Source organism: Hyperoodon ampullatus (genome assembly GCF_949752795.1).
Source record: "Hyperoodon ampullatus genome assembly, chromosome: 2".
Lineage (NCBI taxonomy): Eukaryota > Metazoa > Chordata > Mammalia > Artiodactyla > Ziphiidae > Hyperoodon > Hyperoodon ampullatus.
This window is the reverse complement of record NC_136915.1, coordinates 97,920,692-97,989,366: the sequence shown is the minus strand read 5'-3', so window position 1 is coordinate 97,989,366 and position 68,675 is coordinate 97,920,692. Positions and strand designations below refer to the sequence as shown.

Genomic DNA, 68,675 nt, shown 5'->3' with positions numbered 1-68,675 from the left:
TTGGAAGGTGACAGTGATGGGGGCGGGGGAGGTGCGGCAGGGCTATATTAGATAGGCTGCTCAGGGAAGGCATGCCTGAGAGTGCGATTTTGAATGAGTTCTCAAAGAAGTGAGGGAGGGCCACACCAAGATCCATGGAAGCAACACAGGCAGAAGGACCAGCTAACTGCAGAAGCTCCGAGGTGCCGTGGCAGGAACTGAATGAGCCAGGGAAAGAATAGTAGGAGATGAGGGCCATGTAGATGCAGGGGCCAGATAAATACAGAGGCTTGAAAGGCATGGATCGGAGTTTGGATTTTATTCTAAGTGAAATGGAAAACCAGCAAAAGGTGTTAACCAGGCAGGTGTAATGGTCTGATGTTTAAAAGGCCAATCTGGCTGCTTTTGGAGAAGGGATTGGGAGAGTAGGTGCAAGAATAGGTGAGGGTAGACAGGTTAAGAGACTGTATAGGTAGAAATGATGGTGGTTTACACCGGGGCAGATCATTGGGTTGATATGGTATTTCTATATTGTGTAGGTAGATTCAACAGGATTTGCTGAAAGACTGGAATCCTATCAGCAGGATAGAAAGGAATAAAGAATGAGTCCTAGATTTTTGGCTTGAGCACTGGGTGGGTGGTTGTATTGCTTATTAAAACAGAGAAGTCTGGGAGAAAGAAAAATGGGTTTGGGGGAAGATCAAGATGTCTGTTTTGGACGTGTCATGTTTGAGATGTCCATTTGACATCTTACAGGTGATGTGTAATAATTACCTGTCACTATGTTGTGAAATCCTTAAAGGCATTTTATTCATCTTTCTCTCTCCAGAACTACATTTTGGCTGCTCCACACCCCCAGCTCAATTCTTGTAAAGTCATTGTGATGCAACTCTTGCATGATTTCTGCCAAGGTTCCACCTAGTAGGTGCTTTAAAAGTCTTTGTTGCAAAATAATGAATAAGCCCAAAGCTGCTGTGCTGGCACTTCCTCCTACCTATCTTCCTATCTTTTGCCCCTGTTCCTTCTCAAATCCAATAATACACTTTATAAATTAGCATTTCATCCAAGCTGGGCTGGGTCAAGCTGATAGGAAAAACTAAGGAATTTGCAGGAAAAGGACCAATGCTGAGAGGCTTTTTAGATAATACCTGCAAATCCCACGAAGCCCAACATCTGACATCTAGTTTCAGTGACCACAGTTTGGTCAAGTTCTAAGGCTGACCAAAAGCTTAGAAGATTTGGTCAAGTTCTAAGACTGACTACCACAAGTTCTATCACCCAACACAGCCAAAAATAAAATAAATAAATTTATTAAAAAAATAGGGGCTTCCCTGGTGGCGCAGTGGTTGAGAGTCCGCCTGCCGATGCAGGGGACACGGGTTCGTGCCCCGGTCTGGGAGGATCCCACATGCCGCGGAGCGGCTGGGCCCGTGAGCCATGGCTGCTGAGCCTGCACGTCCGGAGCCTGTGCTCCGCAGCGGGAGAGGCCACAACGGTGAGAGGCCCCGCGTACTGCAAAAAAAAAAAAAAAAAAAAAAAAAAAAATAGTACAGAAATAGTATTCCATTGTTTATCCAGTTACCTGTTGATAGACATGTGGGTTGTTTCCAGTTGTTCTCACTTGTTCAAACTTAATATCAAGAAGTAACATGCTGGGGCTTCCCTGGTGGCGCAGTGGTTGAGAGTCCACCTGCCGATGCAGGGGACACGGGTTCGTGCCCCGGTCCTGGAAGATCCCACATGCCGCAGAGCGGCTGGGCCCGTGAGCCATGGCCGCTGAGCCTGCGCATCCGGAGCCTGTGCTCCGCAACGGGAGAGGCCACAACAGTGAGAAGCCCACGTACCGCAAAAAAAAAAAAAAAGGAGTAACATGCCTTTTTTATAAGAATTGTCTCTGCTTGTGTGGAAATCTTTCCTGAATGGAATGCAAGGTCTCCAAGCTGTGACCAGCTCAAGAATTCTAAATAGGAGAGCTGCTTAAATTGGCACCACTTCTGAGCTCCAGAGAGTCCTCACTTCACCCTGGCAAAAACTCCTTGGACTGTATTCCATGTGGCACCTGGTAGGAAAAGGAATCCCAGATGTGAGGGAGCTGAAGCACAGCTGGAGAACTCACTCCCTACCTCCCCACTCCCCACCCTCCTCCTCCCCACATTGGCTAAGAAACTTTCAGAAAATTACAACCCAGTAGAAGGTGGAAGTTGTAGAAGTGCCTTCATGCATTTCTCTTTTCTTTCTTCTTTCCTCACCTGTAAAATGAGGATAATCCCACCTCTCTTTGAGGCTATGGATCAAGTAAGCTAATTTATGGGAAATCATTTTAAAAACTATAAATCGGGCTTCCCTGGTGGCGCAGTGGTTGGGAGTCCGCCTGCCGATGCGGGGGACGCGGGTTCGTGCCCCGGTCCGGGAGGATCCCACGTGCCGCGGAGCGGCTGGGCCCGTGAGCCATGGCCGCTGAGCCTGCGCGTCCGGAGCCTGTGCTCCGCAATGGGAGAGGCCACAGCAGTGAGAGGCCCACGTACCGCAAAAAAAAAAAAAAAAAAACCTATAAATCACTGTTTTCAAAAAGAGAATTATTATTATTACCAAGAGGTGAAGCCTATGATGAGAAGGCCCTTCCTTTGCCAGAAGCAAACATGGTTCAAGAGACCAGAGGAAGGGGGGATTTAGATGGTGTCCCAATGGTTAAGACTTTGCATTCCCAATGCAGGGGGCCCGGGTTACATCCCTTGTCAGGGAACTAGATCCCGCAAACCACAACTAAAGATTCCTCCTGCCGCAACTAAGACCCGGTGCAGCCAAATAAAATAAATAAATAAATAAATATTTTTTTTAAAAGAGAGAGAGGGACCAGAGGAAGGGAATTCCCTGGTGGTCCAGTGCTTAGGACTTTGCGCTTCCACTTCAGGGGACCCAGGTTCGATCCCTGGTAGGCGAACTAGAATGCCACAAGCTTCGCAGCCAAAAAACAAAAAAGAGACCAGGGGAAATGAAATTTCATATTTGGGTCACAATAGCATTGCAGGGGCTGTATTAAAAACATGGTAGAGAACACGTCTTCAGCCGCCAAGGAGTCACCACCTTCAGCTCCAGCTCTGTGCTTTTCGGCTGCCCCAATGCATGGCAGCTCTCACAGCCATGTGGCTGACAGGGTCGTGGTGCTCTGACTGGGTGTCAGGTCTGTGCCTCTGAGGTGGGAGAGCCGAGTTCAGGACATTGGTCCACCAGAGACCTCCCAGCTCCATGTAATGGCAAATGGCAAAAGCTCTTCCAGAGATCTCCATCTCAACGCTAAAACCCAGCTCCACTCAACAACCAGCAAGCTACAGTGCTGGACACCCTATGCCAAACAACTAGCAAGACAGGAACACAACACCACCCATTAGCAGAGAGGCTGCCTAAAATCATAATAAGGTCACAGACACCCCAAAACACACCACCAGATGTGGTCCTGCCCACCAGAAAGACAAGATCCAGCCTCATCTACTAGAACACAGGCACCAGTCCCCTCCACCAGGAATCCTACACAACCCACTGAACCAACCTTAGCCACTGGGGGCATACACCAAAAACAACGGGAACTACGAACCTGCAGCCTGCGAAAAGGAGACCCCAAACACAGAAGTTAAGCAAAATGAAAAGACAGAGAAACACAGCAGATGAAGGAGCAAGGTAAAAACCCACCAGATGAAACAAATGAACAGGAAATAGGCAATCTACCTGAAAAAGAATTCAGAGTAATGATAGTAAAGATGATCCAAAATCTTGGAAATAGAATGGAGAAAATACAAGAAACATTTAACAAGGACCTAGAAGAACTAAAGAGCAAAGAAACAATGATGAACAACAAAATAAATGAAATTTAAAATTCTCTAGGAGGAATCAATAGCAGAATAACTGAGGCAGAAGAACAAATAAGTGACCTGGAAGATAAAATAGCGGAAATAACTACCACAGAGCAGAATAAAGAAAAAAGAATGAAAAGAATTGAGGACAGTCTCGGAGACCTCTGGGACAACATTAAACGCACCAACATTCGAATTATAGGGGTTCCAGAAGAAGAAGGGAAAAAGAAAGGGACTGAGAAAATATTTGAAGAGATTACAGTTGAAAACTTCCCTACTATGGGAAAGGAAATAGTCAATCAGGTCCAGGAAGTGCAGAGAGTCCCTTACAGGATAAATCCAAGGAGAAACATGCAAGACACACATTAATCAAACAATCAGTAATTAAATACAAAGAAAAAATATTAAAAGCAGCAAGGGAAAAACAACAAATAACGTAAAAGGGAATCCCCATGAGGTTAGCAGCTGATCTTTCAGTAGAAACTCTGCAAGCCAGAAGGGAGTGGCAGGACATATTTAAAGTGACAAAAGGGAAAAACCTACAACCAATATTACTCTACCCAGCAAGGATCTCATTCAGATTTGATGGAGAAATTAAAACCTTTAAAGACAAGCAAAAGCTAAGAGAATTCAGCACCATCAAACCAGCTTTACAACAAACGCTAAAGGAACTTCTCTAGGCAGGAAACACAAGAGAAAGAAAAGACCTACAATAACAAACCCAAAACAATTAAGAAAATGATAATAGGAACATACATATCGGTAACTACCTTAAATGTAAATGGATTAAATGCTCCCACCAAAAGACATAGACTGGCTGAATAGATACAAAAATAAGACTCATATATATGCTGTCTACAAGAGACGCACTTCAGACCTAGGGACACATACAGACTGAAAGTGAGGGGATGGAAAAAGACATTCCATGCAAATGGAAGTCAAAAGAAAGCTGGAGTAGCAATTCTCATATCAGACAAAATAGACTTTAAAATAAAGACTATTACAAGAGACCAAGAAGGACACTACATAATGATCAAAGGATCAATCCAAGAAGAAGATATAACAATTGTAAATATTTATGCACCCAACATAGGAGCACCTCAATACATAAGGTAAATGCTAACAGCCATAAAAGGGGAAATCGACAGTAACACAATCATAGTAGGGCACTTTAACACCCTACTTTCACCAATGGACAGATCATTGAAAATGAAAATAAATAAGGAAACACAAGCTTTAAACGATACATTAAACAAGGTGGACTTAATTGATATTTATAGGACATTCCATCCAAAAACAACAGAATACACTTTCTTCTCAAGTGCTCATGGAACATTCTCCAGGATGATGATATCTTGGGTCACAAATCAAGCCTTGGTAAATTTAAGAAAATTGAAATCATATCAATTATCTTTTCCAACTACAATGCTATGAGACTAGATATCAATTAGAGGAAAAAATCTGTAAAAAATACAAACACATAGAGGCTAAAAAATACACTACTAAATAACTAAGAGATCACTGAAGAAATCAAAGAGGAAATCAAAAAATACCTAGTAACAAATGACAATGGAAACACGACAACCCAAAACCTATGGGATGCAGCAAAAGCAGTTCTCAGAGGGAAGTTTATAGCAATACAATCCTACCTCAAGAAATATCTCAAATAAACAACATAACCTTACACCTAAAGCAATTCATGTAATTAAACACCTAAAGAAAGAAGAACAAAAGAGAAAGAAGAACAAAAAAACCCCAAAGTTAGCAAAAGGAAAGAAATCATAAAGATCAGATCAGAAGTAAATGAAAAAGAAATGAAGGAAACAATAGGAAAGATCAATGAAACTAAAAGCTGGTTCTTTGAGAAGATAAACAAAATTGATACACCATTAGCCAGACTCATCAAGAAAAAAAGTGAGAAAATTCAAATCAATAGAATTAGAAATGAAAAAGGAGAAGTAACAAATGACACTGCAGAAATACAAAGGATCATGAGGGATTACTATAAGCAACTATATGCCAATAAAATGGACAACCGGGAAGAAATGGACAAATTCTTAGAAAAGCACCATGCTCTGAGACTGAACCAGGAAGAAATAGAAAATATAAACAGACCAATCACAAGCACTGAAATTGAGACTGTGATTAAAAATCTTCCAACAAACAAAAGCCCAGGACCAGATGGCTTCACAGGCGAATTCTATCAAACAATTAGAGAAGAGCTAACACCTATCCTTCTCAAACTCTTCCAAAATATAGCAGATGGAGGAAAACTCTCAAACTCATTCTATGAGGCCACCATCACCCTGATACCAAAACCAGACAAAGATGTGACAGAGAAAGAAAACTACAGGCCAATATCACTGATGAACATAGATGCAAAAATCCTCAATAAAATACTAGCAAACAGAATCCAGCAGCACATTAAAAGGATCATACACCATGATCAAGTGGTATTTATCCCAGGAATGCAAGGATTCTTCAATATATGCAAATCAATCAATGTGATACACCACGTTAACAAATTGAAGGAGAAAAACATATGATCATCTCAATATATGCAGAGAAAGCTTTCGACAAAAATCAACACCCGTTTATGATAAAAACCCTCTAGAAAGTAGGCATAGAGGGAGCTTGCCTCAACATAATAAAGGCCATATATGACAAACCCACAGCCAACATCGTTCTCAATGGTGAAAAACTGAGAGCATTTCCTCTAAGATCAGGAACAAGACAAGGTTGTCCACTTTCACCACTATTATTCAACATAGTTTTGGAAGTTTTAGCCACAGCAAGCAAAGACAAAAAAGAAGTAAAAGGAATCCAAACCAGAAAAGAAGAAGTAAAGCTGTCACTGTTTGCAGACGACATGATACTATACATAGAGAATACTAAAAATGCCACCAGAAAGCTACTAGAGCTAATCAATGAATTTGGTAAAGTAGCAGGATACGAAATTTATGCACAGAAATCTTGCATTCCTATACACTAATGATGAAAAATCTGAAACAGAAATTAAGGAAACACTCCCATTTACCACTGCAACAAAAAGAATAAAATACCTAGGAATAAGCCCACCACCTAAGGAGGCAAAAGACCTGCATGCAGAAAACTATAAGACACTGATGAAAGGAATTAAATTTGATACAAACAGATGGAGAGATATACCATGTTCTTGGATTGGAAGAATCAACATTGTGAAAATGACTCTAGTACCCAAAGCAATCTACAGATTCAATGCAATCCCTATCAAACTACCAATGGCATTTTTCACTGAACTAGAACAAAAAATTGCACAATTTGTATGGAAACACAAAAGACCCCGAATAGCCAAAGCAATCTTGAGAAAGAAAAATGGAGCTGGAGGAATCAAGCTCCCAGACTTCAGACTATACTACGAAGCTACAGTAATCAAGACAGTATGGTACTGGCACAAAAACAGAAATATAGATGAATGGAACAGGATAGAAAGCCCAGAGATAAACCCATGCACATATGGTCACCTTATATTTGATAAAGGAGGCAAGAATATATAATGGAGAAAAGACAGCCTCTTCAATAAGGGGTGTTGGGAAAACTGGACAGCTACATGTAAAAGAATGAAATTAGAACACTCCCTAACACCATACACAAAAATAAACTCAAAATGGATTAAAGACGTAAATGTAAGCCCAGACACTATAAAACTCTTAGAGGAAAACATAGGCAGAACACTTTATGACATAAATCACAGCAAGATCCTTTTTGACGCACCTCTTAGAGAAATGGAAATAAAAACAAAAATAAACAAATGGGACCTAAGGAAACTTAAAAGCTTTTGCATAGCAAAGGAAACCATAAACAAGATGAATAGACAACCCTCAGAATGGGAGAAAATATTTGCAAATGAAGCACCTGACAAAGGACTAATCTCCAAAATTTACATGCAGCTCAATATCAAAAAACAAACAACCCAATCCAAAAATGGGCAGAAGACCTAAATACACATTTCTCCAAAGAAGATATACAGATTGCCAACAAACACATGAAAGGATGCTCAACATCACTAATCATTAGAGAAATGCGAATCAAAACTACAGTGAGGTATCACCTCACACCAGTCAGAATGGCTGTCATCAAAAAATCTACAAACAATAAATGCTGGAGAGGGTTGGAGAAAAGCGAACCCTCTTGCACTATTGGTGGGAATGTAAATTGATACAGCCACTATGGAGAACAGTATGGAGGTTCCTTAAAAAACTAAAAATAGAACTACCATACGACCCAGAATCCCACTACTGGGCATATACCCTGAGAAAACCGTAATTCAAAAAGAGTCATGTACCACAATATTCATTGCAACTCTATTTACAATAGCCAGGACATGGAAGCAACCTAAGTGTCCATTGATAGATGAATGGATAAAGAAGATGTGGCACATATATACAAGGGAATATTACTTAGCCATAAAAAGAAACGAAATTGAGTTATTTGTAGTGAGGTGGTTGGACCTAGAGTCTGTCATACAGAGTGAAGTAAGTCAGAAAGAGAAAAACAAATACCGTATGCTAACACATATACATGGAATCTAAAAAAAAGGTTCTGAAGAACATAGGTGCAGGACAGGAATAAAGGCACAGACGTAGAGAGTGGACTTGAGGACACGGGGAGGGGGAAGGGTAAGCTGGGACGAAGTGAGATAGTGGCATGGACACATATACACTACCAAATGTAAAATAGATAGCAAATGGGAAGCAGCCACATAGCACAGGGAGATCAGCTCGGTGGTTTGTGACCACCTAGAGTGGTGGGATAGCGAGGGTGGGAGGGAGACGCAAGAGGGAGGAGATATGGGGATATATATATATATATATATGTATAGCTGATTCACTTTGTTATAAAGCAGAAACTAACACACCATTGTAAAGCAATTATGCCCCAATAAAGATGTTAAAAAAAAAGTAACTTACATTCTCAGGTGGAATATTATTTAAGTAGAAATAAAATTATGAAAAACTTAGGTCTAGTTAACTAATAATTTATTATACGTTGGTCAGAAAGAGTTATTCACTGGCACATAGTAGGTATTCAAAGTGGTTTATTAAAATGGAATTATAGTGGAGGAATGCACTGCATTTTTAATGGAACAATGAAGTGAGTTTGGAGGCAGATTGTTTACAAAAAATACCTTGCCTATTTCAGAGCTGAGAAGATACACTTTCTGCTCTAATATTTATGACCTGGAATCATAGAACATCAATGTTAGAAGAGTCTGTGGAAGTCAGCCTCCTCAACATCCAGATAAGTAAAGTGAAACCAAGGAGGTTAAAGGACACACTGGGTAATCCAGAAGTCTCTTCTCTTGAACATCCTGATTTTGTCTACTCAGTTTTTGCTTGACCATTTTTGGAATGAGAAGATTACCACTTTAGAAGGCAATCCATTTCGGTGTTGAAAGCTGTAATGGGTTGAATAGTGTCCACCAAAAATTCATGTCTACTTGGAACCTCAGAATGTGACCTTATTTGGAATGAGGATCTTTGCAAATGCAATCAAGATGAGGTCATATGGATTAGGGCAAGCCCTAAGTCCAATGACTGAAGTCTGTCTAAGAAGAGGAGAGGACACACAGAACCTCTGACGCACACAAGAAAGAAGGCCATTTGAAGAGGGAGCAGAGATTGGAGTGATGCAGCTACAAGCCAGGAACCCCAAAGATTGCTGGGATACACCAGAAACTACCAAGATGCAAGGAAGGATTCTTCCCTAAAGCCTTCATTCAGAAGGAGCACAGCCCAGCCGACACCTTGATTTTGGACTTCTAGTCTCCAGAACTGAGAGAGAATAAATATCTGTTGTTTTAAGCCACCCAGCTGGTGGTGCTTTGTTACAGCAGCCCTAGGAGACTAATACAAATGGCTTCAAATGTTTTAAATGTATTTGTTCGCTACTGCAATCACCAGATGTTAAAGGAGCGCTCTTTATGTGCCAGGCACTTGGCTAGGTGTATCAAAGATAAATAAGACATGCTTCCTGCCTCCATTCCTAGAATGTGTCCATCAGGAAAGACAGCTATGTAAATACATGATTGCAGTACTTGATTAGGATTGTGTATGAAGTTCAGTGGTGGCACAGTGGAGCTGGGGGAACCACGGATGGTTTTACAAGAGACCTTTATGCTTGGTTTGAAAGAAAGAGCTGAAATCAACCTCTGTGGGAATTCTGCTTGATTCTGCCACCACTAGTGCTATCACCCCTAACTAGTTCAAGGTATGTAGCAACCTGTTGTTAGCATTCTCTCACCACAGATCAGTCAAAGTAATTTTTATTTTTATTTTCTTATTTTGGCTGCGCGGCACAGCTTGCAGGATCTCAGTTCCCTGACCAGGGATTGAACCTGGGCCTCTGCAGTGAAATCACTGAATCCTAACCACTAGACGATCAGGGAACTCCCCGAAGTAATTTTTAAAACGCAACCAGATCATGCTACTCTGCTGAAAACATCGATGGGTTCTTGTCACGATGAAAATAAAATCCAAACTCCTTTTCATCATACAGCCCCATAAAATCTGATCCCTCCTAGCTTCAGTTTCATCTCCTTCTACAGTGGTCTTCTTGCTGTCTGTGAACGCTGTCAGATTTGTTCCCATCTCTGACTTTGCACTTGCTCTGCCCTCAGACCCAAGATCTTCCATGGCTCCCCTTCCTTCAATTCTCAGTTCACCTTTTGCAGGGAGCCTTCCCTGACCACCCTATTTAAAAAGCACCCCTCCCCCATCTATCTTATTACCTTTTTTTATTTATGGCACATATCACTAATTGGATTTGTCTATTTCTGCCTGGCTTCCACCCCCACCTTACCCTCCATCCCTGACACCATAGAATGTGTGGTCAGGAATCAGGGATCTTGTTTATACTGTTTGCTGCTTATACTGTTCACTGCTGTGTCCCTAGTGTACAACACATAGGAAGTGTTCAGTACAGAAGAATGAATAAAAACTTACTCTTTTAGTCTCATGCTTATCATGTCAGATTATATGTCCCCATGACTCTCTTTGGGATGCATCCCAAACTGTATTCTTATAATTTCATTTTATAGTCCAAGCCTATTCCCTCCCTGAAAAATTGAACCTTCATCTTTATACCCTTTCTGAGCTGCCCTCTGTGGTATTGGAGCTATCTTAATCTCTAAAATTGTGTAGTCTTATTTAAGAATGCACTGAGATTTAGAAAAGTTGCCCAAAGTAACACAGCCATAAATGGTGTTTCTAGGATTTGAACTTAGATCTCTCTCTGACTAGAGGGCCTTACTGGTTGTGCTCCTATGGGGGGTTTTTGGTGAGTGGGAGGTAAAAATCCAGAATTAAAATAGGAGCCCTGTCCATTTGGACTAGAAATAGCAAACATTTATTATTTGTTTCTATAAAAAGAGCTGGGTGATATTTGTTTAAAGGAATTTTAAAAAGTAAATTTAATTTTTTTTGGACTAAAGTTAATTTGCTTGTTATAAAGAAGAAAGTAAACATCATCCATAGTCTACCACCCAGAGACAACTGCTGTTAACATAAAGAACATTTTTATCCAGTATATTTCTGTGCAGAAAGAAAATAATGTCATGTCATTTTCCTACACAAATCTTTCTCTGAATTAATTTCCTAATGTAATTATTAGATCAAAGCATATTGCCAATTTTTTTTTCCAGAAAGGTGACCCCAATTTACATTTCCATGAGCAGCATGTGAGTGCCTTTTCATACTGTGCCAATATTTTTGGTTTCCACTTCTTGGATTTTTCTTGATATTAAACTTGGAATATATGTTTATTAGTTACCTACTATCTTCTATGACTTGTCTATACCTATTGCCTATTTTTCTACTGGCAACTTAGTATATTTTAAATCAGTTGTTGAATTTTTATATCGATAATGAAAATTTTGTCATATTTGTGGCAAACTTCCCCTTTTTTGATTTATTTTTATTTTTTTAAAATTTATTTATTTTTGGCTGCGTTGGGTCTTTCTTGCTGTGCTCAGGCTTCTTCTAGTTGTGGTGAGCAGGGACTACTCTTCGTTGCAGTGCGCGGGCTTCTCACTGCGTTGGCTTCTCTTGTCACGGAGCACGGGCTCTAGGCGCGTGGGCTTCACTAGTTGTGGCATGTAGGCTCAGTATTTGTGGCTCACGAACTTGAGAGCACAGGCTCAGTAGTTGTGGTGCACGCACGGGCTTAGCTGCTTCGCGGCTGTGGGATTTTCCTGGACCAGGGCTCGAACCTGTGTCCCCTGCATTGGCAAGCGGATTCCTGACCACTGCGCAACCAGGGAGGTCTCTTGACTTATTTTTAGTAAAATGATGTTCTACCTGTACTGCTAAGCCGTTATCCTAGTAAGTCTTATCTCTTTAATGATGTAGTCATCAGAGTGAATTTTTGTTAATAAAAGTTTTCAGCACTTTTAATTCTTCCACACAAAATTTTTGTCTTCAGCATACTAATTTGATAAAAATCTTTCTCATTTTAATAAGTTGTATGGACTAATTGTCAATAACAAATTATAGCTCATTATCTCTTTGTATTTTAAATATATTGTAAAAGGAAGGTGACATAAGTACTTTTCCAGAATAGAACCAAGAATGTGAAATTGGAGGAAAAATTTTATGCTTGGAAAATATATTGAAAATGAATGACTTGAGAACTTCTGAGTGTACTTTCTAAGAACTCTCACCATTAAAGCATTTGGCATGCAACCTATCCTCCTCCTGCAAACATCTTTAATTTTGTGATAATAACTCAAATTTTGTAGTAAGAAAAATGGAAAATAGGACCCATTTTACATGGCTTTTCTAAAATCTCTAAAATTTTAGAGAGAATTTATGTCTTACAAACATTTAAGAGGATTTTTAATGGCTTATAATATTAACATAAAAGAGGACAATTTGAAGATAAAAGCAAAAACATACGTTACCTGAAATGTGTAGAACCAACATTTTCATTTTTCTTTCATCACAGTGAAAATATTCCAAATTCATTTTCAGAGAAAACTTTCCAGAAGTGACTTCAAGAATTATTTGTGGTTGGCCTCAGTTCATTTCCATTTGAGATGTAGTTTTAATAACTTTTTCAAGGCTTTCCACTTTTATTTCCCCATCAGTGCTGTTTTTTAATTTCCTTTTCGTCATTTTTTTGTTTGTTTCATTAGGCTCCCTTAGAGCAGGATTCAAGTGGGCTGTGCAAGAAAAGCCATTAAAGATGTAAAAATAAAATTTTAGAATGTTTATTTTTAACCTTATTGTTTCAGATCCTAATTTTATTTATGTTACATGGAGTACATAAAATTATATGTATCTAATTCATAAATAAATGCATTACAAGTTTGGAGAAAAAAACAAAACAAAAACATGGTAGTTTTTCCAGCTGGGCTCTGTAGAAGGAAACTGGCATATACTGTGTGTCTATAGGGTGTCAGGTACTGGGCAAGATGCTTCACATCCATCCACCCCTAAATGCATGATGGGAGGCAAAGTGAGCCTATTTCTGGCAATTTCCATCTTAGCTCTGGCCAAGATATTGCTAGTCTCTGAAGTGCTCAATGTTAAAGTCATGACCCCTGGAGCATCTACGGGCCAGGTCTTAACCTCTAGTTGCAGTGCCACGTGGAGTTCTCTTCATTAATGGCTATGAGAAGAGGAAAAGATTAATAATGTTTTAGTTAGTTAGTAAATTAATAAATAAGGCAAATAATATTAATCCTGTCTTCCAAAGGAATCAGTTAGCCTAACTCTGTCTCAGGTCAGATTAGTTTATAATCTCCTAGCCTCTTACATACAGTATGGCTTGGTCAGAAGAGGATCCAAACATACATCAAAGGGCTGATTTGACATCTCACTTGGATGTCCATTAACATTTCAAACTTAACATGTTACAAACAGAACTCTGGATTCTCCCTTTCTTGCCCCAAGCCTGCTGTTCTCCTGTTTTTCCTTATCTAAATCAATGGTATTACCAACCACCCATTTTTTCCTCAAGCCAAAACTAAGGAGACATCTTTTTTTTTAAATTAATTCATTAATTTTTGGCTACGTTGGGTCTTCGTTATTGCACGCAGGCTTTCTCTAGCTGCGGCCAGCAGGGGCTACTCTTCGTTGCAGTGTGTGGGCTTCTCACAACTTTGTGGTTGTGAGCGGTGACTTCTTTTATTGCCAAGCACGGGCTCTAGGCAAGTGGGCTTCAGTAGTTGTGGCACACGGGCTCAGTAGTTGTGGCACAGGGCTCAGTAGTTGTGGCACATGGGCTTAGTTGCTCCGCTGCATGTGGGATCTTCCTGAACCAGGGATCGAACCCATGTCCCCTGCATTGGCAGGCGGATTCTTATCCACTGCACCACCAGGGAAGTCCCCAAGGAGACATCCTTAATTCCTCTCTTCTTCACCTCTCACATCTAGTCCACCCATGACTCTCCTACCAAAACATATCCTGGAGCGCCCTATTCATGATCGTTGTCACGCTAGCCTTTCTCACTTACCCTCCTGCTGCCCTCTAACTGGTTATCCCTGAAGCCAGAGCTTTTAGAGCCACGGACCAACTCGTGTCACTCACTTGCTCTCAATCTGCCATGGTTTCCCACCTCACTTAGATTTAAATCCTAACTCTTTACCCTAACATGCAAGGCCCACATGGGGCCAACAGGGATCTGCCTTCTTCTCTGACCTCATCTCCTACCACTCTTCTCCTTTAGCCTCATGCCCTCCATCCTATCTCCCTAGCATGCCAAGCTTGCTACTGCCTCACAACCTTTGCACCTGCTGGTTTTCTGAGGGTGACAGCAGGGGTGGGGGAAGGAGAAGCCTGGAATGTCTTTGTACAGATAGTAATAATAACAGCATGCACACATATTTATGTGTGCTTACTGTATGGCAGGAACCATGCCAAGGACTTAACCTCATTGAATCCTTACAACAACCCTATAGGATGGACACTGGTATTTCTCCCATTTGGAGATGAAGAAACCAAGGCACATAGAGTTAAAGTATTTGCTCCAGGTCACATAGTGTCTTGGGTCACGGTCCCCAGAAAGCAGGTTCTCAGGCAGAGATCTGCAGTTTGGAGATGTTTTGGGGACCGTCCCTGTGCTCCTGGTAATAACACCTACCAGGAGGTGAAAGAAACAGGATTGGGTGGAGGGAGAAGTTGAACTGTGACACAGCTGCAACAGAGGTCTCAGTGTGTCCTTCAGGGCACTCTAGAACTGAGATGATCCCTCAGAGTTGTCCCGCACTGGAAGCTAAGGGGCCAGGCCTTTATATACCTGCACGGACAGATCCATGGATGGCAGCCTGTCCCTAGGGAAGGGGCATGCTTATCTTTATACTTGGTAGCTTTCTTTACCAAGGGCAATAACTGGAGAAGGACTTAGCTGCGAACTACCAGCACCCAGCTTTCCTGGCAGTAGAAGAATGAGAGCCCCAGCCCTGGACGGGGAATTTGAGCAGTGCATCATAGTATCCAGGATACATCATGCATTTGTTTCTAGTTTGTGGAGCAAATTACCCTAATACTTAGAGGATTAAAAAAACAAACATTTATTAGGACTTCCCTGGTGGCGCAGTGGTTAAGAACCCGCCTGCCAATGCAGGGGACACAGGTTTGAGCCCTGGTCCCAGAGGATCCCACATGCCGTGGAGCAACAAAGCCCATGCGCCACAACTACTGAGACTGCGCTCTGAGAAGCCCACGCACCACAACGAAGAGTAGCCCCTGCTCTCTACAGCTAGAGAAAGCCCACACGCAGCAATGAAGACCCAACACAGCCAATAAATAAATCAATAAATAATAAAAAGATAAAAACACTTGGAGTTTTTTTTTTTTTTTTTTTTAAACCAAACAGGGCTTCCCTGGTGGCGCAGTGGTTGAGAGTCCACCTGCCGATGCAGGGGATGCGGGTTCGTGCCCCGGTCCAGGAAGATCCCACATGTCGTGGAGCAGCTGGGCCCATGAGCCATGGCCGCTGAGCCTGCGCGTCCGGAGCCTGTGCTCTGCAATGGGAGAGGCCACAACAGTGAGAGGCCTGTGTACCGCAAAACAAAACAAAACAAAAAAACAAAAAACAAAGAACACTTATTATCTCATAGTTTCTATGGGTCAAGCATCTGGGGATGGCTTATCTGGGTGCCTCTAGCTCAAGGCTGTTAAAGAAAAAATTACTCTGACACTTGTTAAAATGGTAAGGAAGACTTTATCCAGGACAATTGTGATAGGTGTCAATGCTATCGCAATAGGTGAGAGAGATTGGGCTCAACTCCAAATACTACAAAGACAAGTGGAAATTTGTAGCCAACAAGTGGAATGAAGGGGTCAGTGGATGAAAAATTACTTAAGAGGAGACATCAAGGGTAGGGGGATTCTTGCTAAGCTGACTTAATAAGATTCTTGCTGAAGGCAGGCCAGGATGATCAGATATCATGGGTAGGGGATGAGGAATATGATCAGATATCAAGGGTAAGGGGACTCTTGTTAAAGTGACTTAGCAGGATTCTTGCTACAACTGGGCTATGCAGACCTAGCAAGGATGGGGGCCAAGGTCAAGGCTTAGACAAGAAGAAGGGTCAGAGAGCCTGACTAGGGTTTGTTTAAGTGGAGAGTCTTTGTCAAGGCCTCTCCTGAAGTTACAGAGTCAAGCTATTGGCCAAGGTTGTGGTCTTCTCTGGAGGCTTGACTTGGGAAGGGGCGAGATGGTGGAACATATTCAAATGATATTTAAGTGGTAAAATGGTAGGAATTGTGGGAGAGGATTCTGGGAAGATACAGTGGAGTAGGAAGCCCCAGGAATCTGGCTCCCCACCTAGACAACATTTGCACTGGTAGAATAGTCTGATATAATTATTTTGGAACTCTGGAGTCTGTTGAACGCTTACAACTTCCAGGGGAAAACTTGGAAGGTAAATTGTGGTGTATGCATGAGCGAAATATGGTACATACATACAATGGGATAGTATTCAGTCTTATAAAGGAAGGAAATTCTGGGCTTCCCTGGTGGTGCAGTGGTTAAGAATCCGCCTGCCAATTCAGGGGACACAGGTTCGAGCCCTGGTCTGGGAAGATCCCACATGCCGTGGAGAAACTAAGCCTGTGAGCCACAACTACTGAGCTTGTGCTCTAGAGTCCGTGAGCCACAACTACTGAGCCTGTGTGCCACAACTATGAAAGCCCGTGCACCAGAGCCTGTGTTCTGCAACAAGAGAAGCCACCGCAATGAGAAGCCTGCGCACCGCAACGAAGAGTAGCCCCCGCTCACCGCAACTAGAGGAAGCCCGCGCGCAACAGCGAAGACCCAATGCAGCCAAAAATAAATAAGATAAATAAATAAAAAAGGAAGGAAATTCTGATACATGTTACTACATGGATGAACCTTGAAGACATTATAAGTGAAATAAGCCAATCACAAAAATGCAAATTCGTATTATTACACTTATATGAGGTACTTAGAGAAGTCTAATTCTTAGAGACAGAAGTATAATGGTGGTTTCCAGGGGCTGGGGAGAGGCGGGAATGGGGAGTTATTGTTTAATAGGTATAGAGTTTCAGTTTCACAAGATGAAGAGTTATGGGTATGAATGGTGGTGATGGTTCCACGACAATGTGAATATATATACCACTGAACTGTTCACTTAAAAATGGTTAAGATGGTAAACTTTGTTATGTGTATTTTTCCACAATGAAAAAGGAAGACTTAATTAAAAAATCAGTTGAATATAAATATTTCTGGGAAAAAGTAGTAGGGGTTGCAGCATCTTCATTTTCATATTATTTAGTGATATTTTCATGTTTTGTTTTTTTTTTGCGATACGCGGGCCTCTCACTGCTGTGGCCTCTCCCGTTGTGGAGCACAGGCTCCGGATGCGCAGGCCCAGTGGCCATGGCTCACGGGCCCAGCTGCCCTGCGGCATGTGGAATCCTCCCGGCCCGGGGCACGAAACTGTGTCCCCTGCATCGGCAAGCGGACCCTCAACCACTGCGCCACCAGGGAAGCCCCTTCATCTGATTTTTTAAAAGATGCTTTTATTATTTTTAATTTTTAAAATTTATTTATTTATTTGGCTGTGCCAGGTCTTAGTTGCAGCATGTGGGATCTTTTAGTTGTGGCATGTGGAATCTTTAGTTGCAGCATGTGAACTCTTACTTGCAGCATGTGGGATCTAGTTCCCTGACCAGGGATCAAACCCGGGCGTCCTGCATTGGGAGTGTGGATCTTAGCTACTGGACCAGCAGGGAAGTCCCTGCTTCATTTGATTTTGAGAGGAAAATTAGAAAAGAGCAAAGAGCTTGTTTGCTGGACATTAGGAAACCCACAGCACAGATAGGAAAAAGCCGCAAGTGCTGGTTTGCTCCCCATTGTATGTGTGAGAGGTTTCTCCTTCTCATATCTTACCATTACACTTGAGATAAATTAGTCTTTCCTTGAAAACAAGTTTACACAAACCAATCACCTCTGTTGACAAATTTGCGTAAAAGCAAGCAGTGAGAGCTAGTGCACCTCAGAGAAGGCTTCTCAGTTGACCTTCAGCTCCGAATTACACTTCCACTGACTAAAAAACACTTCTAAATGGCCCTTGGGAAGTAATTTGCCCAGATAGAAATACAAAGGCAAGAGAATCATTGAAGAGAAGGGCATTTTGTTTGGTGTTTAAGCACTGAAATAGATGAATCAGTAATGAAATGTGTGGTAACTTTCGTGATTTAAAAACAACCAGAGCACAAGGGCCCAAATGTTCATCAGTGAATCTTTGGGGCCCCAAGAGTAGGTAACTCTGCCCCAATTTGGCTCTAGCTTCGAGAAGCAGAGGCTGGTGCACTAGGATGCAGCAGGTTCCTTAGGTGTTCAGGGCTTGCATTCAGGAAGTATTAGGGAAGTCATGGCACCTGCAGTTTGGGTCTTCATGCCCATGCTAAGTTTCTTCTGCTGAGATATGAGTACCAGGGTATTACTGCCTGAAAGTACCCTTGGGGAGTCCCACGGTGACTCCAGAGAAGGGCCACAGGAAGCCAGAAAGACCAGGGTCAAATCCTAACTCTACCTATCAACTGCACTGTGACTCTGGAGAGATATTTGACTTCCTTATAGCCCTGAGAGTTTGTTTCAGTAGGTCTGAGACAGGATCTAGGAATCTCTATTTTTAACCAGCCCAGCATATGACTCTGACACTAGAATCCTGGTTTGGGGCTGTTTCCTAGAATTGGTAGTACCTAGAGACAAGCATGAACCCTGGAGCCAGACTGCTTGGGTTAATTTCAGCTCCACCAATTTAGGAGTTGTATACTCTTGGGCAAGTTACTTCACCTCACTGTCTCAATTTCCCTATCCATAAAATGGTGACAAAGGTCGTACCTATCCCATGGGGTTATTGTGAGGTGATCTCAAGTATGCTAATTATGTAAAGCATTTAAAATGAAGCCACTTACACAGCAAACAGTTATTCTTATTCTAGATCTACAAACCTTAATCTACAACTCCAAAATTAAAAGAATACTAAAAATCAAAAAGTCTTTCCCTAAAGTTTGGCACAAATTAATTTGGCAGCAAAACCTGATCTAACTGACGGGAGGCTATTGTTAGTCTGTATTTATCCCTTATTCTGTATTAATAAACTTAAAAAATATCAACATGTTTGATTATGGAATGCTGCTCCGCAGCCCCAGAATAGGTGTAACATAATAAATTGTATATTTGTGTATTTCCTAAAAATCTGAAATGTTCTCAATTTCAAAACACAGGAGTTTCAGAGAAGCGAGTGTGAACCTGTATTTTATTATCCTTTGTTGGCCAGAGACCCTGTGTGACAACCATTGTGAGAAAACTCGCCATCTGGTGGTTGCAGTGGAGAACAAACAAAAACAATAAAACAAATAAAATAAACAAAATGCCATTATTAAAAGTTCCAATAGTGTAGAGCTTCCAATACTGTATATATACAAAAAATTGATTGTAACTTAAAATTGATTACTAAGTCTAAATTGATTACAGACTCTAAATTGGAATCATAAATTTTAAAATATTTTTAAATTGCTTTATCAGTTTGCTGAGGTTTCCTAATCCCAGAGTGACTCCTAGCCAGGATGCAGGTGGATTTAGCATGTGCTTAGACTAGAATACTCTTTGATATTCTTTACTTTCCAATGCTTTCATTCTCACTTTCTGCTCTGAGACTTTCTCTTCTTACCTAATAGAATGCAAATCAAATGCCTTTGGACACCTTTCCCTTTATACCTAACACAACCTTTATGCCTGGGGTCAGCAAACTTCTTCTGTTAAGGGCCAGTTTGGACTTTGTGAGCCATGTGGTTGCACCTACTCAACTCTGCCATTGTGGAATGAAAGCAGTCATAGACATTACATAAATGAATCAGGGTGGCTTGTGTACAAAACTTCATTTATGGACACTGAAATTTAAATTTCATATAATTTTCACAAGTCACAAATATTAGTCATGATTTTTAAAAACCATTTTAAAATGTAAAAACTATTCTTAGCTTGTGAGATGTGCAAACACAGGCAGTGGGCCAGATTTGGCTCATGGTGTAACAGGGAAGAGCCCATTCTGACTCCATGTTGGATCTGTTTCTTTTACTTTAAGCTTTGCTTTTTGTTGCTTTTGATATTGTAATCACATTAGTCTATAGCTGTAAGCATACATAATGGCCTGACACAGGGAACGATGCCCCTCTGCCTGTTAAACAAAAAGGCTTTTGTTCAGCTCATAGAGAGACATTGACCCTGCCCACCTGTGAATGGCTGCAGAAAAGAAGAAATTAACACACCCGCTCCTATTTTTTTTTTAAAGATTTATTTATTTATTTTTGGCTGTGTCAGGTCTTAGTTGCGGCATGCAGGCTCTTTGTTGCGGCACGCGGGCTTCTCTCTAGTTGTGGCACACAGGCTTCAGAGCGCGTGGGCTCTATAGTTTGTGGCACACAGGCTCTCTAGTTGAGGCACGTGAGCTCAGTAGTTGTGGCACACAGGCTTAGTTGCCCTGCAGCATGTGGGATCTTAGTTCCCTGAGCAGGGATCTAACCCGAGTCCCTTGCATTGTAAGGTGGATTCTTTACCACTGGACCACCAGTAAGTCTCCATCCCCTCCTATTTTGCAAGATAAATGGTCTTTTTACCTTACTTCCTCACCTCCTCCCCGTTCTACAAAAGAAACTGGCATCGAGACCCCGATACGATGGTTTTTTGGGGACCCTAGTCCACCATCTTCTCGGTCTGCTGGATTTCCAAATAAAGTCGCTATTCCTTGCCTCAACACCTTGTCTCTCGATTTACTGGCCTGTCATGTGGCGAGTAGAGTGAGCTTGGACTTGCTAACAATGGGAGGGCTATAGTTTGCTGATGCCTGCTCTAACTCAGGGTTTCACAACCAGTTAAGCAGTGATGTCAATTTTTATTGTACATTCTCTTAAAATTCAGACTTCTCTGGAATTTCCCACATTCAGAAGTTATTTGGCAGGTAAGATTCTGTTCAGGGAGCACTTCGGAGTGGAGCCGCACTCCTTATCCCCACCTTCCTGTTGAACCATCCAGGTCTACGTATTACTTTCATTGAGCTTGTCAAGTGAAATACTTTGTTTTGTGCAGGTGTGTAAAATATAGTTTTTCTGTTGCTTTCTTTTCCTTTGCTAACCCAGAAGGCTTAATACCTTTATTAGTACTATCTGGTCTAAGACATTCCTAAATGGAGCAAACAGATTTTAAAAATTTTCTAAATCGATAAAGCCAAAGTCTGATTTTTTTTTTGATTTTGGAACTATTAAAATTTTTTAAAAATCTTTGCAATAATCAAACTTACAAAAACGTTAGTACATTATAATCTTCTCCTGACCCATCTGAGAGTCGTTGACCTGATGACCCATCACCCCAATACTTCATCAGGAAATTAACACTGACGTTACTACCACATAGTCCTCAGACTAGTTTCACCAACTGTTCTAATAACGTTCTTGATAGCAAAATGATCCACTTCAGTTCGTTCAGTTAATGTATGTGTCTTCAGTTCTTTGTTCTTTGACCTTGGTAGCCTTGGCACTTTTGAAGATTATCGGCCTGTTATTTTGTAAAATAACAATTTTCAATTTGGATTTATCTTATACTTCCTCATGATTACATTCAGGTTTTGCATCTTTGGCAGAAATATCACAGAAGGGATGCTGTATTCTTCTCAATGCATCCTATCAAGTGGTGGAAGACTTAGATTTCTCCCATTTTGTTCACTTAAGGTGAACTCTGCCAGGCTTCTCCATTTTAAAACTCCTCTTTTTCCCATTGTACTTAAAAAATATTTTATGGAGAGGTACTTTGAAATTACTTACATATCCCATTCTTCATTAAACTATTCATTCATTCATATCAGTATAGACTCATAGTTTTCTTTTATTCATTGATTTATAAGCCATTATTTGGCAGATTGTTCCAGATTTGCCCAGTAAGTCCCTTAAGGCTGGTTTCTGTGTCCTTTTGACATGCAATTATTTGAGTACTTCCTTGCTTTCTTGCTCATCTTGTACTTTTCCTGCCCAGCCATGGAATCAGCCATTTCTCCAAAGACTCCTGGCTCCTTTAAGTGGAGAATGTAGTGCCTGAATCTGGATGCTAGGTGTATGCACTGCACTGGAGGAAGAGGGGAACTGCTGCTCCACGGCTCACTTAGTAGACAGTGCTCCCCTATATTTCTTTATGTTGAAATTCATGAGTTCACACCAACCCAACACCCCTTATATTCAAACCCAATACCAGAGTTTATTCTAGTCTTTTCCGTTTCTGATGTGTAACATCTCCTCTAAAAATGAGAAAGCTGGCTTCCATTATCCTTAATATTTCTGCTTATTTAATCAAGTTCCCTGCTCCTACCCAATCCACCATTGCCATCCCTCCCCTGCGTGGATGCCCTCCCCATCCCAAGTGTAGGATGACTTCCAGCACTAGGCCACACCCCCAGCTCCTACCCACACACACCAGGCTGGGAACCCATGTGGATGCCTTCCCCATCTAATGGTGGAATTGTGGGTAAAGGAAAAAGGGGAAGGGGAAGGCTGAGTCTTGTTGAGGTTTTATGTAATTCCACAAAGGAAGAGATCTTGGTTTTCACTGATGTATCCCAAATACCTAAAACAGATCCTAGCACATGGTAGGCAATAAAAAACACCTTGAAAAATTTATAAAACTATAGGGTCAACGGTTCATTTAAATTCTTTATATTCAAAGATTTAACTTCAAGATATTTCCCCATCATAAGAGATTAACTTTTTATAACTATAAAGTTATCAGATTCAGGAAACAGTTTTAAAAAAAAAGGTTAAATCTCTGATTAGGCAATGTGAAGTTTGTCTTAAATTTGGATTTATGTGCATGGATAAAACCTCACAGAATTGCACTGAAAACATCAACATTGTTTGGGACCAATTTAACAAAATAGAAAAGGTATTACTTCTGAATAATATTAACAGATACATTGTTAAATCAGAACACATGGAGACAACTTCAGAGATGGATACAGGTATGGGGGGCTGAAGCTTACATAACTTTGGAGGCATTTTTTAAGGAAAAGAATTAGGTACAGGGTCTTATAAGGGGACTGTGTAAGTGAGGAGCCCTGAATTTTAGGCAGCAAGTCTGCTCCTGGAGGGAAGTCAGAATGAAAGTGTCCAGGCCCAATGCTCGGCACAGAGCAGGCATACAAAATTTTAAGATATTACTGAAGAACTCCGCATCCAGCCTGTTCTTCTACATATTAGGTCCTAAACAAATCTCTCTTAGATACTGCTAACTGACCCCTGACTTGTCCCTTCTTAGAAAACAGGTTCTAATGAAAGTTTTGCTGTTCAACCAGGAATGACACAGGATTCCAATAAGGTCTTATCATTTTAATTGACTTTAATGATTATTGCTCATCTGCAAGGATTAATATTGCATTCATTAAAAATCATTCAATACAAAATAAACTTGTTCCTCCCAAGTTGCTCTCTACACGCTCCCTCTGACGCCAGACATCTTCCCACAGTGTCCTTTGTTACATGGCTTGACAGAGACGGAGCCCTTATCTAGTATTCCTATGGACACAGTAATAGATATGGGAGCAGGGGCAGGCCAGAGGGCAGCAGGACCTGGGCCCCTTCCCTCCAGCAGAACTCACACGATGGATACCACTGTTGGCCAGGTTACCTCCCCTAAAGGATGTGCTGTTCTGATTGGCTGGTTAAACGCCTCGGGAAAAAGGGCCTGAACCATTAGCATCTACAGAGAAGAAAGCATGGTCACACTGGCAAGGAGTGGGAATGGGCTGGTTACGGAGAAACAGGAGAGGGAAAAATGTTTTGGCAAGATCACTGACCCCTGCTAGGAAGTCACAGAGTGAAAGCTTTCCTTCTTATATTTCTCTTTTTAATTAATGTTTGTCTTCTCTGATCAATGGCAATAGGGAAATGAAAATATCTAGTATCTAGCACTACTGCCTGACCCAACTTTGAAGGATCACCAGCTAGAACAAGTTGAGAATTTAGAATCCTGGATAATTATACACTTAAAGCTCATGAGCATAAGGCTCACCTGACCATGCAGAAATGCTGGTAAGCAGGGTGCATGGCATGGGAATACATCTCTCTTATCTGAGGATTCTTTCAGAGTGTGAGCCAGGACACACTGATTACTTTCTCTATGCACAAACTGCCCTTTAAGGTCTTAGTTCATAAACTTTCTGTGACATGCGTCAATCAAGTGGTACTGCTTCTGTAAAACTAAACTTACATGGGTCCTAAAGTCCCAGACAAGTTATACAGAGCTAATTTCCCTCACCCTGACCCAATTTATCATTCCTCCTCCCATCCACATCTACCTCCCTTTAAGTATTTTAAATTGCAGAAGCATAGCTGATTAGAAACTTGCTCTTAAAGGATAAATCCTGAAGACAGAGCTCAGTGCTGTATACTGAGTAATGGCTCAAGAAATTTGCTTTCAGCACAAGCTGATGGGGCAGAGCTGATAAAATTTACTGTTATGGCCCCAGTTCAGTGATGCTATAAACTATGGGCTAGAAACAGAGGGATTATCAGAGTTTGAGATCTGCATTTCTCTAGACTCAACTCTGCACTTTTAGCTCCAAAGGTTCAAAAGATAAACTGATTAACAACTAACCACTCAAGCAGCTCCTCAGTATTAAGACTAAACATTTTTCTTACTTAAAAAAACAAAACAAAAACCAAAAAACAAACAAAACAAACAGAAAAACCCAGAAATAAATGCTAGGGGACAAAATTCAACTTAATAGAGTACAGTCTGGATAAAAACCTGGAAAATGAGAGGGTCTGGTGGGAGTGGAGGACGGGCTGTACTAAATCCAAGTGGGCCTACCAGATCTTAACAAGCGACACTCACTAGTACACATCTCTGAACCAAACATACCACCTTTACACAGGAAACAGGGCTTGGAACACCTAGGGGAAATTAACATGCACCACCTATATATAACCTACCTGCCTGGTAGGTACCATCCCTGCTCCTCTGAAGAAGTGAAAGAGCACTGATTTCAGCAGCTAAGAAATGGGCTCTTTTAAGGCAATTTAGACATTGCAGATTGTTCCACATAGAAGGTACCTTAGCATTTCCTGTTAATAAGGTACCCAATTAAGACTATAAAGTCCCCAGAAATGGTAAAGAAAGAATCACCTTTCTGGGCTGGGAGAGTAAAATCCTTCTTTAGTGACTAGGGTGAGAAACCTTCAATCTCAGTTTCATCTAAAGAGCCATGAAGCAAGTTCCTGTGTAGTCTGCAGAACTTGGATAATGAGATGAAAAAACAAGGAAGAAATTATAGGAAAAAAAATCAAGAGGAAAGGATTAAGAAGAAAATAAAAGTTTTCTTAAAAAATATTTCTTTTAGAGTTGTGTGGTTCATGTGGGCTGGTCCTTGGTAATACGGTCCATTAGTATCTGTAAAGAAAGAGATTGACTGTTTAGTACTTGTGCCTTCCACATGAGAGTTCCAAGAAAAGAATCCAAAACAGAGAACACTCTCCAGGGTCCTTCCCTGCCCAGGCCAGGGATGCCTGCAGTAATTCCCCAGGGATTGCTCCTCCCTGCGCTTCCAAAGGATTTCCAGCAATGCCATCTCTAGCTGTATCTCCTGCTCCCTAATACTATACATCAGTGGTTTTCAACCCTGACAATACATTAGAATAATCTGAAGAAGTTTTACAAAATAAGCCGGGGCCCCATTCTAGACTAACTCTATTAGAATCTCTGGGGGTGAGGCTCAAGCTCCAAAATCTTAGAAAATGCTGACTTCTTTACATCTACTACTAGATATACAATTTCTCTGTTTACCTTGTTAGTGTGGGGCAGAATTCTTGTACTCTTCAAAATTAGCTATAACACTATTTAAGAAAGCCGGCTAGCCTGCATGGCTTAATATTGGGGAGAAGAGCTTTTCATTTACTTTCTCCCAAGTTACCTGTAATAATTGGGTTTGAATGGCCCATTTTTGTTGAGTCCCAGATATTTTGCTTGGTCATCTGTCAGCTCTGTCAGGTGGGCATCAAATGATGGCAGGTGCAAGCTGGCAACATACTCATCTAGGAAGAACAAAGCGGCAGGGGGGCAGACTCCATTTCAAATATGCCTCTCAGGGCATAACTTCCCCCTATTTTCATCTGAAGCTTCTTTGAGAGAGAGGACAAGGCTTGGAATAACTGTGAAAGAATCAAACTCGGAATACTTGCTTAATTTAAAAAAACCCCTCAAAGTTGCCTTTAAGGTATTTCTCTCAGTAATCCAGAGTGCATTTAGAAAGCCATTTGCCAGCGGGACAAAATGGGCCGACTTGTTCCTCCCCATTCTTCTCTGGCAAAGCTTTTGGGTTCACCTCAATGGCCAACATACCATGTACTATTCTCACTTTCCTGCAGCAACTTCCTTAGCTGGATCATAGTCAAATTATGAATCAAAGTGGACACCAGTAAGGTCAAAAGAGTTAAGTCATCAACATTTACTTACGATAAGATCCATAAGGCCTCAAATCTTAGGATCATGGATTTCCAAGGCAGCTGGCACAAATGTATTAGTTTTCCATAGATAAGCTTCCTGGGCTTTTACCTTTATGAATATGAATTAAAAACCAAAAGCCAAAACCCAAAGGTAAGCTGAGGTAAGCTGTTGAAGGGGACAACAGCAAGAAGGTTTTTAGCTTTAAGAGGACAGGGGTTTGGGCTGACCAATGAGAGGGGAGGTTTTGGCACCATATTCAGAAAGGTAAAGAACTAAAGATGATGCATTATGTCACGTGAACACAACACAGTTGACCTCTGGAATGACAGAAGATTGTTCGTATATCTCATAGAAGATGGACAATAAAAACTGTATTTGTTTCTGTTTCTCCCATTTTGGTCCCAGGCTGTAATCAGTGGTAGTAAGTTTACTAAACTTCATAAAGCTACTCAGGATAAGAGCATCTACCCTAAACCATTGTGCTAAAGCACCTTTACTCATTAGCTGTAATTCTTACTACAATTTTTCAATATATTTAGTATTATTCTCACTTTACTGATAAAGAAACTGAGGCTCATGGAGATTAGAACTTGTCCCGAGGTCCAAAAACCACTAAGTGCTAGAACAGGGATTAGAATCCTGACTCTAAATCCAATGCTTTCCATGTTCATTTTATCAAACCATGCAACAGTCTGGGGATCAACATAGGTTTCTACTGTTTTCACTCACCCATTTTCTTAGGAAGCAAGTATACATCTTGTTTGTATCGTCCCTCAGGTGCATTATAGAGTTCTATCAGTGCCAAAGCCTAAGGCGGGAAAAGAGGGTCAAAAAACACAAAAACACTTCTTAGGGACATTAAAAAACAAAAACAAAAGAACTAGATTTAACAGGGTCTTGGGGTAAATATTTAAGTGATCTACCACAGTGACAGCACGCAGGACTTGGACTGTAATAAACACCAGCACACATCATAGGAGGATTATTGGTGCTTTTGTTTAGTTCCTAATAAAAGAAGAGACTAAATACAACTGAGCTGAAACACTATATTCTCAATTAAAACAGACAACCAAAGGGACACAAACACTGACTCTGCCTAATGATTATTTTCTACACTTGAGAAAGCCGAAATCTTGACAACTTGTAACCTGAAGAAAACAGGTTGATAAGAACACAGGAGGGCGCACACTCATTGGAACTCTGATCTAGGCCCAGTTCCACTCATCTTAGTGCAGGCTAAGCCGGCCTTTTGTCACATACCTGTGTTGTAGCTGTGATGGACAGAACAAAGGTGGGAACTGTGGAGCAGCTCAGATTGAGCAGACGACCCTGAAAAGTTGAAACAGAGCCCTGGTATGAGTTGTGTTATCCCTCTGTCATGTCATGCAAGTCACGCAAATGCTGGAAAGGACTTTATACTCCTCTAGACTCAGTTAGTAGAGGAAGAATTACAGTTCCAAATCAGGACTCTAGGTTTTATCTTATTTTCTGCAAGTCCATCTGAGTCTGACAAACTGAAGAATCAGCTGTGGTCAGGAAGTAGTATGTTACTTAGTAAAAAGTAGATATTTTTGAGTGATTCTATTTTGGAGACCAGGCTATTTGAGAAATATACCTCTATCCAAAGACAGAATTCAGGGAAACATAGGCCGAATATGTTTACCCTGCCGCCCCTCCCCAGATGGCTCTAACCATACTGCTTGTGCTGTACTGCCCGAACCCTTCTGTGTGTGCACCTCTGCCAGAAGGACGACGCGTTTGCCATCTGGCCAGATGACATGATCCACCTGAGAACGTACTCGCTCCCATGTCAGCTCCGGAGTGCGGAGGCTGGTCTGAAAGGAAGAGAGCGCAGTTGACTGGCTATAATGGAAGGAAGCAAAAAAAAGGCCTAGCAACAAATCAATGAGAGAAGGCTTACCACATCAATTTCTGTGTTTGAGTGGCCCATATTGCACACGATACAACTGTTTTTCATGCGATCCAAATGCTCCCGTGTCACTACATTCTTATTTCCTAAAAGTAAAGGAGAGTGGCTGGGGAAACAGATCCTAGAGGGGAAAGGTACTGACTGGCTTTCAGTTAGAACATGGGAGAGAGGTCTGCTGGCGCTAAAGAGCATGTATACATTGTGAGGAAAGAAGTGTGCGTTGCAAAACAGCTCTTTAGGCTCAGTTATTTGGTTTTAAGATCAAGCAGGATAAAAAGCCATCAAGGAAAAAGGCTCTTTGTTCTGGAAAATATGTTAAGGTTCTGATAGCTTACTCTAGTTCTCAGACTTTTAAACAGAACACAGGTCTTACCTACTTTATATAAAAGTCAATTAGATCATTTTCAAGATTTAACCTCAGAGTTTATACTCCTCCATGTACACCAAAGCACTGACACTTACCTGTGCAAGTTATTACGACATCCACTTGCCGGATGACTTCATTTAGCTTTACCACCCTGAACCCATCCATGCTGGAAGAAAAGGAAGGAACACTATAAGCAAAAGCAAGGAGGCAGTGTGACAGAAGCTGGTCACAAAATGAGACAATTAAATGTCTTTCTAAAGTTAAATCCAGGGCTACCTCACTGGAATGGTAGTAATAAGCTGTGCTAAACTATACACACTGGGCTCTTCAGACTCCCCAAGATTCCATCCAGGAAGGGAAAATACCAAGAAGCTCTATGAGTGCCCTATGATTACAATGCAGGGAACAAAGCAATCTTAGCCTTCTCCTTCTTTGAGAAATTTCTCCAAGGAATGGTTAATACAATAATCAAACTCTTAGAAACATAAAGTCCCTGGAGTGAACCTAATGGTATTACTGCTGTTCTTACCAGGCCTGCAGAGCACAGATGGGGTCAATTTCTGTGATATAGACAATTGCTCCAAGGGCCTTGAGAGCAGCACAGCAGCCCTTTCCCACCTGCAGAGCATAAGAAAGAAGTCAGGTCCATTCAGGCATGGATATTTAGGCAGATAGGCTCTCTGGGAGATGGGAATTAGCCTCCCTGAAACCATCAATCATCTAGCAAGTCCTTGAAAAGATGCTCCAATCCAAGCAGAGGAGAAACAGATCCTGATTATGTTGTGACCCTTAGAGGAGTGATTTAGCAGACATTTCAAGGGCTTTAGCAAGGGCTGGAGCTTGGGATAGTAAAAGAGATTAAGGAAATAGAAGTATCACCATCAAGGAAACAAGACCAAGGAAGAGCAACTGTAACCTCTAGTTTCTTGTTCCAGGAAAACCTGATAACTATCACTTGAGAAGCATCTCACTCAAGGACAGCCTAGCAGCTCAGAAACTTCTGTGGGTCACTGTTTATGACAATAAATAAAATCTCTTGTCATCTATTCTAGTTTAGAGATAATCAACTATATACCACTTCAGATTTTACCCTTCACTCCACTAAGTCACCTGTGGGACCAAAATGCTACATATTTACTTGAATTAAGTCTCATAATGAAAAGGTTACTGTTATAACTGGGCGGAAATGATGCCAACATTCCATACCATAAGACAAAGTGATGAAATCTGAAAACTCAATTCGTTCTATATGTTTCTATTCATAAATCTGAATAAAGGACTTTTGCTACTATTTTGAGACACTTTATCTAAAAGCATATTTAAAACCCTGCATCAGTGACTCTACACTGACAGCACAAGTCTCCTTCACTCAAAATTTCTAACAAGTCTGTGAAAAGGCAGACACTGAGGCCCAGCTACTTACCTCACCATAGCCACACACCACCACTTGTTTCCCACCAAACATTACATCTGTGGTCCTCTTCAGGCTGTGGAAACAGACAAGCCTCAACTCAAACATTACTAGCTCAAATACAGTCCCTCTGAAAATTTAATGGGCTCAGCCCCATAAGAACTTCAACTGGAAGTTGGCTGGGCTCAGTATGAGATACAACACCTCTAACAAACTTTTAAAGCCATAGGAAGACCAGGAGGCAAAACTGGAGGGATATCAGACTAACATTATAACCCAACCCAAATTTACCCCCTATAAATTTGAATAATTATACGTTTCAACCTACCCATCTAAAATGGATTCTCGGCAGCAGTATAAGTTATCAAATTTCTGTTTGGTAACAGAATCGTTGACGTTCATGGCTGGAACACAGAGTTTCCCAGCTTTGGAGAGCTGATACAGCCTAAAGGGAGAAGAAAGCCACAAAAACAAAAACAAAGTTAGCTGGTAAAACACAGTAGCTGGCAAAGTCTTCCTAATTCTCTTAAAGCTCTGTGCTGCCCTCCCCAGTCTTAGTTATTGCCCAAGAATATTAGTAAACAAGGTAATTCCTTGTTATCCCTCCTAACTTCTTTTCATTTTCTCTTCCCCAACTCCCGCCCCCCTTTTTTGGAAGGAAAAAAACCTTTCAATTGAAGAAATTTACTTCTCTTTCATAAAAGGGGATACATTTCCTTAGACCAGCATTTTCTTAATCTTTAAAAAAAATCCATGCCTACTTCTGATAAAGATTATCAATGATTCTGATATGGTTCCGTGTGTGTGTGTGTATGTGTGTGTTTAAGCATGTGTAAGGTGCCCCCAAATGAGAAACACTCTCTCAGATATTTTTTAGGTACTCCAATAAGCAAATAATATTTTGCCCAGTTTTATTTTTTGTAATGTGTATAACATATAGTTTTACAATAGATTTTTTTCGTATTTCAGATATAAAATTATAATCCAAAATTGAATACAGTTTTTCAAGATATATTCACTCCCTACCTCCCAGCAATGACTGAGAATCACAGTGGAATAAATGGGAGAGAAAATCTCTGAACTAGAATCTGAAATAACTTCCTTTTAGGGTCTCCTTGATTTTTTTCAAAGGTAAATATACTCAAAAGTTTTATCTAATGAAGATACTCCCATTTAGTTACAAGCCTGAAACATAGCCCTAAAGCCTAAAAGACCAGAAGAATCTGCTGAGGCAAGGACACAAGGGGCAGCTACTCCAGAATCTGTTACCTGTGAACACCAGTCACGCTCTCTTCCACAATGCCTCGGATCTTCTTAAACACGTTTGGATACTTCTTATAAACCCAGTGGGTTAAGTCTCCCCCATCATCCAGGATCTATAGAACAGCCAGAAGACTTCTATGGGCATTCAGGCTGCTAGAGCTGGGGGGAACTTTGAACCCACTTTCTGCACTAGTAAGAGAGCCCTGTATGTTTTGGAGAGCACTCCTCAGAGCTCCTTAGAGCAGGTTTAGACAGTGGAAACACAGTCAAATTTGTTGGTGTAAAATGGTTAAAAGGATTCCTAAGTTTGTTCTAGGCTATGGTGAAGAGTAGTAGGCTAATCACAGACTCATTTTTTAGTCTAGAGCCCTGATATAAAGCCCCTTGGAACGTAAAAGGAGAGCTGGGGCAGGAAGGAAAGAAACCAGAATTTTACTCCAAAGAGGTACCATATCATTTTCTTCTATTTCATTCTGCTGTGTATGAGCCACATGTGTTCAGTTGGTCTTACCCTTCCCCCACCTTTCCATTCAGTACTCAGACCCATCCTGAATAGGTATCAAGCTAACCATTTTGGCAACAAAGTAAGTGCATTAAGACCAAACATCCAAAACATATTTAGGGAACCATGCTTTGAGGGAAAAAAGGAAAGAAATCCATTGTCAAAAGTGTAGGATGAATATGCATTATTACCATGTTGGCTTGCCACCCATCCATGTTCACACAGCGATCAATACACCACCAGAAGTCATCTTCTGACTCGCCCTTCCAAGCAAACACTGCAACTCCTGTAGAGATGGAAACAAATCAGCTCATTCCTCTTTGGGGGAGTGTCCTACACCAACATCACTCTCTGAGATCCAGGTGAAGAGAAAAAGGCTAAAGAAATTACGCTGGAAAGGAAACAACTTACGGAGGGCAAGAAGTCAAAAGAGCATCTTTAGTTCAGAAATTAGTTAAGAATATAAGGGATTTTTGTTTTTGAAAGTATTTTAGAACCTTAAAATATTATTCTCTTTGGTCAATTTTATACGTGGAGCTTTCTTCTAAGGAGATAAAATGAAGTGGGAATCAAAACAAAGCTGTTCACTACAGCATTATTTATATTAGCAAATATCTTGAAACAACCTAAATGTTCAACATTAGGAAAACAGTGAAGTAAAATCACACGGCCATATGACTATTATAAATGATGCTGTCGAAGTTTTCAGTGACATGGAAACTACTTCTGAAAATGTTATATTTACGTTATAAAATTGTATATGTACCGAGACTTATTTCATCTCTGTAAAAAGTGAACAGAAAAATGGAAAAATATGTCAAATATTATCTCTGTGTAGCAGGATTTTAAGGTTTTTTGGGGAACTTCTTAAATTTTCTGCAATAAACATCAGAAAAGAGTAAACAAGAAAAACAAAAGTACTATACAGTTGCTTTCTGAGGATCATAGGAAGATGGGAGAACCTTAAAGAAACTTCAGAGTGATTTTCCTTTGAACATTTTAACAATAAAAATTACTTTATGTTTAATTGAACTTGTAAGTAGTTCATATATTTTCAATGCAATATTGAATACCAAATTATCTAATGAACTATCAAATAGATGGTACTTCTTACTTGTGTTCTCTCAAAAGTGAGGAGACTTTTGTGAAAGGAGACCAGCTGAGCTCATACTCACACAGCTCACATAGTTTAAAGTTCTTTCTCATTCATTTAACATTAGAATTGGGCATTTCCCCATATATTAGATTCTTTACAAAGATCATTTTAAATGACTATACAATATTCCATTATGCATATGGACCTTTATTATCCATTTCCTTCCTGCTGACACTTTTATTACCCTCCATATTTTATAGCACCTAGACATACATGACATTGTAAAGATAATTCTGATATGTAAAAATTATGTTTAGATAATTATTTTGCAGCAAAGTCGGTGAAAAAAGCTGAACTTACCAGCCTCAGCCAGTGCTGCAGCCACTTCATTCTGAGTGGAGTAGATGTTGCAGGCAGACCAGCGGCACTGAGCCCCCAGGGCACAGAGTGTCTCAATCAACACCTATATAGATGTATAGGAAGACAGAGTGAGAAGGAGGAGGGCCACACTTGAGTGGTAATTAAGAGAACAATGCCCAGCAACTCAGCAGCAACAGGTGCTACACTGGGAAGTTACAAAAGGGTGTGTAATCCACTAGTTAGTACACTGGACTCTAACTTTACCCCCCAAAAATGGTCCCAAAAGTCTTAATAACATATTTATAACAATCATATTTTTGCAATTCGAGATCTCCCTAAGTTAGGTTGGTTAAAAGTAGGTTATATCTATACAATCAAAGTAGAAAACCCCATTATTGTGTAACTGGGAGGTTCCACTTAATAGTTAGCACTTGGAAGTTAGATAGGGAAGGAAAAGCAAGTAAAAAAAAAAAAGAAAAAGTGTCCCTCCCCACCCCCACTCCCATCAGAAGACCATCACTTTTCTCCCAACAAACTCACCGCTGTCTGGGCTGTGATATGTGTACAGCCCACTATTTTAGCACCAGCCAAGGGCTTCTCCCCCTGAGCACGTTTCCTGAGTGAAATCAGAGCAGACATGTCTGTGAAAGAACAGAGTATTTGAGCTAGGTCTGCACTAGCAATATCATTAATTCCTGCCCCAGCGACATCTAGGGCTGGTCTGGATCTGTTGAGATATGGTGAGGTAAGGAAGAAAAAACTCTAAGCACATTTTTTTTTTTTTTTTTTTTTGGCCGTGCCACGTGGCTTGTGGGATTTTAGCTCCCCGACCAGGGATTGAACCCGGGACCTTGGCAGGGAGAGCATGGAGTCCTAACCACTGGACTGCCAGGGAATTCCCTCTAAGCATATTTATTTGATGCCTGGCAGCTTCAACTGCAGAACAACAGCAGTGAGTTGTCATCTAATCACTTGGAATTTCTCTCTTCCTCTACTGTTTCAGCCTTATATGTAGTCAAATTCTCAAAAGTGATCGAAATGGAAGGTGAGTGTCATCATTCATCTGGGAGAAGAGGGAAGTAGTTATGGCATTGGCTAATGGATTCCTATATACTACAATCATCAGACCAGGAAGAAAGACTTTACATCAGCAGAAGCCACTTGCTTCTGTTTTTCTACGCTGTCTAATCCTATTCTATCAGTTTGTTTGAGTTCTGTACTCCTGCCCAGTATAGAACATGCCTCCAATGTGAAAACAACAAGAGTAAAGAGACATTATTGGGAGTGAGGCAGCGTAGAGAAACCAAGATTTAACTGATTGTCAGTCATTTTTACTCTTGCTCCAGCAGAGGGTGCTCAGGATCAAAGACCAAAAGAGACCCTAAGTCACCACATCCTTAGCTGAAAACCCACCCACATTTGCTGCTTCTGGGAAATCTGGGTCTCTGAGATTGGCAGCTATGGTAGGATCCCGCAGAACTAACCACCATGTACTGATCCAGGACCTGCTGACTCTGCAAGCAGATCTTTGAATATGGTATCATGCGGGAGGAAAAGAGAAACTACTCTGTGTAATTACCACACGCTGAGAACAGGAAGCAGCAGGGAGAACAAGAACAAGAATCCTGAGGCTCAAGCTCCATACAGATAGATTCGTTTATATAAAAGTCCAGGATACTGGAGTTTCCCAGGAGACTTTCAAGTTAGCTTTCAAGCCTTAAGTTGTTTGTGCATCCTGATGACTAGCGAGTGGGCTGCTTCTGGTCCGCTACCCACTCCCTTTCTTTACCTTGCTCTGCAATCTCAATCTCCCGGCGTCCAAATTCTGCCTGCTTGATGTTCTTCACACAGAAATTGCTGCTGCCCTTGGAGTTGGTTTGCTGCTTTTCTCGGGGGGAAACCTCATCATCAGAGCTATCTGTATAGGACGCAGCTAGAGCCAGGAAAGAAAGAAATGAGGAAAGAAAAACCTCAATGGCCCCAACTCCACAGAGTGCAGTCACCAAGGGACTGTCGTTTAAGTTAAGCGAACACTCTTAATTGGAGCCACCTTTTATGTCTCTCTCCGTTCTACTCCTCCAGGGTCTAAGAAATGGTATGAATGAAACTGTTGCAGATCTTTCAGTATTGTGGCCCTTTTACCAGCCCCCCCAACCGGTGACTTTGCCATTACTGCCTGTGATAAGGAGCTATTGATCCCAAACCTGCACCAGCTCAAGAGAATCCCTCAAAATAGGGACACTTGGTCCCGACCTGGACTGGAACCAGACATGGCAAAAATGGAAGAATAATTTAGGGCATATAAGGAATGTTATTTCTATAGATCACTAGTTCTCAAACTTAAGTATCTAAAGCATCTGTCAGAATCACATGGAAGGTTTGTTGAAACACAGATGGCTAGGGCCCCACTGCCAGAAACTCCCATTCAGTAGGTCTCAGATGGGACCCAAGAATTAGCATTTCTCACAAATTCCCAAGTGCTGCTGATATTGCTGTTTAGAGGATCATACTTTGAGAACCATTAATGTAAAAGAATAAAAACAGTAAGATAACCTTATCTTATAAAATCTTATGAAGAGATTTTACACTAGGTTGCACTAAGGAACACAGAAATGACACAAAAGATGAGCAGCACTGGTTCTATTGCCAGCCCTGAGATCACTCAAGATGCTCAACTTTAAAAAGCAGCTTCACAAAAAGCTAAAAATGTCCTTTCAGATAGGTACGCAGGAGAATATAAAACAATCACTCCTTACCTCTCAAATCACTTTTTTTCTCTCATTGAATATTTTCCCGATCACCGTCTCTGCGAGTGTACCAGGTCTCTCGCTGACTTCTACATACACATCCTCCTCTGTCCAGCTAACACAAATACTACTAAAGGTTATCTATCCACTAGGACAATTTAACTCTATCATTAAGCTTTTAAAAATGCTCTACTAGGTCCTCATAAAACACGGCCATCAAGATCTTTAAAGACTTCTTAAAGCTTCCATTACTCATCCCAGCTTTTTCTCTTATAACTCAATCTTTCAAATTTTTTTCTCTTAGCTATAATTAGCCTGCTTGTCACCTATCACTTTTTGTATCTGTCTCACTCCAAGACACCTTTTCACTTATGATAGCCATTATATTTTGGAACCTTTTCTTGCACACATGCTCATAGTGAGACTGCATATTCATTTATTTCCATACTTAACCCTGTAAACCACCATTTGTACTTGTCTGCCTATCTTGTCCATAATGCGTTATCAGTGTCACAGGGCAGAGAATAAGCTTTTAAAAATTGTCTATCCGTTTCTTTTTTTTTAAACAGTCCTTATACCTCAAGCCCAGTCCTAATGTTAGTAATACAATGCAAACAAGATTATGGCAAAAGAAAATAAATGGCTTTTGGTACAAATTCCTTTGCTGACATTCATAGCAATCTATGACCTTGAGCAAACCTTTTAATCTTTTAACAATGTTTCCCTCAGTTGAACAATGAGGGGGTTGGATTAGATGCCCTGTTTCCTCCAGTACTCAAAATAAGATTCTATATCCTTTTCCATGTTAATTTTCTAATACCCGCCTCTAAAGTTGAGAAGGGCACAGTTCAAAGCAGAAAAAAAGACTGCTTATATAGGGTTAAGATAGGAGAGGAGAACTAAAAAGAAACAGCTGGAGCCACATTAGTTGGACTCTTTCCCACTCCAGAGGTTAACAGGGGAAGATATTTCAACATAAAGGGTAACCTAGTAAATAAAAAGAGCTAAACACTAATTTTTTATTTTTCATTTTTATTTTTTATTGCGGTACGCGGACCTCTTACCGCCGTGGCCTCTCCCGTTGCAGAGCACAGGCTCCGGACGCGCAGGCTCACTGGCCATGGCTCACGGGCCCAGCCGCTCTGCGGCATGTGGGATCTTCCCAAACCGGGGCACGAACCCATGTCCCCTGCATCAGCAGGCGGACTCTCAACCACTGCGCCACCAGGGAAGCCCACTAATTTTTATTGTTGACAATTCAAGCAGTCTTAAAGGCAAGAAATAAAAATAGGTGGCAGGGTATATCTTTAACAAAGAAATCAGAAATTATGCTTCCAAAGTACACCTCTTCTTCAAGGCCAGTTCTGGCAGCCAAAATACCATTGATTTTCTCCCTTCTCAATGTGGCTGAATAAACGTGGGAATGGGAACCGGCCCAGTACTACCAACCAGGCACTGGCCACAGACCACACACAGAGACCATTGGGGAGGAAAGTCTCAAGATGACAAAAGCTTCTCCAGCTACAACCCTGGCTGGGAACATTCCCATTGCCCAGCCACTAGTTATCAGCTTTCAGCACAAAGACAGGCAGTCCTGACATGAGGTATTTTCAGATCCTAGATACGTGAAGAGAACTGGGTAGAGTACTAGATCAAGACTCTGGACTAGGGAGGAGAGATCAGAGAGAACAGGAAGTTCACACCTACCTGAACTGTAGCTGTCAGTGGAGGACTGAGAAATAGAGCGAGACAAAGATCGTCGACCAGTCTTGGTGGGGAATTTGGTGAACTCCTGCATGTCATCAGCAAACTGGATTTGCTATAAGAGGAAGACAAAAAGTTGAAACTTACACCAAGGATTCTATGAAATGTTTCATTTTTAAAGGCCATACATTGTCTCCCCTAAAAGCTAGTATTATCAGGTGGCTCCTACTAAGCCAGCAATTCTTCCACCAGAAATGAGGGCGGAGGAGGTTATTCTCTGACTCCTCCCAAAATGCCGATTACTATCTCTTCCTGATGGTTTCAGCAGAATTTTGTGGGGAGAGGGGGAGGAGAGAGAGCTTAAGACCCAACTTCGTTTAGCATTTGTCTAATTTCACAGGTCTTCCTTCCCACGTTCCATAAAGTTTTCTTTTCTCTTATAACCCTGAGACATTAAACTCTTTACCCTTGCTCTCAACTCTATCAAAAAGCAGGCATAATCTCTTAGGGCTTCTGCTTGTTTTTTATTTCAGAATATTCTCTTGTAGCACATTCTTATCCTGAAGTTAGCAATGGTCTTGTTTTTTGAAAGAATTATGAAGAGATGCCTTAAATGGTGATGGGCATTGGGGTGCTAATAGTCAGAGTCCAATCATGTACCTATCCTTCACAAAGCCAATGGAATATTGCCAAAACCTTCTATACACAGTAAAATACCAGAATATTCTAATAAAAATTTAAAAACACACATACCATAGTAAATTCCAACTACTTAGGACTAATTTTGTGTGTGTGTGTGGTACGCGGGCCTCTCACTGCTGTGGCCTCTCCTGTTGCGGAGCACAGGCTCCAGACGCGCAGGCTCAGCGGCCATGGCTCACGGGCCCAGCCGCTCCATGGCATGTGGGATCTTCCCGGACCGGGGCACGAACCTGTGTCCCCTGCATCGGCAGGTGGACCCTCAACCACTGCGCCACCAGGGAAGCCCAAATTAGGACTAATTTGAAGGAAGGAGAAAATAATGACTTGGTAAACTCTGTATTAAAAACTTTCTTAACCATAATTCAAAAAGAGTCATGTACCACAATGTTCATTGCAGCTCTATTTACAATAGCCAGGACATGGAAGCAACCTAAGTGTCCATCGACAGACGAATGGATAAAGAAATATGGCACATATACACAGTGGAATATTACTCAGCCCTAAAAAGAAACGAAATTGAGTTATTTGTAGTGAGGTGGATGGACCTAGAGTCTGTCATACAGAGTGAAGAAAGTCAGAAAGAGAAAAACAAATACCATATGCTAACACATATTTATGGAATCTAAAAAAAAAATGGTTCTGATGAACCTAGGGGCAGTACAGGAATAAAGACACAGCCGTAGAGAATGGACTTGAGGACACGGAGAGGGGGAAGGGCAAGCTAGGACGAAGTGAGAGAGTAGTGTTGACATATATACACTACCAAATGTAAAATAGCTAGTGGGAAGCAGCTGCATGGCACAAGGAGATCAGCTCGGTGCTTTGCGACCACCTAGAGGGGTGGGATAAGGAGGGTGGAAGGGAGATGCAAGAGGGAGGGGATATGGAGATATACATATGCACATAGCTGATCCACTCTGTTATACAGCAGAAACACAACACTGTAGAGCAATTATATTCCAATAAAAATGTTAAAAAAAAACTTTCTTAAATAAGGCAGAAACAGATAACTTTTGAAGGATACTTGGAAGACTGGCTTTAATAAATAGCAAATAGCTTACAATTAACATTATTTAAATTAATGTTTCTGAAGTGTAGGAAAACACTTCTATTAACTGGTTTAAACCTTCCTCCTAAACTCCTGTTTAAACTCCGATAAACCCTTTCTTTGAAATATAAAATAAACCTCGACCTCCTCTGAAAAACAGAATGGTTTGAGAATCTGAATCAAGCTTCTCCTCACAAGCTGATTAAATCTGAAAAGGTTCCCATGGAGAATTCATTAAGCTAAGTTTTCAGCAAATAATATCTGGAAATGTAACCTATTACAGATTAAAATCTTCTCTCCATAATGCTAGCAACCTGGTTATAGGCATTTTGAAGCCAGGAATAGTAAAACGCCCATTAGCTACAGCTGCTAAACATTCCCCTCCTCTGTCATATGTACCCTCCAGCTAGGGTAGCATCTGGTGGCAGTGTAAGAATCAGGCATAACTGTGCAGCCTAGGCACAGGCAGCTAATATGAGCAAGGCGATTACTGAATTAGTAGGATTCTACAGGTAATGAAGCAGTAATCAAGGGAACACAGACTTGTGTTTTTACACCAAGAATCAAAGCAGAGAATACTGACGTCATAGATAATACTACTGGGCAGCAGGCCTGAAAGTGTACTTTCATTTTAAACCTACCTTGGCTTAACATCCAACTGGGCAGTTTTTCTTTAGGTTACTTTGTGAAGTAGAGAGGAGGCAGAGTCCACAGACTGTATTTTTAAGTCTAAGGATAGATCCTAAAGGCACGGAAGGGAAAGAGAGCTACATATTCTGGCATCTAGACCAGGATCTTGCACATAGGAAGCGTTCAATAATTATTTGTAGAATGAGTGAACCTTTCAAATTTCTTTCTTCTATAAGATAAAACCGATCGAATTTCAAAAATAAATAAGTAAATAATAAAGATTCAAGCTAAACCACAAACACTACACCTGAACTTGATTAACAAGTACCTTCGTACACCTGAAGAAGCAGCTTTTTTAGTTTAGGTGCTAAAACTTTAATTAGCTTAAATGTCAAAAACACAACTGCCTTTCAAACCCAACCCAACCCAAACCAAAACCATTTACTGAAGTGGCCACAAGTCAGCATCTGCCCTACTAGATAGGATTTCCCACTGTATGTTCACATGACTTCTGCAGTCAGCAAAGCTAGATTTACTGAAGGGATTAATCCAGGACCAAGGTAATGACTTTCAACCCAATATGCAGTTATTTTGGTGGCAGAAAAAATAGTCCAAAGACCATCAACACCATTTAACACTCTCCAGAGGCAGCTCTTCCTCCATCAGCTTCCTTGTTCCTGGCCTAGGCAGCCTATTTGGAAGTTGCTCTCCTCTAATGACTGTTACGATTCTCTCCCTGTTCATCTTTATTTTTTTCCCCAAAGGTTCTGGGTATATTCCCAGACACCACCTACCTGGGGGTAGGAAGGGTGGGGGAGGGGAATGCAGTAACATTTGCAGTTTTTTTAAATAAAATATATAGACAGCCTGCTGTGTCAAGACAGATATGTATTTCTTTAGCAACCTAAGAACTAATAGTCATAATCCCACCTTGTAGAATGGGATTAGGCTTTAGTAGCCTAAAGCTTAGCAAAATCTTTCCCATCTAAAAATATGAGACTGTTGCAAGACTGTTGCAAGCAGCTTACTAATCACTGCAGTACCTCATCTCTCAGATAATGAATATGGTCCATATTTGAAGTGGGCAGAGAGTTAACTCAGGCCATGACATAAATGGGTCGCTGTCTATTCTTGCAGCATTTTGATAATCTCAATGCTTATAAATAAAATGATTCAGCTACACAAAGATACATGATAACCTTGTCTTCTCTCCCACCCCAAACTACTTGCAGAAGAGAACCCATATCAATAACTGCTGCTGTGAAATGCAGCTTCTCTGCTAGTTTCCATCAGGCCTGCTAGCTCCACTGGCTGTCTTCATAGCTAGTAGCTCTGTCTTCTCCTTGGTGAAACACCTCCTGGAGTGTTGTTCACCTTCACATTGTAAATAGACAGTGTTGCCAAAAGCAATTTACAGATATCACAAGTTTTCTCTCTAGTGAAGCTAGATCTCAAAATAGCCTTCTAATTGGGTTGGACTCACTGCATTTAAGCGAAACATGGTCATTTAGTTGAAAACAAAATACAAAAAATGACTACAAAGTCGTTCTGTTTACATTACTTCCTATTTATCATGATTTCTTCCAATCATTATTGCCTTAATTGGTATGCTTTCATGTTTCTTCAAATCTAGACCTGTAAGGAATGCCAGGTCTAATATGATGTAGGATGGGGAGGAGGAGGAGGAGGGAAAAGCAGATAGTTGAAGTCCAAAAAGGTCTGAAAATCAAGAAGTCCTATGTTAAAGAACTATTCTAGGGCTTCCCTGGTGGCGCAGTGGTTGGGAGTCCGCCTGCCGATGCAGGGGACACGGGTTCGTGCCCCGGTCCAGGAAGATGCCACATGCCGCGGAGCGGCTAGGTCCGTGAGCCATGGCCGCTGAGCCTGCGCATCCGGAGCCTGTGCTCCGCAACGGGAGAGGCCACAACAGTGAGAGGCCTGCGTACCAAAAAAAAAGAAAAAAAAGAAGAACTATTCTGTGTTTCAATACTCACCACCCCATATAAACAGCCTTACCCACAACAAACACATTAGTGTTCTATTTTTTTGGCCGGGTCGCATGGCTTGCAGGATCTTAGTTCCTCGACCAGGGACTGAACGCAGGCCCACGGCAGTGAAAGCACGGAGTCCTAACCACTGGACCGCCAGGGAATTCCCATCAGTGTTCTATTCTTGAACTAATATCAATCATATATGAGAAAGGTTAGAATATCAGATTGACCCATTCTGCAAATAGCACATCCAAATACAGAAGTGTACTTGCTGTGCCTTAGCGACTCAATTAAATGTCAGGCCAATTTTATGTGCTATTTTAGAGCACCTTTTAAAATAGCTTGGTGGGTACAATGGTTGACTCTTCTATGTGATACTGAGAATGGTAAGAAAAGCTCTACTGAAGAAACAATTTGGCGTATGGTACATCTACCACCTAGTGTTAAGTCTAGTGGCAGACTGAGCTAAAAGAATTGCTCCACAGAACTTAGCAAGAAGAAGGAATCATAGGCAATAGATAACAGCTGTAAGACTCCAGAGAGGAAAAACAGTCGTATACTACTTGCTTAGTTGATCTTAATTGATATTTTTTACCATCAGAAGCTGAGAAGTTTACTTCCACAAACATACAGTCTATCTACTCAGATTAAGTAGCTTAATTACACTTCCTTCCCAAGTCTCACCCAATTTTGCCTTCTAGGTCCTAAATCAGAGAATTAACAGCCACAAGAATTCTGCTATGACACTATGGCCAGTGGAGGGTGATCAGGATAATATTCAGAGTATTACATTCCTTTAGTCAATACATCTAGTAGGCACCAACTAAGTACTCAGTGCTATTTCAGGAAAGATCTATGGAAGATCTATGGAAAGACCTATGGACTCCTTCCAGGACTCCTACCACATCTTTTCTAATCCCCTTTTCACACATCTTCTGGCTAATTTATTCTTTCTTCCACAGATTCTACTCTCACCTGCTCTTTTTTCAGAGGAAATGAAGAGTATGGCTGTCAGCATAAAAGAAGTCCAAGACCTTTTCTTGATACTTACCACTGATCAGTCTGATTCCCATTTCAGATGAATCCAAAGAAACAGTTATTAATAATCACCAACTTCTTGGTACAAGAACTATTTCAGACTTTCAATTAGGCAAAAGACATTTCCCAAATGAAAGGCATCCCTTTCTCAACTCGTGGCCCGCAGGTACACCAACAGAAAACAGCTTATCTCAAGGGAATCAATCTCAGGCCACAGAGTCGAATCCAGAGCCACCTCCAGTCACTTCTTCCATTCCCTGGTGCAGAAACCAGTCTTCTGAGACTCGGCAGGTTTTGGCTGCTCACTGTCCTCCTTCCCTGTCTCAAGTTTCTTAAGTTCTCAGTTTCCCCAGATGGGGCCTGAGTTTCTAGAGGGAGGGGGTAGGCAATCTAATCACAGCACACATCTCCCTCCCCCACTCCACCGGGCTGTGTCTCAACAGTAACAGGATATAACACACACACACACACACACTGCTAGAATCCAATTCCACTGTCAGAAGAAACACTCCTTTCAAAATGGGACTCAACTTGATCTTTCTTCAATGTTGGTGGGAGCAAGGTGTGCGGCAAAACCAGGGCCCACACTGCTGAGTCACTTAAATGGTGAGGAAGGAACATAAAGCTTGAAAAACTCTGCCAAAGAGTGGTTTTACTCTTATCAGCTACTCCCCCTCTCTTCGTATCAGAGAGCACACTTCATTGGCTTTCTATTATCTCCTAAAGTGCTCTAGTGAAAATGAGTGATCTAGGCCTCCAACTGCCAACTAGAGGTAAAACTAAGAGGTTTAAAAAATGGCAACAGCTTACCCTTCCCCCTCCCCAGAGTGGCATGGACATATATACACTACCAAACGTAAAATAGATAGCTAGTGGGAAGCAGCCGCATAGCACAGGGAGATCAGCTCGGTGGTTTGTGACCACCTAGAGGGGTGGGATAGGGAGGGTGGGAGGGAAGGACACGCAAGAGGGAAGAGATATGGGAACATATGTATATGTATAACTGATTCACTTTGTTATAAAGCAGAAACTAACACACCACTGTAAAGCAATTATACTCCAATAAAGATGTAAAAAAAAAAAAGGCAACAAGTAGGAGGAAAGGCTTCCTAATCTTTTGAAAACCACTAATTACAGCAGAACATAACACACAACCGGACTATGTTTCAATGCCTATTTAGCTATCTACCTGTCTAATTGCCTGGCCAGTCCCAACTTTCCTCATCCTCAATCCGTCTACCAATATTATATGAAAACATTCCAGTCATTCTTCTTTTTCTCCTGACACTGAATTATCATTAACTCTAGGGTTGTTTTTTTTTTCGTTGCTGTTTTTTGTACAGGTGACTGAAGAAACCTAGGTTCTTAGAACATACCCATGACTTTACTGATACACCAAAGTTCCCCCCACCGCACCCCCCAGAACCAGTTGCACTTTCTATTTATTTTTCCAACTTTATTATGATCATTTTCAACATAAAAAATTAACATAATATAATGAACATTTGTATACCCTCCACCTAGAATGAAACTTTCCATTTTCCATATTAGGTTTCTTTCTCTCTATATATACATATATACACATGCATACTTTCAAACAGTCCAGCAAAAAAAAATTTCCAAACATAAAAATTCATAATAAATTCTTCAGAATGCATCTTCTAACAAAGATATTCTTCTACAGGACCACTATAACATTATAATACTTAAGAACATTAACAACAGTTCTATATCATCAAATATCTAGTCTGTATTCAAATTTACTTAATTTTTCTCAAGTATATCCTTCATAGTTGTAAACCCGACTCTTCCAACCCAGGATGGAATCAAGGTTCACTAAATGCATTTGGTTGTTAGGTTCTTTTAGTCTCTGCTAACCTAGAAGAATTCTCCTGCTTCCCACCTGCCCCTGTCCCCACCCCACCCCGCTCTGTGATACTGACTTTTCCTCCCAGAGTCCAAGCCAGTTGCCTTATAGAATCTCCCATATTTTGAATTTTTCAGACTGTTTCCTTCCTGTGAACTGGATGGTCAGTTTTGGGGTTTGATTAGAAAAAGGTTAAAATTTGGCAAAAATATTTCATAGTTGGTGTTGTATACTTTACTTCGCAGCATATCAGGAGGCACATAAGTCAGGTTGTTCCACTACTGGGGACACTAACCTGAAACCCTTGGTTAAAGTGACGAACATCAGTCTTTGAAAGGAATATCTTCTCCTTTGCAAGTAAAGGTTAATTTATGGGGTGATCCTTGTCAGCCTGTGAATGTCCTGTTCCCTAGTGACTTTACCATCTGTTCATAATCCTTGCCTGAGCCAATTATATTGGGGAGGAGGGGGGTTTATAGAATCACGATTCCTATCATTCTTTCCACATATATTAGGCTGGCATGTAAAGAAAAGCTTTTCTTCTTTCTCTTTCACTCTTTTTTTTTTTTTACATGGCATTCATATTTTATTTATCCAATATGTTACACTCAATTATATGAGTGCACTGAATGCTCCAATTGTCCCAAACTGGGCCAGTGGGAGCCTCCTTTAAGCTGACTCTTCTGTTCTTTTGACATGATCCCATTTAAGTGATTCCTTTCTTTCCGACATAAGAAGATATACCAGGCTCATCTTGTTCTTTCTCTGCTTCAGACCTAGAATCAGTCATTTCTCCAGGGAGCCCTGATTTCTTTCAGCGGGGAAAGGTATTTAGAAACTAAAATCTGGATATAATGTCTGCCTATTGCTATGAGAGGTGTCAGTGCTTCTAAGTTCTTTCAGTAGAGAGAGAAATTAATCTTTTTTGTTTTACTCAGGAGTTCATATTGATACTTCTATTTCAAATGTAACATTACCATTTTTTAAATTTTAATTTTCCTATTTGTATCTTTTTTTATGGTGACAATCTTGGTCTCTAATAGCAATACAATATTTACTTATTTGCTTTAGTCTATACTACACATAAAATAATTTCAAAATTACAAGACTAATATTATTATTAACAATAATCTATGCAGTGAAGTGTCAATATTTCATTGAAGTTTTTTTCTTAGAATATATTTCACAAAGAGTAAGCATAGTCCAAGTACTTTTTTCTGGGTGATTGTGTAATCTTCCTGATATGTAGTTAGGTTTATTTGTTTCTGTTTATATGCAATTTTAAGATTTCCTTTTTCTTCTCTTAGTTTTATTTCTTGACATATAAAACACATCTCAAAAATTTTTAAAGGTATACTCAGAGAAGTCTCATTTCCATTCCTATCCCCCCAACTCTGTTCCACTCTCCCCAATTTTCATTAGTTTCTGGTTTAGCCTTCTTATGTTCATTTTTTGAGGTAGGAAAAGCAAATATGTATTTATATTCTTATTTTCCCTCTCTTTCTTACTCAAAAGGTAGCATGCTAAAATATTCTGCACCTTTTTTTTTTTTCACTTGGAAATCACTCTGTATTGGTTCAGAGAGTACAAGAATCAACAATTCTTGAATGTCGGGAAAGACCAAGCCTGGTTACACATATATATAAACCTTACATGTTTGTAATAAAAAGTCGTTAGCCTTAATTTGCAGTCCTCTTTAAAGCCAATACTGATTTTAAGTGAAGCTCACAAGATGTTAAACTTGCAAAGCTCACTGCAAAGTATGCTGGGATATTCTTTAAGATGAAAACTTGTCAACTGCTTACAAATTAGGCAAATCTGTATTCTTCAAACAAATTGCTATGAGAAGAAAAGTTAACACTGAAAGCAAGTAATCAGTGGGTATCTCTAGAAGGAAGATGGAGTCTGGCATTTTGGAAGGTGGCCACATAGACTGAGTAAATGCCATCTGTGTAATTTCTTAGCCTATCAAGTTGGAACAAGATTGGAGATGTTATAAGAACAATTCTTCCTTCCTTGATCTGGATGTCTAGCTTAAATAAACTTGAAAGCCAATTACATCTTAGAAATTTAAACCCTCTTTACATATTCACTTGAGTGAGTGAATCCCACCTGTGATATGGCAGAAGAAATACAAGTAGCTCCCAATAAGTAGCAGCTGAGTCCACGAGGGTCAGCATTCAGAACCCTAGACTAATACTCAACAAAGGTTAATGAGACATTTTTTTTAGTCCCCATCCACTGCTTCCCATCAAGTACAGGCTCAAGGGAGGAAAAAACCACTAAAACTCAATATTAAATAACATTATCTGACTTTAAAGACCTAATGTTAAATACTATGTAGTAACATGTATTGCTTCCAAAGATGAGTGGGTCAATGGGACTCTTCAGAATCCATTCTGTAGTTAGACTGGATATTTTCAAGTTCAAAGGACAAGGTGAAACCACTTTAAAGATCACCTGCAGCAAGCTTTAGTTTCCATAGCTCTTAAAAACAAAACACAAAATATTAAGCTTCTAATACATGGACAAGAATCTATCAAAGATAATCAGTCACATCAAAAACATGATTGTAGGGACTTACCTGGTGGTGCAGTGGTTAAGAATCTGCCTGCCAGTGCAGAGGACATGGGTTCGAGCCCTGCTCCGGGAAGATCCCACATGCCATGGAGCAACTAAGCCTGTGCACCACAACTACTAAAGCCCGTGTACCTAGAGCCCGTGCTCAGCAACGAGAAGCCACCACAATGAGAAGCACGCGCACCACAAAAAAGAGTAGCTCCCATTTGCCACAACTAGAGAAAGCCCGCACGCAGCAACGAAGACCCAACACAGCCAAAAATAAATAAAAAAAACATAATTGTATCTTTCATTCTAGAGAGGCAGTATTTGCCATCCTTCTTGACATTCTAACTTGAGGTGTTTATGTTCAATTTTAGATAAGTCTCAGTATAAAATAATGACCTTAGATAGCCTATTAAGAAACAAGCTGGTTGAAATAAATTGTAGGGGCTTCCCTGGTGGCGCAGTGGTTGAGAGTCCACCTGCCAATGCAGGGGACACGGGTTCATGCCCCGGTCTGGGAAGATCCCACATGCCGTGGAGTGGCTGGGCCCGGGAGCCATGGCCGCTGAGCCTGCGCGTCCGGAGCCTGTGCTCCGCAACGGGAGAGGCCCGCGTACGGCAAAAAAAAAAAAAAAAAAAAAAAAAAGAAAGAAACAAGCTGGTTGAGAGAAACTGTAGGCTGAAACTTCTTTGGAGCTATTGAAAAATAAGAGCTACCTGTTGTTCCAGAATGAACACAGTACAATCCCCCTATTCTCGCTGCCTCCCAGACCTGAAGACAAAAGTTTGGGTTTTCCTGACCTATGACTTTTTTTTTTTTTTTACACCTTTATTTGAGTATAATTGCTTTACAATGGTGTGCTAGTTTCTGCTTTATAACAAAGTGAATCAGTTATACATATACATATGTTCCCATATCTCTTCCCTCTTGCGTCTCCCTCCCTCCCACCCCTCTAGGTGGTCACAAAGCACCAAGCTGATCTCCCTGTGCTATGCGGCTGCTTCCCACTAGCTATCTATTTTACGTTTGGTAGTGTATGTATGTCCATGCCACTCTCTCGCTTTGTCACAGCTTACCCTTCCCCCTCCCCATATCCTCAAGTCCATTCTCTAGTAGGTCTGTGTCTTTATTCCTATGACTTTCTGATTAGCCATATTCTAATGAGTAAAGTGGACAGATGAGGAAGGATAAAGTTCTCTTGCTTTTGGCTATATGGTAAACCAAAAGCCAAAATCAACTCTTGTATAGGAAAAGTTATTCAGCAAATTTTACCAGTAACACTGCTAGAGCATCACTGATCTAAATGTTTTTCAAACCATTTTTGTTTAAATCTTGGCATACAAAGAACAAGTAAAACCACCCGAGAGCACTCAATTAGGACTTTTTACTTAAAGCTGATTAGCAGTTTGAAATCCACACTTGCTAGCATGGTGAAAACCAAGGTCCTGAATGCCTAGATTTCCATGACTTTCTAGTTTAAGCACCTGCTTCAACATTAGTGGCTGTGGCTAAGACTTTCTTATAGAGGATTTGTATTTTCAAAACATTCTGGAATCCTCTGACTGCTGGATCTACCCTTCACAGATGACAAAACAGAACAGGGGTGGGAGTTAAGTGACTTGCTCAAGGCAATTTGCTACCAACATTAACAACAAGAACAACAAACTCAGTTAAATAATAAACAAAACAAAAACAAAAAACCCCCCTACAAAAACAGTACTATTATCCTTCTTTTGTAACAGGCTGGGGGAAACAGCAGCGTTCCCCTTTATTTTCAAGGGGTTAGTTTACAGAACAGTCTACTATTGCACTAAAGCTTTCTGAACTTACAATATCAGTTGAATATGGTGAGCTTTGGGGAGGGAAAAGAACTCTCAGTTCCAAAATCCAGACTGGTTTTGGGAGAAGTGAAATGATGCAAAGAAAAGTAATATTAAGTTGCCAATGAATTGCCATTGAGAGATACTGCTCTTTAGACTTGGAAAGGGTGAAGAGAGAATAGGAGAGCCCAAACATTGTGGAAGCAAAAAGCTCCACTCTGGCATATGCTTCAACTCTCTTTTGGGGATGGATTGGGGAGGAGGAGAATGTACAAGCAATCTAATCCTGACACTTCACTATGATGAAAGAAATGAGCCCAGAGCTTCCCATTGGAATCAAAAGCAATTTAAAAACTCCACCTGGTATATAAACCAATTCAAATGATTGTGCTAATTTATTTCCCCTAGTTGACTACCTATAAAGTTGAATTACATATTTACAACTATATAAGCCTAAAATTTTAGACATGAAATTTTTATTTTTTTAGCCGTATCAAAGAAAATATCTTACGACGTAGATTTCTCCCAATAGTGAGTATTTACTTCCTTTTAGGAAAATGCCCCTTCTGTTGATATTTTATATTTGGGTTTTAATGTAATTTGGATTGGATATAGAGTTTATCCTTTACCCCTCTACCCTTTTTTTTTTGGCCGCACCTCACGGCATACGGGATCTTAGTTCCCCAACCAGGGATCGAACCCACACCCCCTGCAGTGGAAGCTCGGAGTCTTAAACGCTGGACCGCCAGAGAAATCCCTACTGCTCATATTTTAAATAATTTCTGCTTTCTTTTAAATGAGAAATATCTGATCTTTTAAAAAATATATAAGGAGGACATTTAAATGTAATCTATTTAGTACCTTTCATGTAAGGAGGAAAAGTTCGTGTGAAAGATTTAATATTTAAATTTTAGATACTCTTAAACCTTCCAATCCTTAGTGTTTCTAGTCTTTCAGAGCCTCTTAAAAAAATATAGTAAGTCCCCTACATACAAACCTTCAAGTTGCCAACTTTCAAAGATGTGAACGTGTTTGCTTGTCCAATCACGCAAGCTAGTTCACGTGTCTGGCATACGTTGTGCATCCCCTACCAGTGGCTGTGCTTTTGTGTACTTTACTGTATAGTACTGTATAAAGTACAGTAGTACAGTATCTTTATTTCAAGTCCTGGATGTCCAGAAGCAAGTGTAAAAGCAGCAGTGATGTAGCTGGTACTGCTAAGAAGAGCCAAGCAATAACGATGGAAACAAAAGTGAAAATAATTGAGAGAGTGGAGCGACAAGAGGAAGAAGTAACTGAAGAAGAACCAAAGAGATTCACAACCCAGGAAATGGCAAGGGAACTTTCTTTATTTGACGAGGCACTGTTAGTTTTTGAGGCCCAGGACCCGAACACAGAATGGTACACAAAGGTTGCAGCAGCCTTCAGAATGTTCAGAATGCAATCCAGTGCTACCGTGTTACCTATGATGAGAAAAAAAAGAGCTACTACCCAGACATCACTGGATTGTTTTTTCAAGAGGGTAGATAGAATTGTATCCAGCAAGGAACCAGAACCTGTGCCATCAACGTCAGGCATTTGAGTGAAATTGCAGCTTGCCCTCTGTCTCCTGTTGCTGACGATCCTTCAGCTCTCCCATCTCCCACCTCCTCCAGTCAGTAACTCTTCTTGCCTGTTCACTCAATGCCAGCCCCTGTATGCCAGCTGCTGTACTGTACTACTGTACTTTTCAAGGTACTGTACTGTAAGATTAAAAATGTTTTCTTAAAAAAAAAAACAACTCCACCTGTATTTATACACAGAGGTTTTCAATTTGGTATGGTCAAAACTGACCAATGATTTTTTTTTCTGGTTATCTTGGAAACCTGCTGGCTATTTTCATAGGATATGACGATGCTTTAAAACATGCAGCGAAGAATATATTTTAAATGTGCTTTTTATCAGCGTTTATTTATCCTGTGCAGAATAGTGATGGGGGAACTTTTCTTTCACACACTAACACTTAGTATAATTAGAGAACATGCCCTTAAATTGAGAACATTCTCCTAGGTTCCTTTCTCAACTGTGGTGTACCACTCAAACACTACCCACTTCAAGTCACTTGCACTTTATAACATGTCTGAAAGATCTAGTGAGGTTGGATTTTCCCAATTCAAAATGAGCTGTAAGTAAATTTGGGAACCTCCCAGTAAAATTTTTAGATAAAGACACATTTTGTCACTGATGCTTTCCCACTTTCTGGTACCACTTCTCTAACTGGCTCTGCTACAACTAAAAAAAAAGTTCTTGTAAGGTTATTAATTTTATTGAAGTATTCTGGACTTAGCTGACATAATATGTGATTACTGAATCTTGGTTTCATATCCATGGTAGACATATAAAGTACTCATTTAATGAACAAAGAAAAAAATCCTGGCTATATGGTTTTTAAGAACAGTAGAATTTTCCCAAAAACTCAACAGGTTTTAACTATATAGCTTCATAAGCTGAACAGAACCTCAAAATAAACCTAAAGAGACCCAGGAAGTGAGGTCTGAAATTCCTTTGATCATCTTAAAGGGCTTCTTTAAAAATAAAAAATAAAGATAATTGGTGGAATGATTATATTCTACTAGATTAGGTAGCTTTGACTTTAATGCATCATTGAGCAAACAATGAGATGTCTTTTATATTAAATAGCAGGTTGTAAGGTTTCACAGCAAAATAGTTTTTCCATATGCTGGAGAGCAGTTACAACTGGAACCATCTAGAGCCTCCTGGCTCCTCTGGGGAGGACTGTGAGCACTGTTCTCTAATGGGCTCTGAATTTATAGAAGTTTGGCCTGGAAGGCCTTGAATACAGCACTTATTCAGCAACCCCTCAATGTGGGTCTGGAAAGTTCTCCTTAGACTTAGGCAGAGAAACAAGAATATCCCTGTAAAGACCACCTTAAGAGGTCTTGGCCTCCGGTTATACTAAAGGCCAGATTTCAGGGAGGTAAAGGTAGAACTGGCATAGAACTCTGCGAGCTCGTTGTGCTCCAATCTCTAAATCTGGCTGTGTCTTTTCTACATAATTTTTTCTCCTGTTGCCCCAAATGAAATTTCATTCATATTTCTGTAGTACATGTTACACACTGTACTAACTCTGAGGAATGGTTCTGCCATTCATTCAAGTCAAACACCAACTTTTCTAGGGATAGAGACACACTAATATTGGTATAAATAAAGCAAAGCCTTATCTGCCCTCCCCTTTTTACCCTAACATCTATTTGATAATAAAGCAATAGTGACAGACCCCTTCAGGACTAAAAAGGAATCTTTTGTCTGGGTCTCAAATCTATTCACTTTGGCTTAAGGAGGAAACTGCTCTCCTGGCTACCTGGCTTACCAGCTTAGTTAATTGTCTTTGAGCTCTGCCCGTTTTTTCCTATCATCTTTCTCTGATCTTTTACTCTTTGGCTATTTCCTCAGTCCCTCAATCAACTCCTTCTGTGATTTTCTATGTTTTGAAGCCAGAATTTCACTAAAAAGTCCTCTCATGATCTTTATAATTTTACTATCTTAATCCAGGAATTCACAATATAAATTATCATGTTAAGGAAATTCTCATATTCTGACCTGATTTTTAATCTATTGAGTCCAAGAAGCTCAGCCAACCAGAAACTAGAGATGGGGACAGAGAGTCAAAATCATTCTTGACATTTCAAAGAGAACACAGACTAAAGAAATGCTATTGGTTTAGTGGAGGTGTAGCCATTCCTTATACTCTTTCCAGAGACACCCTTGAGTTCTTGGCAAATTGCCTTGGTTATACAGATGAAGAAACCACAACCCAGTCCTGCTAGGAGATAAAATGCCCATACACCCAAACTCATGACCTTGCTTTATCCCAATCACGACATTAATCAATTCTAGGCAAGCAAGCTGTCTAGGTTTTTAGCCTGGGATCCATGGATGGGCTTCAGGCTGCCAACTCCCCCTTATATGCAAATTGTTACATATATGTAATTTTTCTGGAAGATAAGCACAGCTCTGATAGGGCTCTAAACTCCAAACAGTTGGGACCACTACACCAGACTCACATGACCCAAATAATAACCTCATAAGAATGTAAATGCCACAGGATAGATATGGACCTTTGTCTTGTTCACTGATGTATCCTAAGCAGCCAGCACAGGTCCAGGGACACAGTAGATGCTCAACCTTCAGTTGACAGGGATGCATGATTTCTGGTTATGGCTTACTCTGTATACCTTGGAAAAGAAGAGTAAGTATAGGCTATTTTCAGGACCTCTTTTATGGGGCACAAGATTTCCCTCATGGCCAAAGTCATCCGAGATAGGTGGTGGCTGCATTACCATCCAAACAGCAGATTTCACAATAATTTTGGCTAGCCTTGCTAGATAATCTAAAAGAGTGGTTCTAAGTCTGGGATCTCTCAAGTTTAGCTGAGAAAGCTGTTCCAAAATGCACATACCACCCCATTTTCCACCTGCCCCTTACTCTCAACCCCTCCCCATTCTGATTAAGTAGGTCTAGGTTAGGGCCCTGGTTACGAATATTTTGAAAAAGCTCCCTAGGTGACTCCCTAGCTAGCTCCCTAGCTTTTATTCCTTCCCACTCCATGAGGAGGACTGATCTGAGACAATCTAAGCAGGATCTGAAAAAGCAAACACAAGCACATGGAGTTTACCAGGTTCTTGATAAAGTGACTCAAGGAACACAGGAAACAAATGAGTTAGATAGTCTTGTACAGAAATAAAACAAATAAGTCCAAGGAAGTAGAAAATCTGCTTTTAATACCAACTCCATCTGTCAGCTACAGACAATCATTCAGATGGATCCACAAGGGTTTAGGAGATCATGACAAAGAGCCTGTCTGAGGAAGAGAGACTGTATTTTTACAATGGGTTGGTCCAAATTCAGTAAAAATTGGCAAGGTGCTCTCATTCCAAACATGCCCAGTGCTCAGCTAATCCCCTCCCTGTGAAGTCAGAAAAGAATGTGCAGAATTCTGAACCCTCTACTCCCCAAATAGGAGAGGTTCCTTCTCCTGAATGCAAGGGTTGAAACTAATCCCATCAACTCTCCACTCCTAATTACAAACTAGAGAAATGAGGTGCCTTCTCAACATAGGTGCTCTTTTTTAATTTATTTTTATTTTTGAATTTTATTTTTTATACAGCAGGGTTTTTATTATCTATTTTATACATATTAGTGTATATATGTCAATCCTAATCTCCCAATTCATCCCCCCTACCCACCCCGTGCTCTCCTTCTTAACCTTTCTGATTTGTAAACATTCTTTACTCCACCAAATTAAAAACCAAGCCTTTTCCAACCTCAATTAATTCTCAACTGGCAAATAAGAACAGAAACCACCACCAGAGTAATGTTTCCCTCTGGGAAGTCCCGGGGAAGGGGTGCCATAGGGTCAGTCCATCCAGTATGCATTTTCCTTGGACTTAAACTTAGAACACCATGTTCCCAACCAGCTTGGTCTCTTCTCTGTTACAAACCTGAAGTAAACAGATTCTACAGCAGCTACAAGCCTGTTACCAAGGCCACTGTATTGATCAGTATAATTAACATTCACAATTCATCTAGTCCAGCATGACAAGCCAGCTGGGCTATTCTCTATAAGAGCTGAACACTGGGAATCTTCATGCCTTGCCTGCAAAGAAGTCTGGTGCTCTGGACACTAAAAACTCAAGTACTGAATTAGAGGCTGGATGCCACCTGGCCACCCACAGGAAACTGAATTAGTTACCGGAACAACTGAACACATTTGCCATTTCTACAAAGCACAGACTTCTACTTCCAAAGCAGCAAAATTCTGGAGGTCCCCCATTCCCCTGAATCCTGCCTAGGTTACATACTGTGGGGAAACGACCTACACAGAATTCTCAGTGCCAACCAGAGCCCAAGCTCCTGATTAGGGCAAGCACTGGCCCAGTTCCCTGAAGACTGTGACTCCGAAGAAGGTGTGTTTCAAAGACAAGGGCACATATAGCTTTTGAGCGCTGAGCTCAGCCTTTGGTGCAGAAGAGGCCGCCAGGGTTGCAGAATGAGAAGAATCAGAAGTTTGCTCAGCACTGCCAGGCAGAGCTGTTGATTATTACTTTTATGATTCCAACACAGATTCCAAAATGAAACTGTTCAACTCATCACTGGCCCCCAAATCTCAAACACCTGAAGAGTAAGCTTAAATCAAGAGTAAACCAGAATACCAGTTTCAACTGTGGGCAGTGTCCCTAATGCTAAGGGTTTAAAACTTGGTGGGAAATTCAAATTACCTTTCCCATTATGTCATAAGGACACCTCTAAGCTTCTGGCCTACTGCTTTGTGGTTCTCATGCTACTGGGCTAAGATTCTCAAATCTTAGCCCAAAGATTCTTTTACCTATTTCTGGCATTATAAAGGGATCTACTAAGCTGTCAGAAATTCTCATCAATTTCTCACCTGCAGTTCTTGGTACTCCGTTATCACTCACGTGGGAGGGGGTCTAAGTCAGAAAAACAACACTGGCCAGCTGAAGGGGAAAGTGAGGCAAAGCCACCTTGTGAGTCCAACTCACTTCCTCCTAGGGACAAGCATCTCAAAATACTTTACTCAGTAAACAATTATTGTCAGTATTATGTACCAGGCCCTACATACTATACATATGTATGGGATATGGTCCTTGTCCTTCATACTGTTGGTCTAGAGAAATCAAATGAAATGTAAGATTCAGATATCACCGTCAGTCTTGAAAACGGTCTGAGAAGTACTACATTGAAATCAAACCTATTTTTGAGAGACACAGAGGAGCAAATTATTTTGTTTAGTTTTGATACTCAGTCTAGTGAGTCCCCTATTCTAAACACTGCTATGGAATCAACTCTGGAGATTTAGGAGTACCAACAGTTCTTATGAGAGCAATGGGGCTGAGATAGTACAAAAACTGCCGAAAGTTGCTGAAACGCTGGTTTCAGTGTGCCTAAGTTCCTCAGTTGAACCCTCAAGGCATTGATAATGAGTCTCTTGGGAAGCTGAGGAGCATCCCAAAGAGGGGGGTGAAAAGAACACCAACAACCTCAGCTTTGTTCCAAGGACAAGCTGCAAGCTGGAAAGTTAATCTCAGCTGTTTCTTGATCTGTAAGGGAGAGAGATACTATGGCTTAGAGGCCTGGCCTTCTAAATCAGGGCTTTTAAAGCCAGGATCCAGAGATGAGTTTCAGGGAGTCCCATAAATCCTCTGAAAGTACAAGTTTTTGTGCTCCTGAATTTTGCCAAGAAAAGAACAGTGATTTTTATAAGATTTTTAAAAAGGGATCTGTGACTCAAAAGATTAGGAACCACTGTTCTGGAGTCTCCAATCCAGTGAATATCTCAGGAGCATTCCCTCAAACTGGCAAAAGAGAAACCTATTTATCTACCTTTCACACAGATTTGTCTACTTATTGACCTCCCTTCTGAAGTTAGCAACAGAGACCAGGGGCGGTGGCGGTGGCGTGTGTGTGTGTGTGTGTGTGTGTGTGTTGCACTTTGAGAATTCAAAGCCAATAGCTCTTTTCTACATCTCCAAAATAAAGCTATGAGAGCCCCAAAAGGTGAGCCTTTGAGTAAGGATACAATGTGGGGGTGGTCAAAGAGGGCAGAGCAGAATCTGTCCTACTGACTTTCCTGACAGGTCTCCTTTTTGATTTCAGGATCCTAAAACCATAATTGGAATAGGTCATAGCCCAGAAACTTTGACTTGCAGTCAAGCCAGTCCTGGGGTAAAGGGAAAAAGTAATTCCCATTATAATACCCATGGAAATCTGTCCTTCAAAGGTTCACCTTAATACAATTAATAAGTACTAGAAGAGTAGGAGCCATTTATTAAAAACAGAACTTCCAAACTCCTGACATTGCTCAAAACACAGTGGTATGAACAGCTTCACTCAGGAGGCCAAAATGAATGGAACATGGTTACGCTCATCTGCTCCAGGCCTTCAGCCCCTTCATTCTGCTACTCACCAGTTCACCATCCAGCTCACAGAGCTGCGCACACTGCAGATCGGCACATTAGCATTTTCCTTGGCACCTTGAGCACATAGGCACAGTGGGATTCCACTGATGCCATTGTACACACACAGGCTCAGGAAAGGAGAGAAAAATACATAAACAACAGGGCTTGCTCTAGCTGGGCAGTTCTTCAGATTGTAAAGAACTAAACCTGAGGCAGGTCCAAGATGAACAGCATGGAACAGTGAGCAGTCCCAAACCCTTCCCGTTAAAGCCTCACTGCTAGCACACAACTAAGTACAGGGTGTCCATTTTGAAAGAACTGAACTGGTTTGGGCTGGTAAAGGAGAACACTTTAAGCCCATTAAGCCCTAGAAGTTAAGTACAGAGGCACATTAGCTGAGGCATTGGGGCTTTCAAGACAAGAAAGCAGGAACAGGCTTGGCCGTCCTAGATTTGCGGTTCTGTCAAAGTGCTTTCCCAATCTCTCCCCAGCATTCCAAATAATACCTTTTTTCAGTAGTTCATTACACTGTTTTATTCTGTGTCCTGTTTGGGTAGTAAATGATTAAGCCCCACTGTATATTGCTAAGCAGTACCAATCATTATATACATTCTGAGATTAAGGCACCTGACTGAATCCTTTAGAAAAACTGAACAGAGATAGGAACAAAAATGAAACCAGTATGAGTGTTAACAAAGGCAAAGGGTGCTCCACCCTAGATCTGTAACTGATATGGAGCAAAGGCCACACATTTCTGCAAGAGAAAATCAGTTACACGTAATTAAGAGCAGGCTGTTTAGAGCAGAGAGAAACAGTACCTGAGTGGGTGTGAGGGAGGTGGAGTACACAGGCCTGGGATCTGAAGGTGACTATATACAAACATAAGGTCACAGCTCAGATGAGCCTTTGGAATTGTTTCATGTGATTCAAAGATTCTAGTTTGAAAAGACTCCCAAACTATTGCAGGTTGAGGAAATAACCTCCTGGACTCAGGCCAATGTCTGACAAACGCCCACATTCTATGGGTAAACTGTGCATTATGGGGAATGAGGTGGGGGAGTGGTCAGGTAGAACATATCTCATTTCCATCACAAGCTCTAAACTCTCCCACTATCTATGTACTTCCTGGAAATCAACAAATAGTCTAGTGTTCAACAGGAGTAAGCTCTACATAAAATAACATTTTTGTCAGGGAAATTTCCTGTTGAAAAGATATTCCAATAGAAACATCTTTGTTTTGGCTCTTTGAGAATATATTGAAATTCTATATAAAGCAGGGTACTTTTCAGAGTGTAAGAAGGCACTCATTGACTAGCATGCTGGGCTAACAGCATAAACCTGAATTGTACCAGGTAAACCAGGACATATGGTCACTCAAGTTATAAAGGAATAAGTACACTAATTAGTATTTACTAAATGCTAGTCTCTTCAACAATCTTGTAGGACTATCACTGTTCCTCATTTCACAGGTAGAAAAATGGAGGCTCAAACAAGTTAAGTCACCCAGCTTGTCCAAAGGTCACACAACTTTGAGATGGTAGAGGCTGAAGGTAAACCTCACTCCAAAAATCAAGTGCTTAACTCACATCATACTCCTCCTCCTCCTCACAGTTTTAAGAATAAAAAGGGGGAAGTTAAAGAGGTCTCAGGTAACAGCCAAACAACAGTGGGATAGCAAGAGAACTACCTGAATGAGTCAAAGGGAAGTACAGAATCAGAATAGAATTCACAATTCAATGTGAATTTTTAGCTACTTACCATATGCAAGGCACTGATAGTGCTGACAAGAGTTGGAAGGAAAATTTGTGGTAAGAATCTGTCTTTAACTTTGGATTCTCGGATTTCAGGAAAAAACTCTGGTCTATGCAAATGTACTGTTCTTCATACATGAGGGGGATGCCTCTGAGCCACCTCAATGTGATGTATTCTGAGTTATTATACCCAGTATAAGGTTGGCCCATCTTCATAAAATTTTAATATTCAAAATTCCAAACTTGAGAAACAGATAGGTATAAATGATTCTCCTTTATTGGTCAGTTCCTTTAAATAACAGCCCCAAGAGAGCATTAAGGTACTTATTTACGGATTATAACTACTTGAGGTGACAGAGTAAACTTTTAGGAGTCACAGGCAACTAAAGATCGACATGATTCTATGTATCAAAATATCTTTTATAAACAACTTTACAAGAATATTATATTGGGTAACACACACTGGATCCAAATGATACCTTCCTGATGAAACAAAAGGTACACATTTATAATCTTGCCAGCAAAGTATCTAGACAATGAACAGATTTCTGTTACAAGTTAAAAATCTAAAGGAATTTACAACAAAGTAACATGGAAACTGTACCTAACGAACTAAACAGAATCAAACAAGAAAAAGAGAGGTAATCAATATCTGGGGAGAAATCTAAAAGAGATAGGATCTTCTTACACCTCTGATAGGATCTTCTTACACCTCTGACTCCTGTTCAAAGACTGGCACTAAAACAGTAGTCATTCTAAACAGAAGTAAGAGATACTAATGATGTGGAGAAGATAGGAAATGTCAACCTATCAAATCACTTCTCAGTGAATCTAAGAAGTACAGGTGTAAATTCTATAAAACTGCACCAAGGGCTTCGCTGGTGGCACAGTGGTGAGAGTCCACCTGCCGATGCGGGGGACACGGGTTCGTGCCCCGGTCTGGGAAGATCCCACATGTTGCGGAGCAGCTGGGCCCATGAGCCATAGCCACTGAGCTTGCGCGTCCGAAGCCTGTGCTCCGCAACGGGAGAGGCCACAACAGTGAGAGGCCCGCGTACCGCAAAAAAACAAAAAACAGACAAAAAAAAAAAAAAACTGCACCAAGAATTAGCCATAACATAATCCTGATAAGAAGAGGATCATCCTAAACATCTAAGCATTACCACTGGGTCTCTACCTGGTATGCTTCCTAAGTCTCAGCTGACCCTTCTGATGAATTAGTGCTATATATGCTTTATTCAAATATATCCTACAAATAATATCCTACAAGCAAAACTGTTCTGTTGTGTTTTTTTCCTCCTTTCCCCTATTGTGCTGGTGGTAAAGGTCTGACTGTATAGATCCTAGGTCAAATGCCTAATGTATCACTCTAGAAAGTCACCCCAAATGTTCAACAGTACAGATGCTCTGATAGACCTTCCAGAGAAACATGTCTATCTTACGAGGTTTCATCAACAAGCTTGGGTTTATTCTATGAAAAAAAAAAAACTTGACACAATGTCAATTTCCAAAGGCCCAAGGACAAATATCACAGCTGTAACACAAAGTACCAGAAAAAGAGGGATAAATACCCAGTTACGATGGGGAACTAGCTGACTTGTTTGGTTTGACTGATAACTGACAACATTAAACAAGGATTCTCTTCAGTTGTGGTACAATGTACACCGCCCTTACAACTCAAGGACTCCTTTTCTCTCCCAAATTTTCCTGGCAATTCCACCTGAAAGCACCAGTGACAGTCATGAACAAGCCTTAACAGGGGAATCAATACTATAGCTATTAATACTGTCCTGTGAAAATTTCCTTTAGAACTTACTACCAGCAGAAGTTGTCTCTCTGAGGAAGTGGTGTGTATCATTTTCCATGTCTGCTAATGAGACTATAATTCTGATTCCTTTTATCCTCTGGCTCCTAGGAAGCTTAGAGTTGCATGTGATGATCAGCCTCGTCCACTGCCTTAGCCCTCAGGGTTAACAATGTTTTCTTTCGTTTTTTCTATAGTTTGGACTTCCCATCTATATTGTGTGTGTCCTGTGTTATAAGCCATCTCAAATGCTCATTAAAGACAGGGAGTGTAAGTATGCTAATGGACTTCTTTTTAAAAACCACTTTTGCTATCTTAGCTCCCAACACACACCTATCTGCATTTGTTCCAAACAAAAAGCACTTATTTGGCAGATGAGGAAACTGAGGCACAGAAGCTCATTTGCTCAAGGTGGTACCCATTTAGTTGGCTTTTTGACACTCAGATCAAGCTCTGAATCAAACCAAAACAAGTCCTATTATCTACACAGTACTGTGGTAGATCCCGGGGCATACAAAAATGAGTAAGTTGTGATTACAGCTGAAGAATCTTGCTATTTATGCTTTTAGTTAAACGACATCTAGTCTATCCTAAAGTGAATAAAACTTCACTAGTTACAATGGAATCTGGTCTGACTGAAGACCATCAAGGTGACCCTGAAGTAACCTATAGCCTCCGACTGGCACCAGAAATGTCCTCATTTCCTGAGGGGCCTCAGGGCTTGGAATGATCCAAGGATCACTTGGTCTAGAGCTACGCTGGAATCCTCACAGGCAAAGGACAGCACTATTTGAAGAGGCCTTTTCTCACACCATTCAATACAAGCCAAAACAAAATTTTTTCCTCTTACTTTGCTCATGCTTTCTCACATTATCAACACATGGCAGAGGTACAAAAGTGACTTAAGTCATTTTGTCTGATTCAGCTGAAGTTATGAAAAAACAGATTACTTAGGACTTGCAATGTGACCTTGACTAGTCCTCGATCAATTCGTTAACTAGATAAATGCCTTCCATCATCACTACGGGAAGGGTAATTAGTCATCATAAAGCACTTTAATACAAAGTGCTGTGTAAATACTAAACAACAAAGCTCAGAAAGAGCAAGATTAATAAGAAACACAGGGGTACATTTACCAGAAAATGGAAACTTACAACAGGGTCTCCCCACATTCCTGGCAGAGACCACTCCTTTCAGCTAATGGAATATAAGTCTCTAAAATCATTAGCACTTGGCCTGACAATAGTTCACATTGGCAACATTTCTCCTCGGAAGAAAAGAAAATTTATTCCTGGTAGGCAGCCATAAAGACATCTCAATTACTAGTTAGCCAGATGGACAATTACTATTTGAGTACCTACTATATGCTAGGTACAGAGCTAGGCACGACAGATACAATGGTGAACACAAGTCTCTGCCTTTATGGAGTCTACAATCTACAATACAAACTTTGTCTTATTAATAGTGGCACCTGCAGAAACAAAGCCTTACTAAAATAAAGGCAAGTAAGAAAAAAGATGCCTAATCCCTGAAGAACTAGACGAACAATAGACTAATGGGGAGAGGAAGAGTTCAGGGAATTAGGTTACCAGGGATTTCCCATTCTTTCCCCTAACTCATCACAGGTACTATCCATATTCCATTAGCTTATAAAGACTGTGACTTTGTCTCCACATAGTGCAGATTACAAAGGTTTACTGCTCCAACAAAGCAGTCAGCTGAACTGAGAGCACTAAAAATAAGGTCAGTCAGACTTCTTAGGATCAAGGGATCTTCTACAAAGTTTTTTTAGGCATTCTATTGGTAAGATTTAAATTTTGTGGGAAGACAGAGCTAAAGCACACAATGGTGACCTGTCTTTTCAACCCTGCATTTGATTTCTGGACTGGTAGGTTAATTTCCTTAAAAGAAAAAAAAAATAATCTCTCCCACTTATGACAGCTTACCTAGTTCAGCCTGAAGGACTGTAACTATTCCTGCAAACCTTGCTTTGTGCAGCTTATACAAGCAGTGCATCCCCTCAAACACTGCAGGAAGAGATAGCCTTGAAACTCTGTCTTTATATAGGAGGGAAATATTTATCCAGGTTCTTAACTGGTTTCAGAAAGGTCACCTCTCTGCAAAGGTTCTCTGGTCTACTGTTAACTGGGTACCAGTTATGTAGAAAATCAAGATGTGTTTGGCAGAGAATGCTCAGAAAGCACTAGGGATCCTAATTCCACCACTCAGAGAGCTGGTTAGATTAAAACCTCCAAAGGCTGTCATTTAATCTTCCGCAATAAGAGAATTAGAAGGATGTCCTTTGAGCTCAACCCACAGCACAACAGACTAAACTTGTTCTGCTTCAATAAGTGCAGTAAAGAATGAGCAATCGTTCCTTCCCACCCACCCCTCCAACCCACCCAAGCTCCTTTCTCAAGGGATGCCTAAGTGATCTATTCACATGACTCTACGATCAACCTGTATCCATGACAGTATCTGCTGTCACCAACCTCCAATTGTTAATTTCTTAAATATGTCTAAACTAGACGACCACAGAAGATGAAAATCACAGTTTTCTTTTCAATTTCATGCTGCCCTCATCGCTTTCACCTGCATAAAAGAGCTAGCTCCACGCATTTTTTTCATCTTGCCTCCAAGATCGCACGCAGTTGTTGGATAAGCCGGCCACTGCTCCCAAAGAAGCACTATCAGATTTTCACACTCACCTGAGAGGAGACTTCCCGTACACCCTCATCCCGAGACTGGTCACTGGGGTCACTTCGTTCACCCCCTCCCACTCCCGTCTTCGAGGCCCTTCATCCAGGAAAAGTCAGCCGCAAATTTAAGGCCCGGCCCTGTCGGGTTTCGAAAAGATCCCGGAGGACTTGGGCCGAGGGACAAAGGAAAGTGAGGTCAGGGTCTGCCTTTCCAGCTCGGGATAGGCCTGGAGCCGCTCACCCTCCACCCCTCACACCACCTCCGTCGTCCCGGGTCCCTCAAACCTTGCCCCTGAAGTCCCGAACTAGCTGGACCCGGGCTCGGGGCTCGCTCGCGCCCCTTACGCGAGGCCCCGGCCCGGACCCCCGCCGCCACCCAGAGCCCCCCGCACCTTCTTGGGCGCCTTGGTGACGGTGGCCATGAAGGAGTACTTCTCGGCGTCCTCAATCTCCTTGGCCTGCTTCAGCTCCTCCCCGACACCGGGCAGCGGCATCGCGTCAGGCATCGACATCCCCCGGCCGGCCCGGGCCGCGGCTGACCCGCCGCCCCCGCCTCTTTCCCTTACGGGCGCCCGCCCGCCTACCCGCGCGGCACCCTCCGACACGCGCTCGCCCACCCTCCTGCCGGGGCCCCGCGCCGAGCCGCGTCCGGTGCTGAGGTGCTGGGGCCGGCGCCTCGTCCGCTCAGCCGTCCAAGACAGCCGGACAGCGACGGCAGCGACAGGAGCACCAAAAGCAAGCAACGCGGAGCTCCGACCGGCCCGCGCCACCACCTCCGCCGCACGCAAACACGCACGCAAAGTAAGGGTAGAGGGCGGTGACGCCACGTCGAGTACTGGCAGCTCCCGGCGGGCTGGGGAGAGGCGGGGAGAAACGGCGCTCTGTCATGACGTCACCACTCTGGACTGGGCCGCCGAAGCCACCCCTTTTCCTAGCTCGCTCAGGAAGAAGCTCCAGGGGTGAGCCGGGCCCTGTGTACCGCCAGGTGGCGCCATTAGCCTTATGAGCGGCGCGTGGTTCCTGCAAGGTTGCCGCGGAGCTGGACGGCCTTTGGACTGCGGGGTTCCAGGAACGGTCTCAGAAGGGCGTAGGGATGCTTGTGAGCAGACCAGAGCCCCACACGACACAGCCTACAGCCAGTCCTAGGAAGCTTCCGGGGCCCAAGATAGCCCACTCACTCACTGCCCCCTCCCCAGACCCTTTGAAACAGAAGCCCCTTCCCAAGAGGCAGCGTTTGCCTCTTTGACACCATAAGGGTGGGTAGAACAGACCCAGAGCAGTGTGGTTTCTGCACAACTCTTTGTGACCTCCTCCACCACCGTCTCCGCTGGGCCTTGCTTGTTTACAGGACCTTCGTGCCGCAGAGCTGATGGGATAAGGCTAATGATGGGTCAGAGGATGGAGAAGGAGGGGTGGGGGAGGGGAAGAGAAGTCGTTGTGTCCCCCCCACTCCCTCTCCGGATCAAGCATTATACTCTGACAGCTTCCAGGGCCGCACCAGGGCATTCATGGACTATTCACGTGCTATTACTGGGCCCTACTATGTGCTACCCCTGTGCTAAGGCCCTGGATAGTACAGATGTGTGTAATACATTTTATGTTTCGTTAAGCCTTAGTCCAGCTGGCAAGGCAATGTCAGCTAAGGTTGCTTGTCCTTTGACATTCAAATGACATTGGCTGAAATTCCCACGTCCCGTGGAAAGTCCAATGCTCCGCCCCACCCCCACCCCCCCCGATTTCTGTGAATTACTGGGGAGACTTAGATCTTTCAAGGTTACCTCTGGCTCTAGTTTTCTGCCTCATCTGAAGTTTTAGTCACTCTTCTGGTCTTGTGGCTGTTTCTTTAGTTCCTACTGTCAATTCAAATATGGAAAACAGTCCCTTCTCCTTTCAACCCGCACCCCTATTCCAAAACAACCACAAAAATAATGCCGTAACATGTAGCAGAACTTCTAATGAAGGTTTGTGGGCCACAGGGGAGAGGTTACATCACACCACAAACAATTTGAAGTCACATTTCTGAAATGTTCTGAAAAGTTAATTTTGGCTATCTTGTCACCCAGGACTTCTCATTAGCCACACCGCCCACAAAGCTCCCTGGCCCATGGTCGTTTCATCTCCCTTCCTCCTGTTCCTCCCTTCCCATCCCTCCACCTCACCTTCCCCTCCTTGATTGACTTTGGGAAACCAGATTCCTCTCTACTCTGCTGAGTGTTCCAGTCTTCCCAGGGCCCTTTTCTTAAATTCCTCCCATCCCACCTTCTTATATCCAGAAACCCAGCAAGTCTCTGGCAGGGTCAGCTCTTTCAAGAAAGAAGTTGTGATATGAAGAAACGTTTTCCCCACTGGTTTACATTCAAGGTTAGGAAGAGTGTGAAATACTTGCTTCTGGGGTCCCAAGAACTCTTAGAGAATCCCATGTTCCAACCACCCAGCCCCATGAGGCTGTCTGTTTGAAGTAGGCTGTGGAAGTGCCTGGAAGGATGCACTTTTGCAGATCTTCATCTTTAACTGTTAGGATTCTCTCTTCTGCACCTTGACTTCCCTCTCAGAAGTATTCCTGTAGCAGAAGCGACAAAGAGATGGGGGAGCAGAATACCAGGTTGATCCATAAGGGTACCAGACTGGCACTTTTCTTCTTATTCCCCAGCTGGGGCCAGGAGCTATGCCTGCTCGCCCAGGACTCTTTGGACATATGGCCTAAAATAGCTTTCATCCTGTGAATTTGCCCAAACTGTTGTCAGAGTCCAGGGATCAGAGCTGCCTGCTTAGAGAACAGAGGCAGGGCCAGCTGGAACAGAGGTGAAAACTCCACATCCCTTGAATAGGAAAACATGTGACTTAGGTTAGCTTATTTGGGAAAAAAAAAAGGTGTTTTTGTCTTTTGGGTTTGATTTTTAAAACTCCCATTGTCTGAGAACTTTGTGTGTCAGCCCCCCAGCTCTGCCGTGCATGTTAGCATTCAGACAGCAAGACGGCTGGGGACTGGAGTTCAGCCTCTCTTTTATGCCCCCTGAACCAAAGTAACAGGTTTTCCCTCACACTAGGCTCACAGAATTGCCTGCTGCTGCTGCTACTGCTGACGATGGTGACGACAGGGCCAGGTCTGCAGGAAGCAGTACCTTTGCAGTCTGAGGCAAAACGAGATCAGCAGGTGTGACTCCACTTACATGAGTGCCTGGCTCAAGTAGAGGCTGGGGAGGCTGACCTAGAGGAGTCAAGGTGCTTACATTGAAAGCGGGAGGGCCAGCACTCCCTGTCCTGGTGGAAAGGCAGCAGCCCTAGGTGGTTCATGTCAGGCTAGAGCCAAGGGTATTCCTGGAAACAAGCACACTGTGGAGGACATGGATGGTTGCCACCCCCACCCCCACCCCGCTATGTGTGGGCTGGAGATCAAAGAGCTCACCCAGTCGGAGAGTGTGAGGACATAACATCGGTGAGAACCACCACATGCTCCCCCCCCGCCCCAACCAGATGACCCCACATGGCCCAGCTACGGGCATGACTGCTCATGGATGGAAGAAATGACCTTCCCACCCCACCTGGCCCCAGCTCTAGCTACCAGCCTACTCACCCACCTATCTGAGCTGAGCCTCCGTGCTAGGTCAGGTGGGTGAGTCAGGGCTCACTCCCCTGAACGGCACCATCCAGATGACACATGTGGCTACCAGGAGCCAAGGTTTGAGAAGAGCAGGGACCCAAGGACAGGTACACCTGTTGTGTGTGGTGGGAGGAAGTCTCCAAAGGGTCTAGAGCCCAGAGGGACCCTGCTCTAGAAAGGAGTAGCCTGAGGAGAGAGGTGAACTGGGAGATGCTGTTACCAGAAATATGGTAGCAGGAGGTACAGTATGTGGGCTGGGGCTGGTTAATCAAATTCACTCTTCTACCCCCAAAATTACCCTCCACATGCATTCATTTCTATTTAATTCATAAGATATACCCTGAATGCTGAAGATGTGCTGCGAGCAGCGCTAGATGTTGGGACGACAGAGACAAGTGAAGTGCCAAGCCCTACCTGGGAGCGCTGGTGGGGTGGGGGATGGGAGGGTGAGCAGGAAAGGCTTTGCAGAGAAGGTGCTGCCCCAGCTGATTCTTGACATATAAGCAGCTGGACAAGGCAGGAAAGGGATTCCAGGCTGAAGAAATAGCCTGAGAAAAAGCAGGGCAGCGACACAGCCTGGCATATTACAGGAACTATAAAGATTTCAGTGTGGGTGGGGCATAGGGTGCAAAGCAGGGTGGAGCAAGAGCTGCAGCCGGAGCCAGATGAGCCTGGTGAGCTGTGGGTGGCTGGTGGTGACGTCCCCCGGGCTGGTGAACACAAGGAGGAAAAGAAGCAGGTCAGGTGGAGGGTCTGCTGACATCAGGAGTGAGCCTGAGACATGATGAGTTTGATATGTGTGTGGAGTGCACTGTCCCAGAGGCCCAGGGGAGCCTGTGGTGGCTGCTCCCTGCTGGCCTGGCACCTTTCTAGAGCAAGGCCGTGCTCTCCCTAGAGCCCGTTCACCTCCTGGGGTCTGAGCCCCACTCTAGCCATTTTCTTTCTGTCCCGGAGCCCCCTTGTTGCACAACCCTGG

At 41.7% G+C, this 68,675-nt stretch overlaps 1 protein-coding gene across 2 annotated transcripts; it reads right to left on the bottom strand.

Annotated features, from left to right (window-relative positions):
* Nucleotides 1-26,289: 26,289 nt before the first annotated feature.
* On the bottom strand, nt 26,290-64,610 carry AHCYL1 (adenosylhomocysteinase like 1; the record flags this gene model as incomplete). 2 transcript variants are annotated; one of them, XM_079696997.1, is made up of 16 exons in its annotated part: nt 26,290-26,414; nt 27,556-27,634; nt 28,087-28,155; nt 28,563-28,661; nt 28,748-28,842; nt 29,219-29,289; nt 29,653-29,741; nt 30,547-30,610; nt 30,863-30,979; nt 31,804-31,910; nt 32,491-32,585; nt 33,756-33,858; nt 34,296-34,396; nt 35,545-35,688; nt 38,210-38,321; nt 64,491-64,610. In XM_079696997.1, 16 exons carry the CDS (start codon nt 64,608-64,610, stop codon nt 26,290-26,292), a joined length of 1,590 nt encoding a protein of 529 aa, XP_079553123.1. The 2 variants fall into 2 exon arrangements, with proteins under 2 accessions (XP_079553123.1, XP_079553124.1); XM_079696998.1 differs by lacking the exon at nt 64,491-64,610 and having other exon boundaries at nt 35,545-35,673; nt 38,210-38,315.
* Between the last annotated feature and the right edge of the window lie 4,065 nt (nt 64,611-68,675).